This window comes from Brachycentrus maculatus, unplaced genomic scaffold, assembly GCF_059751285.1.
Source record: "Brachycentrus maculatus isolate JH-2025_06_01 unplaced genomic scaffold, ASM5975128v1 h1tg000536l, whole genome shotgun sequence".
In the NCBI taxonomy this organism is placed as follows: Eukaryota; Metazoa; Arthropoda; class Insecta; order Trichoptera; family Brachycentridae; genus Brachycentrus; species Brachycentrus maculatus.
Window position 1 is genome coordinate 127921 of NW_028281282.1, and position 72089 is coordinate 200009.

At 36.6% G+C, this 72089-nt stretch overlaps 2 protein-coding genes across 2 annotated transcripts; both read right to left on the minus strand.

The window, feature by feature from the left end:
* Positions 1-14725: 14725 nt before the first annotated feature.
* Positions 14726-46824, minus strand: LOC148301603 (uncharacterized). Its single transcript, XM_088272997.1, has 15 exons — positions 46596-46824; positions 41866-42071; positions 38660-38849; positions 37818-37970; positions 35980-36125; positions 33164-33254; positions 32137-32300; positions 28472-28641; positions 27446-27528; positions 26356-26527; positions 25046-25190; positions 23541-24964; positions 19506-19620; positions 16184-16298; positions 14726-15631 (listed from the first exon to the last, which is right to left on the minus strand). The coding sequence occupies exons 2-15, from the start codon at positions 42040-42042 to the stop codon at positions 15216-15218; spliced, it is 3561 nt and encodes a 1186-aa protein (XP_088129123.1). The 5' UTR covers positions 42043-42071; positions 46596-46824; the 3' UTR covers positions 14726-15215.
* A 2770-nt stretch (positions 46825-49594) lies between these two features.
* On the minus strand, positions 49595-55063 carry LOC148301604 (uncharacterized). Its single transcript, XM_088273002.1, has 4 exons — positions 54876-55063; positions 52968-53127; positions 51814-51961; positions 49595-49649 (listed from the first exon to the last, which is right to left on the minus strand). Exons 1-3 carry the CDS (start codon positions 55000-55002, stop codon positions 51832-51834), a joined length of 417 nt encoding a protein of 138 aa, XP_088129128.1. The 5' UTR covers positions 55003-55063; the 3' UTR covers positions 49595-49649; positions 51814-51831.
* Positions 55064-72089: the final 17026 nt, after the last annotated feature.

Here is a 72089-nt window from a genome sequence, read left to right on the forward strand (position 1 = left end):
AGGACATAGTGGTGTGGCGTTCTATTCTCTCTGCCTACCCCTGCGGGGAAGCGGCGTGATGGTAAGTTAGTTAGTTTATATCAACCGATAATGCTTCTAGACTGGATGTCGAGAGGTTTGAAATATTTGGTGGCCCTGAAAAGGGCCGTTTGTGTGCGCGAGGTCAATATGGGTCAATCGTTACGAGAACAAAGGGGCTGGTTATAATCAGGGAAGATTCGCCATCAACTGCCTCCGGCGACGATCCAAAAGCGTAAAAAAGCTCTGCAGATCCACGATCTGTCGCTGCAGATCTTGGACGAGAGTGACTGTGACCTCGTGGTCTCTCTGCCGCAGGGTGTGATAGGCCCTGAGATCAGGCGGTGGAGCCAGACGAGGATGAGTTCCTTCCGCAGGCTGGTCCAGATTACCAGGAGCTGCAGGGTCTCTCGTGGGCTCCAACTCTTCAGGCTTCGGATAGCACATGGTCGACACCTTTGATAACAACGGCTGGTAAATTAATAATATTTTGAAATACCTGACCGGGGTATTTATAGGTGCTTGTAAACAAGTCAACAATTACCTTTTCAAACCAACACATAAAAAATCATTTGTTTTATATGCAGGCATGTATATGTAGTAGTAATATCAAGCGTTCTGATTAGCTGTACGTTTAATGAATAAAATACGGTGACCATAACTAAAGTTTTGAAGTTGGGACAAGGAAGGGTTTGTGTGAACACAAACCAAGGAAGTCGTGTGTGTTAATTGTTTATAAATACAATTAGTAATTTCTAATTAATTAAAACCGCTAGTCACGAATTCTTTATTTATTTATTTAAACTTCATGAAGTACATGTACAGAAAATAAATAAGTACATTGACGGGCTTATTGCTAAAAAGCAATATCTTCTGACCAACCAAAAACACGCTGGTGATGTTGATCAAAACGTTTGAAATAATATGAAAAATAACTCCTATAATTGGAGATAATCCAGATTTGTGAACAAGTATTTGGACACACTCAAAATGTTGCAAATAAATTAATTGGTCAAATTATAAGCTTTAAATAATAAAAATGAAAATGATATTTTCTGGCGTTTTTCATGTGTGTGATTATAATCCAGGATTCGGACCGCACATACTTATAAAAGAGATTCTGCTCAATAAAAAGCTTCTTTTCATCTCACCAATAGATGTCTCTAGTGAAGTTCTAGTGATAAAAAAAAACAATGTTTCGAAATTGGATCATATATTATCATGTTCTTTTTATAAAAAGAACTTCCAAGAATTTGAATAGTGTGGTTATCGATAATGGGTAGAATTGGTGAATGTTACACTGTGTAAAGTGATCACTTAAACCAGCCTATGACGGTTGTCAGCCCCGTAAATGCCCAGACTTCTATATTCCTCATCATCCTCGATGATATATAAAAGTCAAATAAATACACTGATTTTTCAATCTTTATAATATTAATTCAATATTACCCTGAACTGATACCTGAAGCAGAGTGCTGATCACCTTTCCTTCATGTGTCAACGATCAAGATAACACTGCGTTTATATGATGTAGTACCCTATGCACCATCGGGTGCGGATAAGTGTTCTGATTTATTAAATGAGTATTAACATATAATAATAACCTCCATCAACGCTTCACGTTTATTCTGAATTTTTTTTTACGAACTCTCTCTTTATCTTATTTTGAGATCTCATCAAAGATGAAGAATATGGAAGTCTGGGAATGCCCCAAAAATGTTTGGGGCCAACGACTGTCATATCACTCAAACCAGCCTATGACGGTCATCAGCCCCGTAAATGCCAAGACTTCCATATTCTTCTTCATCTTTGATGAGTAAAATATTTTGTTTAAATGTTCCTTTGCACTGACTTTTTACCTATACTGTTTTTATAACATTTTTATATTAAACGCATCTCTCAGATTAAAAATGAGACGTCTAGTAGGTGGACTGTTGCATTATTACCGTGATGCCTGTGTTCAAACCTTAGAGTAAATAATGCTAAAAATAAATTGAAATATTTTTTTTTTAAATTACCATAGTCACCCTATTAAAGTTTGGAATGGTCAACTGGAATGACTGTATTTCTATATAATCTCTCTAACAACCCTTAATCCTTAAACCATGGGTGGCCAACATTTTCAGTAGCTGTGCCTGATATATATATATATATATATATATATATATATATATATATATATATATATATATATATATATATATATATATATATATATATATATATATATATATATATATATATATATATATATATATATATATATATATATATATATATATATATATATATATATATATATATATATATATATATATATATATATATATATATATATATTTATATACATATATAACTAACTAACCATCACGCCGCTTCCCCACAGGGGTAAACAGAGAGAATCGATCTGTTGCACAGTAAAAAGTTCAATAAGTGGCTTGATATTTATTTTTAATACATTGTGTTATATGTATGAGGAGATGCATGAACGCGGAAGAGGCGAAGAATGTTTGCAGGGACAGAGTGGTGTGGCGCTCTATTCTCTCTGCCTACCCCTGCGGAGAAGCGGCGTGATGGTTAGTTAGTTAGTTAGAAATATTTATAGTGATTTTAAAACAAAGTTATATTTTAATTATAAATTGGAAAATCACAAAGTTAGTGCTTCAAATAAAAATTATATTATTTTTGGACATCTCATCAAAGATAAAGAAGAATATGGAAGTCTGGGCATTTACGGGGCTGACGACCGTCATAGGCTGGTTTAAATGATCACTTTACACACTTCGTCATAGGCTGGTTTACATCAAATAGCGGCGTGATGGTAAGTTAGTTAGTTTTGTGTTATATTTTTAAACTTTTAAAACGTTCTCCTGAAAAATCAGGTTTTTTATTTGTGACGTTCTTGAAAGGAGTGAGCGATATACACTTTTGGTGGTTTTGAGTACAGTATGATTTGCTCCGCGGGCCGCTGGTGTTGGCCGCCCCTGCCTTGGGATAACCCCTTAACGAGCGGAAGGGGTAATGACTAATACCGATTTTGCGATTGCATTGTATGCTTCAAATGCCGACTGAAGTCGAATTCAATTATAAATATGGTTCAATGCAATTTGAGGAAAATTATTTCAGATACTATATAATTTATTTACAACATTTTGAGTATGTCCAAATACTTGTTCACAAAATCTGGATCATCTCCAATTACAGGAGTTATTTTCATATTAGTTTTTGACATCTCATCAAAGATAAAGAAGAATATGGAGGTCTAAGTATTTACGGGGCTGACGACCGTCATAGGCTGGTTTAAGTGATCACTTTACATACGTAAAACAGCCTAAGACGGCTCCGTAAATGCCCAGACTTCCATATTCTTCTTTATCTTTGATGAGATGTCAAAAAATAATATAATTTATATTTGAAGCACTAACTTTGTGATTTTCCAATTCACAATCAAAATGTAACTTTGTTTTAAAATCACTATAAATGTTTCTAACTAACTGACTTACCATCACGCCGCTTCTCCACAGGGGTAGGCAGAGAGAATAAAACGCCACACCACTCTGTCCCTGCAAACATTCTTCGCCTCTTCCACGTTCATGCATCTCCTCATACATACCTGCTGATTGTTACGACTCCTAGCCTGACCACTTTCAGTATTTGGCATACCTGATCGTGCCATGTTTTTCTCGGTCTTCTTCTGCTCTTTTTCCCACTTACATTCGCCTCATAAATTTGTTTTACCGTTCTTTCCTCACTCATTCGTTCCACATGTCCAAACCATCTCAACACACCTTTCTAAATTTTATCGATAATGCTTCATTATAACTTAATTAAACTGTCTACCGGTTTCGAAGCTAACCGCTTCTTTATCAATACTAATTAGTAATTATATTTAAAATGTTACAAAGTTACATATTCACATTTTATTTTTGACATCTCATCAAAGATGAAGAAGAATATGGAAATGGGCATTTACGGGGCTGACGACCGTCATATCACTCCAACCAGCCTGATATATATATATATATATATATATATATATATATATATATATATATATATATATATATATATATATATATATATATATATATATATATATATATATATATATATATATATATATATATATATATATATATATATATATATATATATATATATATATATATATATATATATATATATATATATATATATATATATCAGATTGAATATAAGATATAAATATAAAATATATTAAATAAATAAAAAAATCACAACCGAAATAAACTCTAAATTTTTACAATGATCGTAGTGGCTTTGTACAAAACAATTTTCTACCATGTGTCATGTAGCATGTGTCTACCATATGAATGGATAAAATTCAGTGCATTAAAAAGATAAAATATGGCTGTCACTAATTGTACTTTGTAATATAATTCAAATGTAACGTTGTTTTAAAATCACTCTAAATATTTTATTATAACTTATATATATACTTACTTACTTATAACCCTTATCCACACCCAATGGTGCATAGGGCACTGCATCGAATTGACGCAGTGTTATCTTGATCATTACTTACATGAAGGCAAGGTGATCACTCTTGCGCATCAGGAACCAGTCCAGGGTAATGTTAAATAAATATTACAATGTAAAAATCACTAATATTTATTTTCACCCCCCCTGGGAATCGAACCCGGGACCTCCAGCACGTTAGCTAAAACTATACTCAGCGGAACTTCGAGACGCCGGACTGACCTGGGAGGAAGCCAAGGAGATGGCGCATGACAGAGTGACTTGGAGATGTCTCGTGTTGGGCATATGCCCACCTAGGAAGCGAACATGGAAAGAAGAAGAAGAAGAAGAAAAATACAGCAATATAAAACAGCAACCCTGCCAGTAATACCGATTATGTATGATTTATTTGGTGGCCCTTAAAAGGGCCGTTTTTGCATAATTGCGTTGGTCCGCGTCAGAAAAATCAATGAAATACTTCAGCGAGATACGTCAAGATTTGTGTCTTCATCTTCATCGCAGTCAGAATGCTCGGAGGCAGTCGTGGTTTTTTCAGGGTCATATTCCTCATTTTCTTCCACATCGTCGAGTTCTCCATCATCAGATTCGCTGGCGGCTTGCTCCGAGATAAGGTCCTCAATCTGATGCACCATTTCCTGCAGTCGGGCAGCTCGTTGCAAGATAATTTCTTCCACTTGGCCAGTTCTTTGCATCAGCTCTTGTAGGGCAGCTCTAGGTTCCTCGAGAAAATTCAACGCTGACGGGATCTTCATGTCGCTGATGCGTTTTTGTAGTACGTGTCGAAATTCAAGCTAACAGCGCTCGGCGGTCGGTCGGCTGTGAATGGTGACTGGGTTCGTGCCCGCGCGTATTTATAGGCACCCCGCCTGCCGTAACGGTGTGCGGTGACGTCACGCGACACACAGCTTGAGAACCTTTCTCCTTGAGTTAGGAGCCTTCTCAGAAATAATAAACAAGATATTCACATTTAAAACATTTTTTTTGCATAATTCTGGACTTTTGAATATTGCACAGTTGATTAAAAAATAACAGAAATTCCTATTATCCAGTGCATATCTCATATAAAAATTATTCATGATTTTTCTTTATATGGCTATATTTTTATATTTTACTTTAGTTAGTCCGCCTTTTTAATATAGTTTTATTGTCCGCCTCCGTAGTGTAATGGTCAGCACGTTCGGCTACCGTTCTGGAGGTCCCGGGTTCGATTCTCAAGGGGGTAAAATAAATATAAGTGATTTTTTCACTGTCATATTTATTCAATATTACCCTGGACTGGTACCTGAAGCGGATGGCTGATCACCTTTCCTTCAAAAATATAAGTTAAAATATGCCGCTTTTGCTGGGATATAGATACTTAGTACATTTTCTGGCATGCCGAAAATATGCACAACTGAATATCTACGATTTTTGATTTATGACGTTCTTGAAAGGAGTGAGCGATATATGATAATATGTGACGCGTTTCGTCTTAAAGACATTAGCGAGTGTTTGATAATGTCTTAATAAGACGAAACGCGTCACACATTATCTTATATATGTTAATAAAAGTAGAATTCAATCCAATAACGGTGTTCAATTTTGAATATATTACCCGATAATTCAACATGGAATTCTACCAGTTGGTAATTTTTAATTTTGTTAATTTTTTTTAATTTTGTTAATAATTAACTTTGTTAATAATTTTGTTAATTTTTTGCAAAAAATTAATTATGTCTTTATTTTCATTGCATTTTTTATGCATATTATTTAAGGTATATGCCCAATATTATCAAAGGTATATATATGCCTGCACACTTTGCCTCAACGTTTAGATTAAATTATCAAATGGGAACATCCAGTTCTTCCTAAAATTCTATCAAAAGTTAAATTTTCTTACGCATACAAAAGGAAATTGTATGTATGAATAAATTAATTTAAAATGTGGTGAAAAAACATTAAAAAGGGCACGTGTGACACGCCTAGAAATATGTACGTATTTACAAATAAATTAAATAAAATTTTTAGCCGCTGTAGTTCGGGAAGCGCTGCTCCCCCCTTCCCTACCTATTGCAAGTGGATTGGCACCAACACACCACTTGGCTCCGCCCCTTCATTAAAACCAAGAAAAAGCAAAATGGCGGCGCTTGCGGCTGTCCGGACTATAAACACGACTTATTTCCTCACAGTAGATAGGGATATTGTGGATGAAATACCATAGTCTTACACTAGAAGACTCTTCATATATATTTGCCAATCATTTACATAGTAATTCAACTACAATAGAGCTGTATAACTGCGGAAAGCGTTGCTATTTCCCTGTCTGTTTTTAGTAGATGTCCAAATTATATATTTCCGTCAATTTTTCGTTAAAAGCTATGCATATAGTAGTTTAAATATATACGAAAACAAATATGTTTTTATTTTAAATCGATAAAACGGAGTTCTATGTCATTTAAAACGATTTTTATGTATGTATTTTTCATTTCATTTTTCGATTGGCGGCCATTTTGTTGTTTGTTAGCGTTAAATGCGTGTACCTATTAGTTTCTGCTGTATAAATGTAACTATTTCAAAACAGCCATCTTATTGAAATGAAAAGCAAAATGGCGTAAGTTTTCGTTATAACAGTACCTACACAAAAGTGACTTACTTCTTTCCATAAATGCAGTAAGTAATTTAAATAATTTGGTCATTGATATTTTTCTAAAATTGTTCAAATTTTATATTCTATTATAACGTATTCCTAGTTGTTAAAATTTCTCAACCATCTCAAGCAAAGTGCAGTAGTAGGTACCTGTTATCGCAAATAAGTGTGAGTCATCACCCCCTCCACTTAAAAAGCAATTAAGGGTTGTACCGTTAGAGAGATTAGTATAAATAGCCCCGAGCAGGTCAGCAGAAAGGAGTGAGCGATTTGTATGAATGTGGAAGGGGCGAAGATTGTTTGCAAAGATAGATAGGTTTGGCGTTTTACTCTGACACCTCTGCGGGGAAGCGGCGTGGTGGTTAGTCAGTTAGTTTTAAAATAGCAGCGGTTGCGATATTTTAAAATTTATTTCTATAAATACAATACGAAACAGTGATTGCAATAAAGAATATAAAAGTCCCCTTTTAGAGCCACCAAATAAGTAATCAATCGAATCGTCCTCAGTTAATTTAGAGAAAAGATCCTAGTGTCTGTTAGCTGGGCATCAAGCCATCTGCGCACATTCGAAGCATGTTTTAAATTTTATGTATTTTATATATAATATTCAAAATAAGATATTTTAAACAAAAGAGTAAAATTGTGCAAAATTTTAATTCATTAAAACATATTTCAAAATTGTTATAAGTTGCCATCTCAAGCCTAGTACAATAATACGTGTTATCGGTAAACAAGTGTGAGTCATCACCCCCTCCACTCCAAAAAGCAATTAGGGGCTGTATCGTTAGCGAGATTAGTATAAATAGCCCCGAGCAGGTCGTTTGAGGGTATTACTGTACAAACAGTCGTTACTATCGCAGTCGACGACCATGTGCTACCCGAAGTTTGAAGAGTTGGAGTCCACGTACGATCCTGCAGTTGGGCCGCTGCAGCAGCCGGCAGGAGGGACCCGCGCTCGTCTAGCTCCACCGCCCCTTCTCAGGGCCTTACAGACCCCGCAGCAGGAGGAGGAAGGTACCGTCTCCAACTCTGATCTGCAGCGACAAGTTGTATTCCTCGAGAACTTCTTGTCCCGCTTGCAGCAGTACCTGGAGCAGGAGAGGAGGGGAGGCGGACCACTACCCTCTCCGCTCCCTTTCTAATGCGCGTGACGCGCATCTACGTCACGTACACTAACGGCCCTTCTCAGGGCCACCAACCAATTCACAACACTCGATACCCGCCGATTATTTCGACTCCTGACCTGACCGTTTTCAAGTATTTACATACCCGATCATGCATGCCTGATTATGCACCTTCAACTAACCATACCTAAATTTGTTTTACCATTCTTTCCTCATTCGTTCCACATGGTCAAACCATCTCAACATTCCCCTGGTAACCAATCATTGTGACGCGCATCTACGTCACGCACATAAAGGTCCTTCTCAGGGCCAACAAATCATTTTAACTCTCGATAACTCGTTTAGCAATATATTCCATTCTAACCCTTATCCGCATCCAATGGTGCATAGGGCACTGCATCGTATTGACGCAATGTTATCTTCATAACACTGCGTCAATACGAACATCGAATAGTATTCGTCAGGCGTAATATTGAATTAATATTAGAGTGTAAAATCACCAATATAGCTAAATATGCTAACCATTACACCACGGCTCCCCTGGTATGGTTGTGACGCGTATCCACGTCACACACATTAACGGCCTTTTTCAGGGCCACCAACTAATTCGTAACTCTTGATACCTGGGTTTGAATTATTGACTTGTTTGTACAAATATGTGAATTTCATATTTTGTTGAAGGCAAAAGTAGACTTAGAGTGGGCTCGAACCCAGATACTCAACTTCGGCGACATTAACCGCACGACCACAATTCCAGATTATTTATTATATTGATAGTATTTCAGGGACTTTTCTTCAAAAAATGCCCCCGAAATTCAGGTGCACATGATGATTCGGTGGTCCTTAAAAGGGCCGTTTTCTATGTATACGTGCGTTGCGCGTGCATTTTTTTTTTTACTTTCCACACATTTTCAATATCTCTAATCTCTAGTCTTCTTTGAATTAAATCTAACCTTTGAGTGTGTCCAAATACTTGTTCGCAAATCTGGATTATCTCAAATAAGGAGTTATTTTTTACATTATTAAAAAAAAAACAAAATTGGAAGATTAATTAATTTTGCGCTACCCTAAATTTGTTTGTATACTGCATCTGTCAAGTTCACACATCGCTCACTCCTTTCAAGAACGTCATAAATCAAAAAACTTGATTTTTCAGGAGAACGTTTTTAATGTTAAAAAATATAACACAATGTATTAAAAATAAACATCAAGCCACTTATTGAACTTTTTACTGTGCAACAGATCTTTTTAGGTAAAACCTGAAGGTTTTTTCTTCATTTGAAAAATATTAAATATACTTTACTCACCAGTATTATTATACTCACCAGGCGCGTATATCGCTCACTCCTTTCGTCATAAATCAAAAAACTTGATTTTTCACGATAACGTTTTTAAAGTTAAAAAAAATATAACACAATGTGTATTAAAAATAAATATCAAGCCACTTATTGAACTTTTACCTGTGCAACACATCTTCTTAGGTAAAACCTGAAGGTTTTTTTCTCCATTTGAAAAATATTTAGTTTATTAAAAAAATGAATTAAACAATGCCTTTTCTTCAAAATGCAAAAACAATATTTTCTGCCCTGTAGCGGGTAAATATTAAGTTAAAAATATGCCTCTTTCGCTGGGATAAAGTAAATTTTCTGAGCATTCCGAAAACATGCACAACTGAAAATTGACGATTTTTGATTTATGACGTTCTTGAAAGGAGTGAGCGACATGTCAAATATGACTGACGTACGACGCCATTTGCAAAAATTATAACATCTTCCGATAGGGTGATTTTTTTGCGCCACCCTGTATAATATAAAAATATCCTAGAATATTGCAAAAGCATTGATCTCCAATTTCAACTCAGCATAAGTATGTTGGTTTAAAATGAAAAACAGCTTATAGTTAAATGTTTTATTATAAATATCTTAAAATATATTCTATGTATATAAAAATATAAACAAATGGCTTAAACGATAAATTCATTTATCTAGCCGTTTTTTTCATATCAAAAGTTTCGAAGGTATCATAATGTGTTTCAAGGTATCATATATGTCATGTTTAAAGATATCACAATGTGTCATTTGTTGAGACGGTTTGGACATGTAGAACGAATGAGTGAGGAAAGAACGGTAAAACAAATTTATGAGGCGAATGCTAGCGGGAAAAGAAGCAGAGGAAGACCGAGAAAAACATGGAACGATCAGGTATGCCAAATACTTGAAAGTGGTCAGGTTAGGAGTCGTAACAATCGGCGGGTATGTATAAGGAGATGCATGAACGTGGAAGAGGCGAAGAATGTTTACAAGGACAGAGTGGTGTGGCGCTCTATTCACTCTGCCTACCCCTGCGGGGAAGCGGCGTGATGGTTGGTTAGTTAGTTAGTTACAATGTGTCATAATGTTCCAAGGTATCCTAATGTGTCATGTACAAAGGTGTCATAATGCATTATATTGTTCGAAGGTATCATAATTCATCATAATGTTTGAAGGTATCATAATGGGTCATAATGTTCCATGGTATCCTAATGCATCATAATATATGAAGGTATCATAATGTGTCATGTACGAAGGTATCATAATGCATTATATTGTTTGAAGGTATCATAATGCATCATAACGTTTGAAGGTATCATAATGGGTCATAATGTTCCATGGTATCCTAATGCATCATAATGTATGAAGGTATCATAATGTGTCATGTTTTAAGGTATCATAATTTGTCATGTTTTAAGGTATCACAATGTGTCATGTTCAAAGGTATCATAATGCATCATAATATTCAAAGGTTATAATAGGTCATAATGTTTTAAGGTTTCATAATGCATTATATTGTTCGAAGATATCATAACGCATACTGATGTTTAAAGGTATCATAATGCAACACAATATTCAAAGGTATCATAATGTAACATAATATTCAAAGGTCATAATAGATCATAATGTTTAAAGGTATCATAATGTTTTATATTGTTCAAGGATATCATAAAGCATCCTGATGTTCGTAGGTATCATAATACATCACAATGTTCGAAAGTATCAAAATGCATCATAATGTTAGAAAATATTATAATGCATCATAATGTTAAAAGGTATCATAATACATCATAAAGTTCTAAAGTATCATAATGTTCAAAGGTATCATAACGCATCACAATGTTCAAAGATATCATAATGTTCGAAGGTATCATGATGCATCCTAATGTTCAAAAGTATCATAATTGATCATAATATTCAAATGCATTGTAATGCATCATTGTTTCGGCCAAAATCTGTGTATTTTTCAGAATAATTTATGTATTAAAATAGTATTAACAAATGTACGCGAGAAGAACAAAGAGACGCAGTTCATCGACTTACATTTTGTTTAAAATATTGTCCCCACCATGTGTAGCTCCTTTAAAATCGTATATAAGGGGTGGCGGACAAAGTTTTGTGTGCTCAGATTAAATAATATTCAAAACGTGTATACGCCGCGCTCGCTCTGTTTTTATGTTGATGTCGCTTTGTTCTTCTCGCCCTTGTGTTTTTGTAATTTTCGATATATTGGTGTCATTTTGTTATTTTCACACTTATAACATTGTAATTTTTAATAAATAAAAAATTGTCTTCATTTGCGCGTTTCCGTCTTCCTAATCAAAAGTGTTCCAGTACCGTTAGCAGTAACAATCATAATGATAAAGGTATCATAACGCATCATATTGTTCGAAGATATCATAAAGCATTCTTATGTTCGAAGGTATCATAATCTATCACAATGTTCGAAGGTATCATTAATGCATCATGATGTTAAAATGTGTCACAATGTTCACAAAAATAATACTAAAACGTAATACGGAAATAGCGTTATACGAGGTCTTTTTGAGGTTTTTTTTATTACCAAATTGTATTGAAAATAATTTGGAAATAAAAAAAAATATTTACATATATAGACAAGTCTTTGAGGCAAATTTTACAATACATACTTAAAAACATTCTAATAAATAAATATTTACAACATTTTGAGTGTGTCCAAATACTTGTTCACAAAATCTGGATTATCTCCAATTACAGGAGTTATTTTCATATTATTTTTTGACATCTCATCAAATTAAAAGCTTAAAAAAATAATAAAAATGAAAATGGTATTTTCTGGCGTTTCTCATGTGTGTGATTATAATCCAGGATTCGGACCTCACATACTAATAAAAGAGTTTCAACTCAATAAAAAAAAACTTTTCATCTCACCAATAGATGTCTCTAGTGAAGTTCTAGTGATTCAAGAACAAGGTTTCTAAATTGGTTCATACATATATAGAACTTCCAAGAATTTGAGTAGCGTGGTTGTCAATAATGGGTAGAATTGGTGAATGTTACACGTGTGTAAAGTGTGCCACTTAAACCAGCCGATGACGGTCGTCAGCCCCGTAAATGCCCAGACTTCCATATTCTTCTTCATCTTTGATGAGATGTCAAAAAATAATAATAAATAAATACATACTAATATAAAAACACAACCGAAATAAAGTAAATTTTTACAATGATCGTAGTGGCTTTATACAAAACAATTTTCTATGATGTGTCATGTAGCATGTGTCTACCATATGAATGGATAAAATTCAGTGCATTAAAAAGATAAAATATGGCTGTCACTAATTGTACTTTGTAATATAATTCAAATGTAACTTTGTTTTAAAATCACTCTAAATATTTTAACTAACTAACTAACTAACCGTTCTGGACGTCCCGGGTTCGATTCCCAAGGAGGGTAAAATAAATATAAGTGATTTATTCACTGTAATATTTATTCAATATTACTCTGGACTGGTACCTGAAGCGGAGGGCTGATCACCTTTCCTTCATGCGTAAACGATCAAGATAACACTGTGTTTATATGACGCAGTGCCCTATGCACCATTGGGTGCGGATAAGGGTTTAAAAAAAAAAAAAAATAACTAACTAACCATCACGCCTCTTCCCCGCAGGGGTAGGCAGAGAGAATCGAACGCCACACCACTCTGTCTTTGCAAACATTCTTTGCCTCTTCTACATTCGTGCGTCTCCTCATACATACCCGACGATTATTACGACTCCTGACCCGGCCGCTTTCAAGTATTTGACATACCTGATTGTGCCAAGTTTTCCTCGGTCGTCCTCTGCTTCTTTTTCCAACTACATTCGCCTCATAAATTTGTTTAACCGTTCTTTCTTCACTCATACGCTCCACATGTCCAAACCATCTCAACACACCTTTCTTAATTTTATCGATAATGCTTATCTCAGCCTTACATTCTTTCCTTATTTCACCATTAGAACATCTATCAAACATCGTTTTGCCACACATTCGTCTGAGCGATCGCATTTCGACTGCATTCAGTCTGCTTTCATCCTTCTTTTGCCAACTCCATGCTTCGCTTCCATACATAAGGGTTGGAACCAGAACTCCATTGTGTACTGCCAGTTTAGCTTCCGCTGATAGATTTTTATTTGCTAAAACTGATTTTAGTGCACCATTCACTCTGTTCCCAGCATCTTTCCATCCCTAGAAAACATACTACCCAAATATAAATATTTTATTATAACTTAAAAATAATGTCTACCGGTTTCGAAGCTAACTGGTAGACATTATAATTATATACTTACTTACTTATAACCCTTATCCACACCCAATGGTGCATAGGGCACTGCATCGAATTGACGCAGTGTTATCTTGATCATTACTTACATGAGGGCAAGGTGATCACTCTTGCGCATCAGGAACCAGTCCAGGGTAATATTAAATAAAGATTACAATGTAAAATCACTAATATTTATTTTCACCCCCCCTGGGAATCGAACCCGGGACCTCCAGCACGGCAGCTAAACACGCTGACCATTGCACCACGCAGGCGGACAAAATAATTAAGTTATAATAAAATATTTAAAGTGATTTTAAAACAACGTAACATCTTAATTATAAAGTGAAAAATCACAAAGTTAGCGCTTCAAATATAAATTATAAATTGTACTATTATGTTTCTGTAATTAAATTAAAAAAATATCAACAGTCCGCATTTGTGACGCCTTCAGTTAATTTTGTAACAAGACCCTAAGTGTCCGTTAGCTGGAATGAAGCATCAAACCATCCGCGCACTATCGAAGGTTAACATAAACAATGACTTCTTCTTCCTGCCTCCTTAGCCTCCTGCGATGTGGATTCCCAGCTGTCAATCCATCTCTTTGGTGGTCTGCCTTGTGCAGTGCAATGTGGGGGAGTCTGGATGGTTCCATTCTCCTCACACGCGCTACCATTGTCTCCTGCGTTGCCTTCCCCACCTAACGACATCTTCCATCTCGCATATTTCCCTTATCCTGGTGTTCCTTATTGAATCTCGTAGACTCTTGCCAGATATGCTTCTTAGGGTCTTCATTTCTGACACCCTTAGCGCGTTTTTTTGTTACTGCGGTGTCCGCTCTGCATATGGTCCCATATTGCTCACTCCTTTCAAGAACGTCATAAATCAAAAATCGTCAATTTTCAGTTGTGCATGTTTTCGGAATGCCCATAAAATGTACTATATCCCAGCAAAAGAGTTATATTTTTAACTTAATATTTACCCGCTACAGGGGAGAAAGTGATGTTTTTGCATTTTGAAGAAAAGGTATTGTTTAATTATTTTTTTTAATTTACTAAATATTTTTTAAATGGAAAAAAAACCATCAGCTTTTACCTAAAAAGATCTGCACAATAAAAAGTTCAATAAGTGGCTTGATATTTATTTTTAATACTTTGTATTATATTTTTAAACTTTAAAAACGTTCTCCCCAGACGTCAAGTTTTTTATTTATGACGTTCTTGAAAGGAGTGAGCGATATATTACTTGCCCAATCACTTCACATGGTCAGAAATGCTCCTAGAGTCTTCGTTTATGCTTCTAGAGTCTTCGTTTCTAGACTAATATATGAAGCGTTGATGAATTACAACTTGGTTTCGTGTTTGATCATCCCCAACTTGCTAATCCCATACATCCTATTCCTCAGCTGTCGACCATGGGCCGGAGAGACTCCCGCGTAGAAGGGCTGTCGGTCCCCGGACCTCTGACCCTCGGGGGCCCCCTTGGCATCCCCCTTGCAGTCTCCCTTGTCCTTGACGCTGTCCTCCTCGTCGGGCGCCGCCTGGTAGAGCCGGGGCTTGTGCCCTGCCGGCCGGAGCTCCTCCCCGAAGTGGGAGCCGCTCGGCTGGCTGAGCGAGTGCTGGTGCTGCGATGGGGCGGCCGGCTCGGTGCTCAGATTGGCGGGGGATTTTCTGGTGCCGTCCGTCTGAGGACACTTCTGAGTTCCGGACGCGTTTGAGAGGCGCTCCGACTCGTTGTCGTCTCCGCTGTCCACGTCACCTGCAAAGCGAGACATAAGTATGGAATGAATTACCTCTCCGCGTAAAAAATGCACCTTCTCTAATAACTTTTAAGAAACGTCAGAGACATTACTATCTATCATTAGAATCCTAACTGTCCATCAAACCTCCTTCCTTAGTTTTTCCCTCTACCTCCTTCCCTAAACTCCCTTTTTCCGTTGCATTCTTTATTTTCATATTTAGTAATTTGGTTTTTTTTAAATGTGAACTTGTAATTTATGTTTTTTAAAATGTTCAAGTACTATCTACCCTCTGATTGCAAACAGCTATATATGGTATCAAACGTTTTGATAAATATCACTAGTCTGTTTTTGGGTTGGTTAGAAGATATTGCTTTTTAGCAATAAGCCCGCTTATGTACTTATTTCTTTTCTATACATGAAGTTTAAATAAATAAATACATAAATGTTACACTTTTCCGAAAGATCATCTCACTCTCACTGTCTCTAGCTACTGGTGGGAGAGCATTCGACGCCATCGGCCCCGCAACGGCAAAGGCACGCTCGCCGGATGTAGTGAAACTTGAACATACCATCGCTGCTGTTGGTGCTGGCCACGAAATGATCCGGTCTCATTATCCTGCGCTGGCGATTTCTTCTATAGTACTTGAACTCTCTGGGCAGGGTGTATGAGCGTGGCAGGGAGATCTGTGAACGAAAAAATTACATACTATACTATACGTTCGCCTCCGTAGTGTAATGGTCATCACGCACGGCTACCGTTCTGGAGGACCCGGGTTCGATTCCCAGGGGGGGTAAAAAGAAATATGAGTGATTTTCTCACTGTAATATTTATTCAATATTACCTTGGACTGGTACCTGAAGCGGAGGGCTGATCACCTTTCCTTCATGGGTAAACGATCAAGATAACACTGCGTTTATATGACGCAGTGCCCTATGCACCATTGGGGAGCGGATAAGGGTTTTATTATTATTATTATTATACTTTTTGGACTATAAACCCTTATTTGCCTCCATAGTGTAGTGGTCAGGACGCTCGGCCACCGTTCTGGAGGTCCCGGGTTCGATACCCAGAGGGGGTCAAATAAATTAAAATACATAGATAAAGTCGATAAATATAATAAATCAGGAATTTATTCATTACAGTGCTCATCGTGTCCCAGCCTATATATAGGAAAAACATGTAGAAATTTTAACATGCGATATAAAGAGCATACAAGGTGTCTAGATGATAATAATTATACTGAATTTGGCAATCATCTAATTCAATTCAATTCAATTTATTTAAATAAATATAAGTGATTTTTTCACTGTAATATTTATTCAATATTACCCTGGACTGGTACCTGAAGCGGAGGGCTGATCACCTTTCCTTCGTGTGTAAACGATCGAGATAACACTGCGTTTATATGAAGTCCGCCTCCGTAGTGTAATGGTCAGCACGCTCGGCTACTGTTCTGGAGGTCCCGGGTTCGATCCCCAAGGGGGGTAAAATAAATATGAGTGATTTTTTCACTGTCATATTTATTCAATATTACCCTGGACTGGTACCTGAAGCGGAGGGCTGATCACCTTTCCTTCATGTGTAAACAATCAAGATAACACTGGGTTTATATGACGCAGTGCCCTATGCACCATTGGCGTACGGATAAGGGTTTTATTATTTATATTTTATATGAAGCAGTGCCCTATGCATCATTGGGGTGCGGATAAGGGTTTTTTTTTTATTATTATTTAATAAAAAAATAATATATACATTACAAACAATATTCAAGGCGTATATATTAAAAGTAAGCAAGAAGACTTAAAGGTGTAGAAGAATCCCGCTTCGGAAGACTCCTTCGGACACATGGAACAGATCAATATCCAATGTGATATTGTTCAACATAGCGGTAGCTCTTCCTACAGGCATAACCATCGGCAGGCTGGTCCTGTGTATAGGAATGGGAAACAATCTATGCCGACGCTGTCTTAGGTAACTATCGGGAACATACAGACCAATGCTCCGGATAATTTCAGGATTATCGAAAATAAAAGAAAATAATCACTCATTTGATAAGAATACTACTACTACTACTACCATCACGCCGTTTCCCGCAGGGGTAGGCAGAGAGGATGGAACGCCACACTCTTCTGTCCTGACATACACTCCTCGCCTCCTTCACATCCATACATCTAGTCATACATGCCCTCCGATTACGCAGACTTTTGACACCGCCAGATTTTAGGTTCTGATTGATCTGATCGTGCCGAGTCTTTTTCGGTCGTCCACGTTCTGTTTCCCCTCTCACATTCGCCACGTATATTTTCTTAGTCATTCTCTCGTTATCCATTCGCTCCACGTGTCCATACCACCGCAAAGAACTCTTCGTAATCTTTTCAATTATTCCTCGTTCAGCCTTACATTCCTTTCTTATGTCGTCATTTTTAATTGTCACACAATGATTTTCCACACATTCGTCTGAGGGAGCGCATTTCAACAGCGTTCACTCTGCTTTCATCCTTCCTCTGCCAGTTCCATGAAAATAAAGGTCTAAATATATTAATAATAATATTAATAATCCCTTACCGCACGCCAATGGTGCATAGGGCACTGCTTCATATAAACGCAGTGTTATCTCGATCGATTACACATGAAGGAAAGGTGATCAGCCCTCCACTTCAGGTGCCAGTCCAGTGTAATAATGAATAAATATTAGAGTGAAAAAATCACTTATATTTATTAAACCCCCCTGGGAATCGAACCCGGGACCTCCAGAACGGTAGGCGAGCATGCTGACCATTACACTACGGAGGCGGAAATATATTAGACACATGCAACAGAGGACTTTAATTAGATTACTTACAAATATTAGAAATTAAAAAGGAAATTCATAATAATTTACAACTTATAAATACACAAGTAAATGATTTTGCTAAAAGTCCGTTACAATGATTAAAGAAAACACTTGTTTTTTACCACTGGAGTTTTATTATGGACTACATGTTTCAGAAGTTAAACTTCCATCATTCAGGTCTGTATAGTAACTAAAATATAAAATATTAAATTGTTCTATAAATAAGGAGAGGGGAAAGTAAGGGGAAGGGATAAGTCAAGGGGCGGAGTTTGAAAAGAAAGGAAAAATGGAAAGCAAAGGTGAACAATTTTGAAACAATATGTTATTTAATAAATTATTATTAGAATTTTAATTATTACACCTTTTTCCATATAAAGGCCAAATTATGAATTATCTTGAAAATTTAGAAATCCAAAAAAACCTAAATTCTAATAATAATTTATTAAATAATATATTGTTTAAAAAATCTTCACCTTTGCTTTCCATTTTTCCTTTGTTTTCAAACTCCGCCCCTTGACTAAACCCCTTCCCCTTACTTTCCGCTCTCCTTATTTATAGAACAATTTTATATTTTATATTTTAGTTATTATACGGACCTGAATGATGGAAGTTTAACTTCTGAAACATGTAGTCTATAATAAAACTCAAGTGGTAAAAAACAAGTGTTTTCTTTAATCATTGTAACATGTCTTACCACAAAGTTAATGCCGAAACAATGAATAAAATAAAAGTCCGTTATTAAATATGTTTCCAATCACTCAACATCCCTGATCCCTTTTAGCTGTGACTGCCAATCAACACAAAAAAGATAAAGTGAGATCTACCCAAGCCCCTTTGCCTAGCCGTCAAAATATTTAGAATTTGCTAAGTAGATAGTGTTTTAGTATTAATCAGTCTTGATGAAGAAGCAGTTAGCTTCGAAACCGGTAGACATTATAATTAAGTTTTAATAAAATATTTATAGTGATTTTAAAATACAGTTACGTTTTAATTATAAAATGGAAAATCACAAAGTTATTGCTGCAAATACAAATTATTTTATTCAAAATGTCGCTACCTGGCTGTCAATGTCGCTGGGAGGTCGGCACGGCAAATCAGGGGGTTCTCCTTCGCCGCTGCTCAGCGCTTCGCCTCCAACAGATTGCTGGCAGCAATCCGTGTCGTGCTGCCCTCTGAGAACCAGCAAAATCGTTCACATTTCAAGATTATCATCAAACTTCACCAACAATACAAAAATAAAACAGTTTTGTTCATCAACCCCCGACCATAATTATACTCTGGCAGCCTGCCGTCCGTATACTAATCACAAGTAGCCGCAACACCCAATTCCCATCTGTACAATGTTTGCAGGCGTCTCTCGCGCTCTACCTAAAGTAAGCAAATAGAACGCTCGCAAGCGTCTCCCGCTCTCTACCGACAGTATGGAAAAGGACCCTAATTATACTCTGGCAGTCTGCCGCCCGACCCTCAGTATACTAATCACAAGTAGCCGCAACACCCAATTCCCATCTGTACAATGTTTGCAGGCGTCTCTCGCGCTCTACCTAAAGTAAGCAAATAGAACGCTCGCAAGCGTCTCCCGCTCTCTACCGACAGTATGGAAAAGGACCCTAATTATACTCTGGCAGTCTGCCGCCCGACCCTCAGTATACTAATCACAAGTAGCCGCAACACCCAATTCCCATCTGTACAATGTTTGCAGGCGTCTCTCGCGCTCTACCTAAAGTAAGCAAATAGAACGCTCGCAAGCGTCTCCCGCTCTCTACCGACAGTATGGAAAAGGACCCTAATTATACTCTGGCAGTCTGCCGCCCGACCCTCAGTATACTAATCACAAGTAGCCGCAACACCCAATTCCCATCTGTACAATGTTTGCAGGCGTCTCTCGCGCTCTACCTAAAGTAAGCAAATAGAACGCTCGCAAGCGTCTCCCGCTCTCTACCGACAGTATGGAAAAGGACCCTAATTATACTCTGGCAGTCTGCCGCCCGACCCTCAGTATACTAATCACAAGTAGCCGCAACACCCAATTCCCATCTGTACAATGTTTGCAGGCGTCTCTCGCGCTCTACCTAAAGTAAGCAAATAGAACGCTCGCAAGCGTCTCCCGCTCTCTACCGACAGTATGGAAAAGGACCCTAATTATACTCTGGCAGTCTGCCGCCCGACCCTCAGTATACTAATCACAAGTAGCCGCAACACCCAATTCCCATCTGTACAATGTTTGCAGGCGTCTCTCGCGCTCTACCTAAAGTAAGCAAATAGAACGCTCGCAAGCGTCTCCCGCTCTCTACCAACAGTATGGAAAAGGACCCTAATTATACTCTGGCAGTCTGCCGCCCGACCCTCAGTATACTAATCACAAGTAGCCGCAACACCCAATTCCCATCTGTACAATGTTTGCAGGCGTCTCTCGCGCTCTACCTAAAGTAAGCAAATAGAACGCTCGCAAGCGTCTCCCGCTCTCTACCAACAGTATGGAAAAGGACCCTAATTATACTCTGGCAGTCTGCCGCCCGACCCTCAGTATACTAATCACAAGTAGCCGCAACACCCAATTCCCATCTGTACAATGTTTGCAGGCGTCTCTCGCGCGCTACCTAAAGTAAGCAAATAGAACGCTAGCAAGTGTCTCCCGCTCTCTACCAACAATAAGGATGAAAGTAGGCTGAATGCAGTTGAAATTTGATATCTCAGTGCGGCAAAACCATGTATGGTAGATGTTCCAATGGTGATATAAGGAAATTATGCAAGCCTGAGATAAGCATTATCGATAAAATTAAGAAAGGCGTGTTGGGATGGTTTGGGCATGTGGAACGTATGAGTGAGGAAAGAACGGTAAAACAAATTTATGAGACAAATGTAGTTGGAAAAAGCAGCATAAAAAGACCAAGAAAGGCATGATCAGGTTTGAAAATATAGAGTAGTGTGTTGTAGCATAAGAAGACAGAGGAAAACTTGGTATGATGAAGTATTTAAAATATTTGGGCGTGGTCAGGAGTCGGAATAATCAGCGGGTATGTCCGTCTCCGTAGTGTAATGGTCAGCACGCTCGGCTACCGTACTGGAGGTCCCGGGTTCGATTCCCAGGTGGGGTCAAATAAATATAAGTGATTTTTTCACTCTTAAATTTATTCAATATTACCCTGGACTGGTAACTGAAGCGGAGGGCTGATCACCTTTCCTTCACGTGTTAACAATCAAGATAACACTGCGTTTATATGATGCAGTGCCCTATGCACCATTGGGGTGCGGATAAGGTTGATGTACGAGGAGATGCATATATAGAGAAATAGAGAAAATTGTGCATGCATTAATAGAGAAAATTGTTGCCCATAGACTGACAACGTATGTTGAAAATAGCAAGTTGTTTTCAGAGAGGCAATCGGCATACAGGCGATACCACTCTACAGAGACAGGCGTAGTGAGAGTACTGTCTGATATAATAACTGCTGTGGATGCTGGTGACCTTGTTTTGGTTTCCTTTTTGGATATGAGTGCTGCTTTCGACACGGTTGATCACAATATTCTGCTGGAACGCTTGAGGAAGACATACGGCATCTGTGATAAAGCACTTGCATGGTTTTGCTCATACCTTCGAGAACGTGAATATTCAGTCATTTTTCAAAAAGTTAAATCCCCTTATCATTCCGTCTCTACTGGTGTACCCCAGGGATCAGTCCTAGGTCCTCTTCTATACCTTCTATATACGAAAGACATAGAAAATATTATAAAGTCACACGGATTGTGGTCTCACTGCTATGCGGATGACACTCAAATTTATTTTTATTGTAGGCCGGAGGAAAAATATAAACTTGTTGACTCTATTAATAAGTGCATTGAGAGAATAGGAGAATGGATGGCTGAAAACAGATTGACGTTAAACCCGTCCAAAACGGAACATCTCTGGATAGCCACACCTAAACGACAGAATTTGATTGATAACACGACACCACTCAATCCAAAGAGTACAACTACACCGGCCGTCAAACTGCTCGGCGTGTTCTTAGATTCTGATCTCTCCCTTGAGACTCAAATAAGCAAAACAACAAGTACATGTTTTTATCAGCTAAGGCAAATTAAAAGCATTCGCAAGAATCTGCCAGTTGATGCTGCCCGTCAATTAATAAATGCATTTGTAATATCGAGAGTAGATTATTGTAACGGTATATACACGGGTCTACCAAACAATAAAATGACTCGACTGCAATCAGTGTTAAACGCAGCAGCGAGACTAATTTTTGGAATTTCTAAATTCAGTCACATCACCCCACTACTTCACAAACTCCACTGGTTACGCTTTCCCGAAAGGGTTGAGTATAAACTCTGCCTACTCATGTATAAATCAATACACAATATGGCTCCAGAGTATCTTAAGGAGCTGTGTATTCCAGATGAATTGGTTGATAGACGTCTCACACTTCGATCGGCTACAACATCTGCAATGGGCAAAGTAATCTTACCAGCTCGCAACCAACGCACTAAATTTGGCGAGCGTGCCTTTGCTGTTGCAGGACCGACGGCGTGGAATGCTCTTCCACCAATGGTTAGAAATAGTGAGAGTGAGATGATCTTTAGAAAAAGACTAAAGACACATTTGTTTGCTAAATCATTTCCACCATAATATTTTCCCCAATTCATTCACCGTGAAGCGCCCTTGAGGTATTTTTTTACGAAAATGGCGCTATATAAGTTATCCAAATTTATTATTATTATTATGCATGAACGGGAAGGGGTAAAGATTGTTAGTTAGCAGAGACAGAGCAGTGTGGGGTTCAATTCTAACTGTCTACCCCTGTGGAAAGCAGCATGATGCTTAGGGCAGTTGTGACGGTCCTCACCAAAAAACATTTCCAATATTCCACAAAAAATTCTTTAAATGCAAATCTGTTCTGTTTACTGTGTTCTATCAAAATCTTAATTCAAGTTGGGATAAAACGTGACCAATCCTGTGTTAAACCAATATGAAATCATTAAATCGCACCAAAATGTAACGATTTTACAAGCAAAAATTCCTGATTACTTGAAATCATTTATAATGGAGATGTAACGTTTTGGTGAGGACCTCCACAGTTAGCTAGTTTTACAATACCTGTACGGTAAGCCCCAATGGCAGCAGCTCTGTCTGGAAGCATCCAGGAAATGCGGAGCTAGCAAGATCTCCGGGGTCTTGCATCGCTGCATCTTTCTGGTCTGCTCCATGTTCAAGTTCCCGGTTCTATCCAGCTTGGTCTTCGGAGGAGGAACGACCTGGTAAGGGAAGCTGAGGCTTGTCTTCTCATTCGTTCCGGAGAACGGCATCAGCCTCTGTGTGCCGTGAGAGCCGTTCAAATCCGTCGTCTTGTGCTCCGGAAAGCTGACGAAATTGTGCCTCAGGTTGTCTTGCCGGGGCTCTGCGTATACGCATCCGTTCTGCGTCATGTGTAGAGGGCTGGACGATTCGTGATTGGTCACGCTGTACACGCCGGAGTACTGCCTTCCGTGCGATTGGCTCTCGTTGAAGATCGCGCCGGAGGCGTTGCCCAGCTGCCTTGGAGAGACGTTGTCTATTAATCGGTTAGCGTTTGGTCGCTCGAAAGAGTTGGCAGCAGATCCCGCGTCGGTATAGACCGTCCCAGGGCTCATATTGGTTATATTTCTCGGGCTAGAGGACTTGCTATTTTCGTACGGAGTATTCCTGGCTACTGACTCAATCGACGGGGAAAAATTGGATACTCTAGATGCAGGAGCATTCTCAGAAGAGCACGGATAGTTCCGTTGCAATCTGGAAGCGTTTTCACTTGCCGTTTGACCGTGTAAGACTGTCCGGGGGCTGTTGGAGTCTCCGTAAAGTAGCCTAGCTCGTTCGCCAGCGCGTTGAGTGTCTGCTGTCTTTCTGTCACTCGGGTAGGCATTCTGGCGATGCTGCGTCGGACCAGAGATGAACTGGCGAGGATTTTTACTCCGCGGGAGTATCCGCCTCGTCAGCGAATCATTCCGCTCGCCGTTAGAGGTTTGGGAACAAGGCGACATATTACGGATGTTGCCGCACTGCGGAACGCTCTCGTAGTTGATAGGAGAGATAGCCGAGTTGTTGGCGACACTGGGTATCTCAGCGTAGCTCGGGAAACCGCCTAAAAACTGCCCGACAAGGCCGTTGGCGGCAGAGGCGTTCCGCGCGAAGCCGCCGAAGTTCTCGTAGCCGTTGTTCTGATGCCCGAGCAGCCCTGCGCTGGCGAGGCCGTCGTACATCTTCTGGTTCTCGAAGCTCTGGCCCGAGGAGCCGAGGTCGGGGCTGGGCGGCGCCCAGGCGAGCGGCTCCAGGTCGATGTGCTTCTTGGCGCGCGGGATGGGCTGGCGCTGCAGGCTGGAGTAGATCTCGTCTCCGGAGATCATGGCGTTGTTGGCGAGCTTGCCCTGCTTTATTTCCTCCTCGATGATCTTCAGCTCCGCCAGCTGCTTCTGCTTCTTCTCCTGCAGCTTCTGATGGATGTTGACGCGGGAGCCGATCGAAGAACCCTCATTTTCTGACGAACCCTGAAAAATACATTATTTAGAGCCATAGTTTTATAATACATAAAGCTACATAACTAACAAACCTTCGAATTAAATACTTACGCAGTGTGAGTGGTTGTGCGGGGCAGGCAGGGGGCGCCTCCAGAAGGGGAGCGGCGCGGGGCGGGGGGCACGCAGGGGGGCGGGGGGCGCTGCAGGTGGCGGCACGAAGGATGTCGGCTTCTTCTTCTTCCTCTTGGTGGCGGCGCTGCAACAAAAACACAACCATTAAACACAAATCAAATGATGATACATTGATACATTTTATGGTAGCGTACATGGAAGCACAAGATCCAAAACACAGAAATGCGCGTGGGAGGAGAATGGAACCATCCAGACTCCCCCGCATTGCACTGGACAAGGCAGACCACCAAAGAGATGGATTGACAGCTGGAAATCCACATCGCAGGAGGCTAATCCCTCTTTAAAACAGGCCACAAGGTCTACACCTAGCAGAAAAAAAAGGATATCTATATAAATTATAAATAACTCCTCATTGGAGCTAATTCCAGAATTTGTGAACAAAAATTTTGGCTTATTTATTTTCCAGATTTAAGACGTACCCGTCTCTTCGTCAGGACAAACAATACTACCCTTCACTACCATAGCACCATTTACACACTTAAAACTACACAAAATGTCTAACACATGCGATTTTTGGTCGACCCGAAGACCAACATGCACTAAAGGTTTCAGCACCGACATGCGTCACGAGCCAAGGTTAAACATGCACTAGGATTAAACATATTAATGAATCAGCTTATATACTCGTAGGACGAAAGGAGTGGGCGGGGATTGAATTGGATACTGACGAATCTTGCTTAACCGATGTTGAATCAAATAATGGGTTGTTAACTGTGGTGAGTGATTATATTATACTAATATAATTTGTCCGCCTCCGTAGTGTAATGGTCAGCACGCTCGGCTACCGTTCTGGAGGTCCCGGGTTCGATTCCCAGGGGGGGTCAAATAAATATAAGTGATTTATTCACTGTAATATTTATTCAATATTACCCTGGACTGGTACCTGAAGCGGAGGGCTGATCACCTTTCCTTCATGTGTAAACGATCAAGATAACTCTGCGTTTATATGACGCAGTGCCCTATGCACCATTGGGGTGCGGATAAGGGTTTTATTATTTTTTATTATTATTAATATAATTAACATTTTGGTAAAAAAAATTACTTAAAATGACTAACCACAAAGTAAATGCTTTAAATATTAGTAATATTGAGAAAAATTTTGACACTCAAATTACCGTTACGTTACCGTTGACTTATTATTATGTTACAGCAGCATAAGAAAAGAAATCGGTATCACCTCTATAAATTTCAGTAAAAAAAACCTTACGTTACAAATACAAAGTACTTACTTTCCGATTACGGGATTGGTGAAGCGGCAGTTGAAGACGCCCGGAATGGCGTTCCTCTGTGGGTGGTATCCGGAGGCGCCGCCGCAGTACAGCGCCTTGCCGGGCCCCGCCTGCAGCCCCCCGCCCGGGGCCCCCGGGCCCTCGTAGCACCCCTCCACGCACTGCCCCGGACCTAACAGGAACAATCATGAGAGCTCTAGCAAGCGAACAAAGCATTCTTCATCTTATTTTAACCGCTCGATGCTTTCAATGGAAGTGAACATCGTGGCTAGGCAACATAGGCAACTGGACCGAGATGAGAGGAGAGGAGGAGTTGTTCCGGGCAGAGGAAGACCGCTAATTGAACGGCTAATGCCTTTAACATAATATGTACATATGTACAGTATCTAATATAATCATTAAGTGGTTTTTGTTTCTTCTAACTAGAAAATGATGTTTTATTTTAATTTGTGTTGGGAACAAGAGGGATAATCTAGTGTGGGCCAATCAGAAACTGGTCAGCATTTAGCATTACTGGGAGGAAACCACGTTGCACTCCTCAGGAGAAGCCGGGCTGCTGACTGTCCTCAACAGGCCTTCCATTCCACTAGAAGAGGATTCGGCATTTTGTGTCCTAGCTTGGTGCATGGTACCAATATCCTTCATTATTTTTGTCATGTATGATACCACCTCTCAGTGACAGTTCCTTATGATAGATGTTTGAATGGTGATATAAGGAAAAAATACATGGCTGAAATAACCCTTATCCGCACCCCAATGGTGCATAGGGCACTGCGTCATATAAACGCAGTGTTATCTTGATTGTTTACACATGAAGAAGAGGTGATCAGCCCTCCGCTTCAGGTACCAGTCCATGGTAATATTGAATAAATATTACAGTGAAAAAATCACTTATATTTATTTTACCCCCCTTGGGAATCGAACCCGGGACCTCCAGAACGGTAGCCGAGCGTGCTGAGGCGGCGGATAACAATAGCGTTACATACAAATACTGCGTGTACAGATTTTTGCCTAGTACCTCTTTGACGCACGCTAAGCTTTATTTGATTATGCCAGGAATTATGCGAGGTTCCACTGTATTTCCACTTACCGAGCTTGTTATCCGCGCTGTTTGTAGGCAGCGCTGGGAGTCGCCCTCCCAGTTCATAGCCCAACCGCCTAACGTGGAAATATCTAGAAAATAAAACACATAACTGAGTAAAAGAAGGATAAAAGTAGACTGAATGCAGTCGAGATGCGATCTCTCGAATGTACAGCAAAACAATGTACGATACATATTCGAATAGTGAAATAAAGAAGGAATCCAAGGCTGAGATAAGCATTATCATTGATAAAATCAACCTTTCCACTCCAGCGACTATGTCGTCAGACCATCTTTTTTGAGGTCTTCCGGCGCCTCTCTTATTCTCCCGAGGTCTCTATCTCAAGATTTTAAGGGTCCATCTTGTGGTGTCTTGTCGTAACAACTCCCAAGTGGAAAATACCCAGACCCGTCAACAAGCATTTAACCCTTTCCACTCTGACCATTTTTTCTCATAACTGATTAGCTACTCTGATCAAAAAAATGCGACGTTTTTCTACCATTAAAATAAATATTTTGGTTCCCTTATTTTGGGACACTCTGTCTGGCAATTCATATGACCGTGTTAATTAAGATTAACTGTATTTATCTGAAATATTTTTGGTAGAATATACTTGGGTGATAGAGAAATCAGTGATTAAAGTTATACCTGCGCCGGGCCAGACATTGTGGCCCACGGAGCTGCCTACTAGAATCATACGGGCCAGAATGTCTGGCCTACAGAGTGGTAAGAGTTAAGAAAGGTGTGTTGAGATGGTTTGGACATGTGGAACGAATGAGTGAAGAAAGAAGGTTAAAACAAAATTATGAGGCGAATGTAGTTGGAATAAGGAGCAGAGGGAGACCGGGAAAAACTTGGCACGATCAGGTACGCCAAATACTTGAAATTGGTCATTTTAGGAGTTGAAATAATCGGCGGGCATGTATGAGGAGATACATGAGGCGAAGAATGTTTGCAAAGACAGAGTGGTGTGGCGTTCTGTTCTCTCTGGGCCGACTTCAGTCCGAACGGGAATGATTTGTAAAGCGACGTACCGATAGTAGAGCAGCATGAAGGCGATGCCGGCCGAGAAGGAGGCGAGCACAAAGAGCGGCAGCGCGGCCAATCGGATGCCCTCGATGTCCCCCCCCCTCCCCCACACCCCCACCAGCCACACAAACACCAGGAGACAGTTCTCTACCAACATGACAAGGTAGAAAGTCACCTGGAAAATGAACAAAACAATAAATAAATTAGTCGGTAAGGTATGATAAGGATCTCTGCTGAATGAAAAAGCTTACTCAAATGAACCATAGATGCCGAAGAGAATATATATTTTTTTAAGGAATAATATGCAAAGCCTTTATTTTAGAGCAGTGGTTCTTAACCTGGGTTCGATGGAACCCCAGGGGTTCGGTGGGTCAGTCTCCCGGGTTCGGTGGAGGTCAAAACACACACCCGACTTATTGTACGATATTATGAAAAATGAAACGACGCACGATACACTCATTTATCCAATAGATCTAGTATATTATTTGGAAGGAATATATCAATGTAGCAATAAAAACAAAACAAATAATGCACCTACTGTGCATCGTATTTTTTTTTTAACCGGATCCACGCGGCTCGCATAACCGTATGTGTTTTAACAAAACATGCCCCATACGCGGCTGACATAAGCGTTTGTGTTTTTACATTGCTCCAAGTTTCGAACCTCAGTTCAACTTAGAGGGATTTTTTCATGGTGTGGAACTTTGGATAAAATAATACGTCAATCCTTGGCCTTGTGACATCTGTTGAAATATCTGACTAATAATTTGCAACATCACAAGGATAAATAAAAGAACAGATCCCTGATTTTTCTTGCGGTCGGTAATTAGTCCGCGCCATAATCATGCCCTATATCTGTCTAACTTTCGATGCTACGCATCGCCAGTGGATAAGAGTGACACACGATGCGTGCTTTGATTTATTTATGTTACGATCTTATTTGTTTATATTACAATATATTTCAAGAATAATGTAACACACGTGTATTATAGAGTACCAAAAAGGCACAATGAATCCCATTGAACATTTTTGTTTAGGAAAATAAATCGTTTCTTAACTAAATACATGATAAAAGTAATCATTTAAAAAACGGCGAAATACCGCGCACGGGCGTCTCTTAGGAACAAAGTTAACGCGGTTAAAAGGTAAATGGGTTTGGATATCAAATAGTTTATAACAAATGTACTAGATCTATTGTCATAACGTGTCGTCATTGCGAAATGTGCATTACTTTGTTATGGTTTTTATGTGAAACTCATGTTATAATGGTTTTGTTCTTTGTTTTTAATGGTTTTGTTCATTTTGTGCACCTGTATATAAATATATACTTGTTTTGAGTTCGAAAAAAACATATCATATTTTTCCAATGAAGGGTTTGGTGAAAGGGCATATGAAACTGGTAGGGTTCGGTACCTCCAACACAATTATGAACCACTGTTTTAGAGGCTTGTCTGCAGGTAGGATAGTAAGGACAGGGAAGGTAAATGTGAAAAATATACCACAAAAACCCGGACTAATTGAAAAAAAAAAATCTTGAATTTTTTATTATTTTTATAATATTAACCATATCCGCTCCCTAGGTGGAGCATATGGAGTCCACAAACTGTCTGCAGACTTTACTGTCGGCTGCCTGCTCCCTTGCATCCTCTCAAGTCAGATCCGCGTCCCGAAGTTCTGACGAGAACTGCCGACGAATTGCCAGCAGTGGTCGTCCTGGGCGGCGCGAACCTGATGCCTTGTAAAAGAGGCAAGCTTGATGGCGGCTCTCAGGAGGCATGCGGAGTACATGGCCAAGCCAACTGAATCGCCTTTTCTTGACGACAGTTGTGACCAAGATTTGCTGCGTCCTACGCCTTATCTCTTCATTCCTCACAAAGTCAAACCACCGCACGCCTAAGATTCTCCGCAAACACCTATTCTCAAAGCTCAGTACACGGCTGCTCTGGGCCCTTGTAAGGTGACATGTTTCACAGCCGTATAAGAGAACAGGAGCAATGCAGGCATCGTATAGGCGGCATTTGGTCTTCATCGAGTATAAATCCGATCTCCAGACAGCCTTCATACTGTTAAATGCGGACCCTGCGAGTCCTAATCGCACTCCCAGTTCCTTTTGAAGGCTGCGATTTTCAGTCGCATACACTCCCAAGTACTTGAAACTCTCGACCCTTTAGATGCAAATGTGTTAATATTTTTTATTATTAACACAAATATTTCAATTTCATACTACGTATTACTGTGAGCCTAAGCGGCTCATTATTAGAAATAGGTATCAAATTCTGATAGGCAGGTTCCAACTGAGAAACTCTGACTTAAGAGTCCGCGGCACTAACCACGGGACCACAACCCGACACAAATTTGTTTTGCACTTGGCGGGAATCGAACCCACAATGCCAGTTTCGCACTCTACCCAAGTTTGCCAGTCTACTCAACGATGCCACGGTGCCTGTCAATTATAGGAGATATACGTACAAGACTCAAGGTGTATACTGTGGCAACCCACTCTACCATGGCAACCCAAATCGAGTGAAATAACGAACACCCTACACGAAGCCCGCAACGAACGGAAACGAGCCCGTTACACTTCGCCGCCGCCCGTTCTCAGATCGACACGTATTTCAACTGTTCTCATATTAGAATCACGCGATTATTCTTAAGTATTTTCTAGATTGTAATTTTATAAAACTGAATAAATTTGTGTTAAAAGTAATCCGCTTTCATCTTGCTTCCCTTCTGATAAATTAAAGTGGTATTCAACTAGAAACCACAATCTTTCAATTACACAACAATACTTTTAACCCATTTGACTCATCGTCACGGATACGCGTCCTGGCATGTATGTATTTCACTGGGTGAAATGTAACATATCGCATTATTTTTTGACATCTCATCTAAGATGAAGAAGAATATGGAAATCTGGGTATTTACGGGGCTGACGACCGTCATAGGCTGGTTTAAGTGATCACTTTACACACGTGTAACATTCACCAATTCTACCCATTATTGACAACCACACTACTCAAATTCTTGGAAGTTCTATATATATGAACCAATTTAGAAACCTTGTTCTTGAATCACTAGAACTTCACTAGAGACATCTATTGATGAGATGTCAAAAAATTATGTGAAAATAACTAATAAATTGGAGATAATCCAGATTTTGTGAACAAGTATTTGGACACACTCAAAATGTTGTTAACATATCGCTCACTCCTTTCAACAACGTCAAAAATCAAAAATTGACAATTTTCAGTTGTGCATGTTTTTAGAATGCCCAGAAAATGTACTATATCCCAGCAAAAGCGGCATATTTTTAACTTAATATTTACCCGCTACAGTGTAGAAAGTGTTGTTTTTGCATTTTTAAGAAAAGGTATTGTTTAATTCTTTTTTTTAAATAAACTAAATATTTTTCAAATGGAGAAAAAAACCTTCAGGTTTTACCTACGAAGATGTTGCACAGGTAAAAGTTCAATAAGTGGCTTGATATTTATTTTTAATACATTGTGTTATATTTTTTTTTCTTTAAAAACGTTATCGTGAAAAATCAAGTTTTTTGATTTATGACGAAAGTTGTGAGCGATATACACGCCTGGTGAGCACGTATCAACCAACGTGTCAATTGTATTTAAAGTATTTTCAATAGGCGGGAATGAAAAGAGTTTAACTTTACCATCTTTTGTCTGTGGTTGACCTCTTGCAGGTTGACGTAGGCGAAGACATAGACAAACGCGATGAGCGCCGACAGGTAGGCCTTCCTCGGCCGGCTGATCCTCTCCCCGTGGAAGACGTTCTTGGGGGAGATCAGCCACAGGAACATGGACACCCAGTGCAGCCCTGAAATATAGAAATCAATGACAATTTCACATTATTTATTTACTAACCTTTTAACCGCGTCAACTTTGTACCTGAGAGACGCCCGTGCGCGGCGGTATTTCACCGTTTTTAAAATGATTACTTTTATCATGTATTTAGTTATGAAACGATTTATTTTCCTAAACAAAAACGTTCAACGGGATTCATTGTGCCTTTTGGTACTCTATAATACACTTGTGTCACATTATTCTTGAAATATATCGTAATATAAACAAATAAGATCGTAACATAAATAAATCAAAGCACGCATCGTGTGTCACTCTTACCCACTGGCGATGCGTAGCGTCGAGAGTGAGACAGATATAGGGGATGATAATGGCGCGGACCAATTACCGACCGCAAGAAAAATTAGGGATCTGTTCTTTTATTTATCCTTGTGATGTTACAAATTATTAGTCAGATATTTTAACAGATGTCATAAGGCCAAGGATTGACGTATTATTTTATCCAAAGTTCCACACCATGAAAAAATCCCTCCAAGTTCAACTGAGGTTCGAAACTTGGAGCAATGTAAAAACACAAACGGTTATGTCAGCCACGTATGGGACATGTTTTATGAAAACACATACGGTTATGCAAGCCGCGTGGATCCGGTTAATCCGACACTGCATTATTCTATAAAGCTACAACATTATCTCCAAGTTTAGGAGATATTTTTCATATTAATTTTTGACATCTCATGAAAGATAAAGAAGAATATAAAAATAGTAAAAATTCATTTCTTCTTTTCATCTCACCAATAGATGTCTCTAGTGAAATTCTAGTGATTCAAGAACAACGTTTCGAAATTGGGTCATATACATAGTGATTGCGTATCAACTTACCAATGACAAGGAAAACCCACTGTTCGTAGAGGGAGGCGTACACTGTTAGGGCCGTTACTCGGGCTGAGATGGTGCCAAGTCTCCAAGCAAACTGAAAATTTAATCAAAACCAAAATAAAGAATAAAATAACAACTATGTATATACTTTTTTCAACATAAATTAATTTATAGTATTATTACGTCCGCCTCCGTAGTGTAATGGTCAGCACGCTCGGCTACCGTTCTGGAGGTCCCGGGTTCGATTCCCAAGCGGGGTAAAATAAATATAAGTGATTTTTTCACTGTCATATTTATTCAATATTACCCTGGACTGGTACCTGAAGCGGAGGGCTGATCACCTTTCCTTCATGTGTAAACCATCAAGATAATAATAATAAAACCCTTATCCGCACCCCAATGGTGCATAGGGCACTGCGTCATATAAACGCAGTGTTATCTTGATTGTTTACTCATGAAGGAAAGGTGATCAGCTCTCCGCTTCAGTCCAGGGTAATATTGAATAAATATTACAGTGAAAAAATCACTAATATTTATTTTACCCCCCTTGGGAATCGAACCCGGGACCTCCAGAATGGTAGCCGAGCGTGCTGACCGTTACACTACGGAGGCGGACACTGCGTTTATATGACGCAGTGCCCTATGCACCATTGGGGTGCGGATAAGGGTTTTATTATTTATTATTATTATTATGTTATTAGTATAATAATTTTTATAAAGTAAAGGTTTTAAACATGATTTGATATAATTTTATTTGTGAAATGGATTTTGTAGGTAAATTTAAATATTTGTAAATTTAAAGTTACTTGAATTTTACAACATTTTGAGTGTGTCCAAATACTTGTTCACAATATGTGGATTATCTCCAATTACAGGAGTTATTTTCATATTAAAATATGAAAATAACTCCTGTAATTGGAGATAATCCAGATTTTGTGAACAAGTATTTGGACACACTCAAAATGTTGTAAATAAATTATCTGGTCAAATTATAAACTTAATAATAAAAATGAAAATGATATTTTCTGGCGTTTCTCATGTGTGTGATTATAATCCAGGATTCGGACCTCACATACTAATATAAGAGTTTCTGCTTAGTAAAAAGCTTCTTTACATCTCACCAATAGATGTCTCTAGTGATTCAAGAACAAGGTTTCTAAATTGGTTCATATATATAGAGCTTCCAAGAATTTGAGTAGTGTGGTTGTCAATAATGGGTAGAATTGGCGTATGTTACACGTGTGTAAAGTGATCACTTAAACCAGCCTATGACGGTCGTCAGCCCCGTAAATGCCCAGACTTCCATATTCTTCTTCATCTTTGATGAGATGTCAAAAAATAATACTTGAATTTTGCTGTGCGATCCATGATATCCGCCATTTTGGTTCTGTTCCTGATTTTTTAATTTTTTACTATATCCCTCAGGCTAAAACCAAGCATGGACCTTTCCGTGGGATCGCTGTGTGAACTTAAGCTTCTCTGCATTTCTATTTGTCGGAGCCATAGTCTCTATTGCATATCGCTCACTCCTTTCAAGAACGTCATAAATCAAAAAATTTGATTTTTCAGGAGAACATTTTTAAAGTTTAAAAATATAACACAATGTATTAAAAATAAATATCAAGCAACTTATTAAACTTTTTACTGTGCAACAGATCTTTTTAGGTAAAACCTGAAGGTTTTTTCTCCTTTTGAAAAATATTTAGTTTAGTTACAAAAAATAATTAAACGATACCGTTTCTTCAAAATGCAAAAACAACATTTTCTGCCCTGTAGCGGGTAAATTAAATTAAAAATATGCCTCTTTTGCTGAGATATGGTATATTTTCTGGGTATTCCGAAAACATGCACAACTGAAAATTGACGATTTTTGATTTATGACGTTCTTGAAAGGAGTGAGCGATATGTGCTCATTGGCAGTATGCAGGATTTGTACATTTTAATTTTAGGCAGGTTGGAATCACTTTACTGTATATAATGTGTTTGGTTTTGCCAAAAGCCGCTATTTACTTACTTCAGCCTTTTTCTTGTGTATTGAACAAAGGCCTCCCTCTTGGACTTCCGCAGTTCTCTCTCTTCCAGTGCAGGCCCGACACTCTCCTAATGCCCTCGGACCATCTTGTCTGGGGCCTACCCACGCTTCTAGGCCTCCAGTCAAGCACCCGCTTCGTCCTTCTATCCTCAGACATTCATGCCACATGACCTGCCCAGTTCCATTTTACTTCCGTGATTCATTTAAAAGCCGCTCAACTCAATCGTATACTTCTTGGCAGTTCTGCATTCTTTATGTTCTCTGCATTTTTTTATGACGGCGCCATAGACATGGTGTAATCATGTCTATGGCGCCGTGTCTATGGTGTAATCATGTCTATGGCGCCGTGTCTATGGTGTAATCATGTCTATGGCGCCGTGTCTATGGTGTAATCATGTCTATGTAATCTTCTTCTTCTTTTTCTTTATGTAGATCCTAGGGATCTGTTTGTGCCTCCGCATGTCGCTCTTGGGATGTCGACTCCCAGCTGTCTTTCCATCTTTTCAGAGGTCTGCCTGGAGGTCTGCGTCCTTCAGGGTTGCCTTGGAGGGCGATACGTGGAAGTCTGTCTTCTGACATTCTGTTTATATGTTCCTTCCAGTATCACCTTCGTTGTCGTCCCCACCTCACGATATCCTCCGTCTTACACATGCTCCGGATGTCGGTATTTCTTACTCGGTCTCGCAATGTGTTTCCGGTTATGGATCGGAGAGTCTTCATCTCGGAGGTTCCAAGTCCAGATTTTGTTCTGGATGTGTTAATTATAAATAAATAAATTACACCGTACCTGAAAGATGACTCCAAGCCACGTCAGCACAAGCCTGTGCACGTTCTGGAGCCGCACATTCTTGCTGAAGCTGGCCAGGGCCCAGCACACAGAGAACAGGCTCAGCGAAGCCGAGATCACGTTCAACTCGGTGAAGGCGGCGCTGGCTGCAAAATTGATCCAATCACAATGTTGCGAGTGCGTCCGAAGCAACGTGAACCAAACGAGTAAAGAGAGAAACTAAACTAACTAACTAACTAACCATCACGCCGCTTCTCCGCAGGGGTAGGCAGAGAGAATCCAACGCCACACCACTCTGTCTTTGCAAACATTCTTTGCCTCTTGTACATTCATGCATCTCCTCATACATACCCGACGATTATTACGACTCCTGACCCGGCCGCTTTCAAGTATTTGACATACCTGACTGTGCCAAGTTTTCCTCGGTCGTCCTCTGCTTCTTTTTCCAACTACATTCGCCTCATAAATTTGTAAAGAGAGAATGGTGAGACAAATCTATGAGCCGAATGTGGTAGGAAATAGGAGCAAAGTAAGCAAACTGAAAAGAGTTTCTGCTTATTAAAAACCTTCTTTTCATCTCACCAATAGATGTCTCTGGTGAAGTTCTAGTGATTCAAGAACAATGTTTCAAAATTGGTTCATATATCGTAGTCATACAGGAGAAAGTGACCAAGTGCATTGTTTTACAAAAACGTGATCATTGACTATTTGATGTCTTACTAGCTTAATATTGCCTTGAAAAAATCTCAAAGGATTTTAAACTTGGAAGTATAATATATTGACTTGTTAAAAATGACTAACTGCATTGGTGTTTATTTTGTTGCCAAGCAAAAGTGACTTAAATGGCCCTCCTGAACTTTTTACGTTTTGGTAGTTGGTCACTTTTCGTGTACGACTACAATATATAGAACTTCCAAGAATTAAAGTAAAAAACTCCTATAATTGGAGATAATCTAGATTTGTGAACAAGTATTTGGACACACTCAAAATGTTGTAAATAAATTAACTGATCAAATTATAAGCTAAAATGATAAAAATGAAAATGATATTTTCTGGCGTTTCTCGTGTATTTGATTATAATCCAGGATTCGGACCTCACATACTAGTAAAAGAGTTTCTGCTTAATAAATAGCTTCTTTTCATCTCACCAATAGATGTCTCTAGTGAAGTTCTAGTGATTCAAGAACAATGTTTCAAAACTGCTTCCAACAACGTCATATATAAAAATAACTTTATTTTTCAGGAGATTGTTTTTTTACTACTACTACTACTACTACTACTACCATCACGCCGTTTCCCCGCAGGGGTAGGCAGAGAGGATGGAACGCCACACTCTTCTGTCCTGACATACACTCCTCGCCTCCTTCACATCCATACATCTAGTCAGACATGCCCTCCGATTACGCAGACTTTTGACACCGCCAGATTTTAGGTTCTGATTGATCTGATCGTGCCAAGTCTTTTTCGGTCGTCCACGTTCTGTTTTTTTAAAGCTTGAAAATATAATACAATGAATTAAAAATAAATATCAAGCCACTTATTGAATTTTATCCTGTGCAACAGATCTTTTTGGGTAAAACCTGACTGTTTTTTCTCCATTTTAAAAATATTTAGTATATTTAAAAAAATACTTAAACAATACATTTTCATCAAAATGCAAAAACAACACTTTCTGCCCTGTAGCGGGTAAATATTAAGTTAAAAATATGCCGCCTTTGCTGGCATATAGTACATTTTCTGGGCATTCCGAAAACATGCACAACTGAAAATTGACGATTTTTGATATATGACGTTGTTGAGAGGAGTGAGCGATATGTTAGGAGTGAATCCGTGATTACCTCCTCTGTCTATGGTCAGCACGGGGCGGGTCGAGGGTGGCGTGGTCTGAACAGACTGGGATCCAGTCTCCGTGAAGCCCTCTGCCAGCACGTGGAGTTGCAAGAGAAGCATCGGAGCCGCCTCGCAGAAGGCGTGGACCAACCGCAGCATGCCTGCAATCGAAATACACAGATCTGATGACGGCGCACTGCCTACGCCGGAGTACTTCTAGAAATTTTGGTAGTAGATTTACCAAATCCTATTTATTTGTAGTCCACCTCCTTAGTGTAATGGTCAGCACGCTTGGCTACCGTTCTGGACGTCCCGGGTTCGATTCCCAGGGGGGGTCAAATAAATATGAGAAATGTCAGTACAAAACTTTAATATATTAAAAACATTATCTAAAAATATATTAAGAAAGACATGGGGGTCTGGGGCATATGGTCTGTCATAGGCTGTTCAAGTGATCGCTTTACACATGTCCACCTCCGTGGTATAATGGTTAGCATGTGCTACTATACTGAAAGTCCCGGGTTCAAATCCCAGGGGGGGTAAAATAAATATAAGTGATTTTTTCACTTTAATATTTATTCAATATTACCCTGGACTGGTACCTGAATCGGAGAATTTATCACCTTTCTTTCATGTGTTTACGATCAACATAACACTGCGTTTATATGATGCAGTGCCCTATGCACCATTGGGGTGTAGACAAGGGTTAGAGAGAAAGAGATTTATTTAGAACTACGATGGAGACCTTGGGAGAACAAAAGAGGTGTCGGAAGACCCCAAAAGAGATGGTCTGACGACGTTCTATTTGTGGGAGGTAGAAACTGGCTGCAAGTAAAGCATGTCCACTCACACAGGTTGCGCACTTCATGCTTGACGTATCGCAGGTCCACAGGCACGAACAGCTTGGCGTACCGCCAGAGCACGCCCAGCTGCAGGCAGTGCAGGACGTGCGGCGCGTAGCGCGCGCACCCGCCGCGCTTGCCGCCGCCCTCCCCGCCGCCGCCCTCCGCCACGTGCAGGTACCAGCGCAGGGACACCACCTGCAACGTCGCCCGACGCGTTACTCCCGACTTCCTGATTGGCCCACACTCCTGACTTCCTGATTGGCCCACACTCCTGACTTGCTGATTGGCCCACACTCCTTTAAGTTCCTGATTGGCCCCCTGACGTCGACTATTACTTAATCCTCCTTGTCTCGGGCAGAACTAAGCGGTCCTGATCCCCGTCCAATCTCGTATATTCTCACCTTCATGTACCAAAATGCAATACAGTCTTCATACAAAATACCACCCTATACAGAATCATGGACACTTATAACAAGACATTTAATGACATTGATATTTTTGGAAAAAACGTAGCTACAATTAAAAAAAAAATGTTAGTAGAAAGTTGTCATGCTCTGTTCACTCTCCACCAATAACCTAGTTAGGTTAAGGGTGGGGGGTGAACCACTCTCATTAATTCCTGTCCTTTCCTTCTCCATCCTGCAAAATCATACCATACCCTTACCCTTTTACTCCCTTCCTCACACACACACACTCCCTTTTTTATTTATTTTATTTTTTATCTAGTGATGTTTTTAATCATTATTATTATAACATAAATGTGGAATTGTGTAATTAGCTTTCTTTTTTTTATGAATGTATATATTTTTTATTTTATACTTTTACTAAATGTAATTCAAACCCTTATCCGCACCCTATGGTGCATAGGGCACTGCATCATATAAACGCAGTGTTATCTTGATCATTAACACATGAAAGAAAGGTGATCAGCCCTCCGCTTCAGGTACCAGTCCAGGGTTATATTGAATAAATATTACAGTGAAAAAATCACTAATATTTATTTAACCCCCCCTGGGAATCGAACCCGGGACCTCCAGTATGGTAGCCGAGCGTGCTGACCATTTCACTATGGAGGCGGACAAAACTAAATGTAAAGCTGTACAATTCCCAAATAAATAAAATAAAATAAATATCCCGGAGCCAGGAGATCTGCCTCCTGCCCACACCTCGTGGACCCTCCACTAGGTGCAATAGCTCGTACTTGTCTCCTCTCAGCACATGCCCCAGATAGGACACCTGCCGGACCTTGATATCAGTCAGCAACTGTCTCCCTGCTCTTGCTCTTTGGAGCACATTCGTGCTGCTGACCATATCGGTCCATGGAATGAGCAGCATTCTACAATGTAACCACACTTCGAATACCTCTAATTGGTTCATAATACTCCATACATTAGGGTTGGATTTGGCAGTCACTTTGTGGTAAAAATGTATCCATTTTTAATTTAAGTTTTACTCGGTAAATCCTACTATTTCTTTAAATCTATTGTGACATCCATTACGATGCATTCCGCATCATTTTCAAATATACATGATACACATATCGCGCACTCCTTTCAAGAACGTCATAAATCAAATAACGACAATTTTCAGTTGTGCGTGTTTTCGGAATGCTCAGAAAATGTACTAAATCCCAGCAAAAGCGGCATATTTTTAACTTAATATTTACCCGCTACAGGGCAGAAAGTGTTGTTTTTGCATTTTGAAGAAAATGTATTGTTCAATTATTTTTTTAAAAATACTAAATATTTTTTAAAATGGAGAAAAAACCTTCGTGTTTTATCTGAAAAGATCTGTTGCATAGTAAAAAGTTCAATAAGTGGCTTGATTTTTATTTTTAATACATTATATTATGTTTAAACTTTAAAAACGTTCTCCTGAGAAATCAAGTTTTTCGATTTATGACGTTCTTGAAAGGAGTGAGCGATATGCAGAGGCGTGCATTCTATATAGGCAGAAAAAAAGCAGTGCCTTCTATACCTTATGTTTACCCAACCCTACTGCCTACCCTGATTAAAAACTAGTTTGTCAGTAGTGTGGTTGTCAATCATGGGTAGATGACAGTCAACAGTCCGGCTTCTCCTGAGGAGTGCAACGTGGTTTCCTCCCAGCAATGAGCAAATGCTGACAAGTTCCTGATTGGTCCACACTAGATTATCCCTCCTGTTCCCAACACAGATTCAAATAAAAACTTATTTATTTAGAGTAGAAGAAACAAAAATCCACTTTTTTTATAACCTTGTCCGCACCTAATGGTGCATAGGGCACTGCATCAAATTGACGCAGTGTTATCTTGATCATTACTTACATGAAGGCAAGGTGATCACTCTTGCGCTTCAGGAACCAGTCCAGGGTAATTTTAAATAAATATTACAGTGTTAAATCACTAATATTTATTTTCACCTCCCCCCCTGGGAATCGAACCCGGGACCTCCAGCACGGTAGCTAAACACGCTGACCATTACACTACGGAGGCGGACTAAAAATCCACTTAATGATCTATAAACCTTGTGTTTTGAATATTGAAAGCATTAACTTTGTGGATCATATTGGTATATTATTTCGAGAAATATGAGTGGATCAAAACACAAAGTATTTTTATTTCTCGAAATAATACATAAACCTTGTACTTACGATATAGTCAAATAGTATAATTGAATTATAACATTGTTTTAAAATCACTAAAAATATTTTATTATAACTAATTTATAATGTCTACCGGTTTCCAAGCTAACCGCTTCTTTATCAAGACTGAATTACCAGTATTAATCAGTCTTAAAAAACAGACCTGAATGATGGAAATTTAACTTCTGAAACATGTAGTCTATAGTAAAACTACAGTGGTAAAAAACAAGTGCTTTCTTTAATCATTGTAACATGTCTTACCACAAGTTAATGCGGAAACAATAAATAAAAACAGTAGACAATATAATAAAGTTATAATAAAATATTTGTAGTGATTTAAAAGAAAGTTATAGTTTAATTGTAAAATGGAAAATCACAAAGTTATTGCTTCAAATATAAATTATAGTCAAATAGTGTCTTGACAATGTAATAGTAGAGTATCCTGAAAATGTAATAGTAGGGTATCCTGACAATATAATAGTAGGGTATCCTGACAAAGTAATAGTAGGGTATCCTGACAATGTAATAGTAGAGTGTCTAGACAACGTAATAGTAGGGTATCCCGACAAAGTAATAGTGGAGTGATCACCTGGGATATGAGCAGGGAGCTGGCTATGATGGCGAGCGCGATGGCGGCGGCCGCCGTGCGCCCCCGCTCCAGCAGGGCGTAGCACATGACCACGTCGAAGACGACATCGCAGAAGTAGCCGGCCAGCGATATGACGTTGAAGAGGACATCGCAGAGCGGCAGGAATTCCGCCGCCATAGCACCAAACCATCTGCTCTCAACACCATCTTGAACAACAAAAGGTTTGTTAACACGTTGACTGCCAACTATGCCGATGGTTATGCCTGTAGGAAAAGCCACCGCTTTGTTAAACAATATCACATTGGATATTGATATTGTTCCATGTGTCTGAAGGGGTATTCCACTCTCGTCTTTCACTAGGGCCCAAAAAACTCTATTTTATCGCTACAAAATGAACAACCAAAATCTGATGCGAGCGTCGAATGTTAGGGATCTGGGCGTTAGGTTTGTGAGCAACCTGACATTTCACCATCACATAGAGGCAGTCAGTGGTAATGCATTGAAAATGCTAGGATTTGTTCTGCGTACTGCCAGGGTTTTCCAAAATACCCGCGTGCTGAGAACTCTTTATAACTCCTTGGTGCGAAGTAGACTCGAGAGTGGCTCCATGATTTGGGCGCCACACGAGCTTAAGTACTCTCTTATGGTAGAGAAAGTCCAAAAGTTTCTGAGGTATCTCTACATGAGAGAGTACGGCTATTATCCTCGGCTCTACCCGACCCAGTTTCTCCAGGGTATGCTTGGCTACAATAGTTTAGAGACTAGAAGGAATGTGTATTTGATTACGCATTTTTATCCATTGTTGCGCGGTATAATCGATAATCCTGAAATTATTTGGATCATTGGTCTGTATGTTCCCGATAGTTACCTAAGACAGCGTCGACATAGATTGTTTCACATTCTTATACACAGGACCAACCTGCCCATGGTTATGCCTGTAGGAAGAGCTACCGCTATGTTGAACAATATCACATTGGATATTGGTCCGTTCCATGTCTCCGAAGGAGTTTTCCGAAGCGGGATTCTTCTACACCTTTAAGTCTTCTTGCTTACTTTTAATATATACGCCGTGAATATTGTTTGTTATGTATATATTAATTTTTTATTGTTGAATAAATTAAAATTGAATTTAATTGAAATTGAATTGAAATCTGACCTAATATATTGATCTGTTTCATGTGTCTGAAGGGGTATTCCGAAGCGGGATTCTTCTACATCTATAACAAGAGTCTTCTTGCTTACTTTTTTATTCATGTTTTTGTTTATGGCACACTGATACCCCAAATCCAGGTCGCAGAGGCGTGCATTCTATGTAGGCAGAAAAGCAGTGCTTACCCTGAAATGCTCTCGTTCCACATAGAAACACGAACAGTGCCTACTATGCCTTATCCTTACACAACCCTACTGCCAACTCTGATGAAAAACTCTGTGCACGCCACTGCTAGATCGTAAGCCCTGGGATACTCAGATATTCATTTTCTTTTGTATAAAGGTGGAGACTGACCGGAGCATTTCGTCGTAACGTAACGTCGTAGCATCGCTCGCGGCGAGCATCTGAAACTATGGATGGAGCGTACGGATCGCAGTACTGACTGCCTGAATGCTCGCATCGTAACGTGTTACGTTACGCCCAAATGGCTCCGGAGAGTCTACACCAGGCATGGGGAACCTTTCTATTTCAAAAGGCCACATTCACTTATCTGATTCAACATGAGGCCGCAGTTAATAAAACTTTGACACCCCCCCTATAAACTAAATATTTTAATTATATCACAATATAAATTTTTAAAAATGCAATTGAAAAAATAAATAAAAAATGCATATATACAAAAATTGGCATCAGTCAAAGTCAAATCTAGGCCGCACTTGAATAGCCAAAGGCCGCATGCGGCCTTAAGGCTGCAGGTTCCCCATGCCTGGTCTACACCCTTAAATGTTTATTTGTAATGTACACTTATATTAATTTTTGAATAAATTGAATTGAATTAAATAGCATTGATTTGAAAATTGAATTGAACTACGAGATAACTCTAGGATTGCATTCTTTGCTAGGACGCCGACTAGGAGTTATCTCCTACTGTGTTTACTTGCCATATTCCTGCAGCTACCATCTAGTTCCTAGTATAGCGGTGCTAATATGGGTAGGTGGCGCATGGACAGAGAACACAACATCAATGCTGGCTAATATGAACACAATATTTATTTACAACATTTTGAGTGTGTCCAAATACTTGTTCACAAAATCTGGATTATCTCCAATTACAGGAGTTATTTTCATATTATTTTTTGACATCTCATCAAAGATGAAGAAGAATATGGAAGTCTGGGCATTTACGGGGCTTACGACCGTCATAGGCTGGTTTAAGTGATCACTTTACACACGTGTAACATTCACCAATTCTACCCATTATTTACAACCACACTACTCAAATTCTTGGAAGTTCTATATATATGAACCAATTTAGAAACCTTGTTCATGAATCACTAGAACTTCACTAGAGACATCTATTGGTGAGATGTAAAGAAGCTTTTTATTAAGCAGAAACTCTTATATTAGTATGTGTATAAATAAAAAGCTTCTTTACATCTCACCAATAGATGTCTCTAGTGAAGTTCTAGTGATTCATGAACAAGGTTTCTAAATTGGTTCATATATATAGAACTTCCAAGAATTTGAGTAGTGTGGTTGTAAATAATGGGTAGAATTGGTGAATGTTACACGTGTGTAAAGTGATCACTTAAACCAGCCTATGACGGTCGTAAGCCCCGTAAATGCCCAGACTTCCATATTCTTCTTCATCTTTGATGAGATGTCAAAAAATAATACAATATTTATTTTCGTTTATTGATTCGGCAGTCACTTTGTGGTAAAATCTATCCATTTTTAATTAAAGTTTTACTTGGTAAATACCACTATTTCTTAAAATCTACTGTGACACGTGTTTCGATGCATTCCGCATCATTTTCAAACACCATATGTGATATTTATTTTATATTTTGTATATTAAAAGCATTGATAACACTGTGGTAAGGTAATATAACACTCACAAAGATCCCTGATATGAGCTATGAAGTTGTTATTTTACTATATAAAATGCAGTTCCACCAAGAAATGTCAGTACTAAATTTATCATAATATCATTGAATATACAGCAACTCAAAGATCTCTGATATAAGCTATAAAGTTGTTATGTTATATAAAAAGCAGTTCGTCCAAGAGAAACTAATATAAAATTTCTCAAAATATCGATACATATTCAATGACTCAAAGATCCCTTGATATAAGCTGTAAAGTTGCTATTTTACTATATCAAATACAGTTCCACCAAGAAATATCAGTACAAAATTTATCATAATATCATTAAATATAATAAACAACTCAAAATACCCCCTAATATAAGCTATAAAGTTGTTTTTTTATTATATAAAATACAGTTCTACCAAGAATTGTCAGTAAAAAAAAAAATTATTGTTTCGGCATTAACTTTGTGGTAAGACATGTTACAATGATTAAAGAAAACACTTCGTTTTTTACCACTTGAGTTTTATTATAGACTACATGTTTCAGAAGTTAAACTTCCATCATTTAGGTCTGTATAATAACTATCAATATTGTATCAGTTACTATACAGACCTGAATGATGGAAGTTTAACTTCTGAAACATGTAGCCCATAATAAAACTCAAGTGGTAAAAAACGAAGTGTTTTCTTTAATTGTAGTAAAAAATTATCATAATATCATTGAATATACAACAACTCAAAGATCCCTTCATATAAGCTATAAAGTTGTTTTTTTTTATTATATAAAATGCATTTCCTCCAAGAAATGTCAGTACAAAATTTATCTTAATATCGTTGAATAAACAACAGCTCAAAGATCCCTTTATATAAGCTATAAAGTTGTTGTTTTGTTATATAAAATGCAGTTCCACCAAGAAATGTCAGTACTAAATTTATTATAATATCATTGAATATCCAACAACTCAAAGATCCCTACATATAAGCTATAAAGTTGTTTTTTTATTATATAAAAAGCAGGTAAACCAAGAAATGTCTCATAATAATATTAATTCCTCTCCTTTCCTTCTCCTTCCTGCAAAATCTATTTTTTATACCATACCCTTTTTTATCTCTGAATGTTTTTAATAGTTATTATAACATAAATGTGGAATTGTTTAATTGGCTTTATTTTTATTAATGTAACTATTTTTGTTAATGTAATGTAATATTTATTATTGTTAATGTAACTATTGTTTATTATATACTTTTTAAATGTAAAGCTGTACAATTCCCGAAGAAATAAAATACATAAAATAAAATATAGTTGAATATTCAACAGCTCAAAGATCCTTTGATATAAATATTTTGATACTTTTAAAACTTGCAAAAACCGTTATTTTACACACTATTATTCATGTATTTAAAACTTCCACATTGATTTTATTCAAATTATAACTATTTATTTCACATACATTCTTTTAAAATAAAACAACCATTCAGAAATATATAAAATAAATAAACTTACTGAACTACATTCAACCAATGTAGGTTATTCGCGAGTGAAATGTCAAACTTTCCACAACTTTTTTAAACTTGTACAAAGTCGAAACCACTTTTAAAAAACCACTGTCGATAAGTCTGAACATATCAGAATATAAATTAGAAGGATTTATGGGTAGATATTAATTAAATAAGGCATTTTTTAAAGAAAACATTAATTGGCTACGCACCTATACATTCGCTGGCATTCCTAACCTGCAAAAATCTGTTTCACCTTAAACTCGACGTAAACAAAACCATTTTTGAATATATCACTCGCGAACGATGCAAACACCTGTGGTTGTTTGTTGATTCGGGATATATCGTCGTGATAGTTGATAACAATATATCGAATTCAAATAATCTCGGGGCACGGAGTACACAAAACAACTGTGATCTTTGAAGGAATGCGGCAAACACGGTGTTCACAAAAGTCGTTGACCCAACCACAAAAACAACACGCCGTTGCGTCCCGATTATTCGGACGCCAATTATCCGTATTTGCCAAAAAGATAGAGTTATCCGGTTTTATATTTATTTAATTTCATTATTTATTTGGGTTCGATCAGATGTGGGATGTAGTCATGTAGTCAGGAGAGAATAGAACGCCTCACCACCCTGTCTTTGCAAACATTCTTCGTCCTTCCACATTCATACATTTCTTCATACATACCCACCGATTATTTCGACTCCTGACCCGGCCGCTTTCAAGTATATGACATACCTGATCGTGACAAGTTTCCTCTGCTTTTTCCAACTACATTCACCTCATAAATTTGTTTTACCGTTCTTTCATCACTCATACATTCCACATGTCCAAACCATCTCAACACACCTTTCTTAATTTTGAAAATAGTTCAGTGAACAATCGTAACAGTATTTTTTTTATACTTAAAAACAAAATTACTTTCTTCAATAATCCAAGTCAAATGCAGAAGAAAAAAAACTACTATCTCATTCATAAGTAAAAAAAAAAGTATAAACGTTGAGTGTGAGTCCCTCTCCAAATACAAGAGCTTAGTCTCTTTTTTGGAGAGACAATGTAACTAGTACCTATATGTTATGTTAAATAAAGAAAATTCTAGTTAATTTATTTAATTGTAACATTTTGCATAACTTTCTATTATAATTTGAAAAAAAATAAAAAAATAGGTTACACGTATAATATATGTGGAGGTCCTCACCAAATCGTTACATTCCATTTTAAATTATTTTAAGTGATCGGGAATTCTAGCTTATAAAATTGTTACGTTTTGGTGGGATTTAATGATTTCATATTGGTTTAGCACAGGACTGGTCACGTTTTGTCGCAACTTTAATTATATTTCGATAGAATACAGTAAACAGAACAGATTTGCATTTGAATATTGTTTGCGCAATATTGGAAATCTTACTTTTTGGTGAGGACCTTCACAACTGCCCTAAGCATCATGCTGCTTTCCACAGGAGTAGACAGTGAGAATTGAACCCTAACTAACAATCTTTATCCCTTCCAGATTCATGCATCTCCTCGTACATCAACCTTATCCGCATCCCAATGGTGCATAGGGTACTGCATCATATAAACGCAGTGTTATCTTGATAACTTTTTGGTGAGGAACTCTACATACATATTTATACATGTATATTTTTTAATCAGGCTGTAGCTGTCAAAGGAATGCGGTACGCTAGCTCACTCTAGTGGTAGAAATTGGCGATAACAAAACCTTTTAAGAAAGATTTAGTTCTAAAAGCTTTTTTATTTCTTTCATAGATGTCATTACAATAAATAAATTTACTTCAAAAACAGTGGTTTGAAAATCGGTTTTCACATATCGCTCACTCCTTTTAACAACGTCATATTTCAAAAAGCTTGATTTTTTAGGAGATCGTTTTTAAAATTTAAGAATATAATAAAATGAATTAAAAATAAAATAAGTATCAAGCCACTTATTGAACTTTTTACTGTGCAACAGATCTTTTTAGATAAAACCTGAAGGTTTTTTCTCCATTTGAAAAGTATTTAGTATATTTTAAAAAATAATAATTAAACAATACTTTTTCTTCGAAATGCAAAAAAAACAATTTCTGTCCTGTAGCGGGTAAATATTAAGTTAAAAATATGCCGCTTTTGCTGGGATATAGTACATTTTCTGGGCATTCCGAAAACATGCACAACTGAAAATTGATGACTTTTGATATACGACGTTGTTGAAAGGAGTGAGCAAAATCTTCTACCTATATATAAAATAAGTGCAAAATATCGTTTGTTCAAAATATTAAATCTCCTGAAGTTATCCACTGATTGTTTTAAAATTTTGACATGATATTGCATTCAAATGCATATTTTTACATACACTTTCGATGAGCATTTTTATCTGTGATTGGTATTTTTAACAACTCTTTTTTTTCGTCATGGCAGCGCCATCTATTAAACGTAACAGCAACGCACCCAATACTAAACATTGCTTATGGCGGCAAACGGAAAATATATTGGTATTTGTTTTTTTTTATAATACACGTTGAACAAAATGTTTTTATATATATATTTTTTAATCCATACCTTTCAATCACTGTTTTCTTTTCAAAACCATATATTTATTTCTAAGGAAAAGTCATTTTTTCAATACAAAACTGGTGTTTTAAGCGAAAGAATTAATTACGTTAAATTTTACCTGTAAAAAAACAAAATTAAGTTGCGATTTATCGTATTTTGGGCATTAATATAAAAAATAAACACAATATGTATTTTTTAAATAAGACCCCAAAAGGGATGGTCCGACGACATAGTCGCTGTGGGGTACAAACTGTTTTTTTTTATTATTTTGTTTAGATGGTAATTGCATTTATTATTTACCTTGCTTATTTACAACATTTTGAGTGTGTCCAAATACTTGTTCACATAATCTGGATTATCTCCAATTACAGGAGTTATTTTCATATTATTTTTTGACATCTCATCAAAGATGAAGAAGAATGTGGAAGTCTGGGCATTTACGGGGCTGACGACCGTCATCGGCTGGTTTAAGTGATCACTTTACACACGTGTAACATTCACCAATTCTACCCATTATTGACAACCACACTACTCAAATTCTCGGAAATTCTTTATACATGAACCAATTTAGAAACCTTGTTCTTGAATCACTAAAACTTCACTAGAGACATCTATTGGTGAGATGTAAAGAAAAATAATATGAAAATAACTCCTGTAATTGGAGATAATCCAGATTTTGTGAACAAGTATTTGGACACACTCAAAATGTTGTAAATAAATTATCCGGTCAAATTATAAGCTTAAATAATAAAAATGAAAATGGTATTTTCTGGCGTTTCTCATGTGTGTGATTATAATCCAGGATTCGGACCTCACATACTAATATAAGAGTTTCTGCTTAGTAAAAAGCTTCTTTACATCTCACCAATAGATGTCTCTAGTGAAGTTCTAGTGATTCAAGAACAAGGTTTCTAAATTGGTTCATGTATAAAGAACTTCCGAGAATTTGAGTAGTGTGGTTGTCAATAATGGGTAGAATTGGTGAATGTTACACGTGTGTAAAGTGATCACTTAAACCAGCCGATGACGGTCGTTAGCCCCGTAAATGCCCAGACTTCCACATTCTTCTTCATCTTTGATGAGATGTCAAAAAAAATAAAAATAATAATAATAATACCTTGCTTATTATGTACAAGGTTTAAAGATCAATTAGTTGATTTTTGTTTCTTCTAGCTAATTCAATATGTTTTTATTTTAATCTGTGTTGGGAACAGGAGGGATAATCTAGTGTGGACCAATCAGGAACTTGTCAGCATTTGCTCATTGCTGGGAGGAAACCACGTTGCACTCCTCAGGAGAAGGCGGACTGCTGACTGTCGTCAACAGGCCTTCCGTTCCACTAGAAGAGGGTTCGGCGTTCGTGTCCTGGCTTGGTGCATGGGACCAATGTCCTTCGCTATTTTTATCATGGGTAAGACTAGCTGCAAGCAGCAACCGACCGGATGAAATGGAAATAAAGGGAATATATAATAATAATTTGGATAATTTGTATAGCGCCATTTTCGTAAAATACTACATCAAGGGCGCTAATAAAGACATAACTAACTAACTAACTAACCATCACGCCGCTTCCCCGCAGGGGTAGGCAGAGAGAATAGAGCGCCACACCACTCTGTCCTTGCAAACATTCTTCGCCCCTTCCGCGTTCATGCATCTCCTCATACATACCCGCCGATTGTTACGACTCCTAACCTGACCACTTTCAAGTATTTGGCATACCTGATCGTGCCATGTTTTTCTCGGTCTTCCTCTGCTTCTTTTCCCACTAACATTCGCCTCATAAATTTGTTTTACCGTTCTTTCCTCACTCATTCGTTCCACATGTCCGAACCATCTCGACACAGCTTTCTTAATTTTATCGATAATGCTTATCACAGCTTTGCATTCCTTCCTTATTTCACTGTTCGCACATCTATCATACATCGTTTTGTCGCACATTCCTTCTGAGAAATCGCATTTCGACTGCATTCAGCCTACTTTCATCCTTCTTTTGCCAACTCCATGAAGAAAAAAAATCCATAAATCCATAATCCTCTTTATCCATAATAAAGACGTGGATAATAATAATAATATTAGAATGACGATGATAATGATAAACAAAAAATAAATGGATAAAACGTCGTCAATAGGTCTCGGGCCTTCGAGTCTGGAGCGGGGAAAAGATGTGCCGACAAATTTGAACGCCTTCCTCTTGATCCCATGGGCTGGAGAATGGCCAAGGTGTTGGGCAGGACGCCTTCCTGAGCGATGGTCGTCACGCTGGAGGGCAGCTTGTTGAGCTCCGCGTCATTGTGGATGGCCAACTTCCAACTTCCAGAGAGAGGCCTATATCCAGCAGTGGAAGTCAGAGGGCTCATGAAGAAGAAGAAAAAGAAATATTTTTAATATATTTATTTAAGGTTGATCAAATTAATATATTATTGTATTATTTTTTGACATCTCATCAAAGATGAAGAAGAATATGGAAGTCTGGGCATTTACGGGGCTTACGACCGTCATAGGCTGGTTTAAGTGATCACTTTACACACGTGTAACATTCACCAATCCTACCCATTATTGACAACCACACTACTCAAATTCTCGGAAGTTCAATATATATATGAACCATATATATATTGAACAATGGTTCATATATATATTGAACTTCCGAGAATTTGAGTAGTGTGGTTGTCAATAATGGGTAGAATTGGTGAATGTTACACGTGTGTAAAGTGATCACTTAAACCAGCCTATGACGGTCGTAAGCCCCGTAAATGCCCAGACTTCCATATTTTTCTTCATCTTTGATGAGATGTCAAAAAATAATATTAAAATAACTCCTGTAATTGGAGATAATCCAGATTTTGTGAACAAGTATTTGGACACACTCAAAATGTAAATATATTATTTTTTCATCCCTTGGGGTTGTCTTTTGAAATTATTATAAATAATTTAGTTTCTTTGCTTTCCGTCAGAGGGTGATAGAATCTCTTGTCCATCATTCTCCTTCTATTTTCTAAGGGTTCATCGTACCACCCGTATCTGCAACAAACGAAAAAATCATGTACAAAACTTCTTCGTCTATGTTGAGATGTCAATATAACACAGATCCTTAGTGGATAAACCCAGGTTTGCGAACAAAGACGTGGAAAATTAAATTAAATTTAATTTTAAAAAAATATTGAAAATAAACTGACTGGTCAAATTACAAGTTTAGTAAAAATGTAAAATCATGTTTTCCGGTGTCTCCTGGTATGTAAAATAATTCGTAAAGAATGTTACATACCGCTCACTCCTTTCAAGAACGTCATAAATCAAAAATCGACAAATTTACAGTTGTGCATGTTTTCGGAATGCCCAGAAAATGTACTATATCCCAGCAAAAGCGGCATATTTTAAACTTAATATTTACCCGCTACAGGGCAGAAAGTGTTGTTTTTGCATTTTGAAGAAAAGGTATTATTTAATATATTTTTTTTAATATACTAAATATTTTCCAAATGGAGTAAAAACATTCAGGTTTTACCTAAAATGATCTGTTGCACAGTAAAAAGTTCGATAAGTGGCTTGATATTTATTTTTAATACATTGTATTATATTTTCAAACTTTAAAAACGATCTCCTGAAAAATCAAGTGTTTGATAGATGATGTTGTTGAAAGGAGTGAGCGATATGTTTAAAATTGTTCTTTAAATAAATGTATACTATTTATGTAAATAAAAATATATCGTAGTCATACAGGAGAAAGTGACCAAGTGCATTGCTTTACAAAAACATGATCATTGACATTTGATATCTTACTAGCTTAATATTGGCCTGAAAACATCCCAAAGGATTTTAAACTTGTAAGTATAATATATTGACATGGTAAAAATGACTAACTGCATTGGTGTTTATTTTGTTGCCAAGCAAAAGTGACTTAAATGGCCCTCCTGAGCATTTTACGTTTTGGTAGTTGGTCACTTTCTCCTTTACGACTGCGATATATACTTAACTGTAAAAATGTGGCGTTCACATACAGGAGTAGAATTTCCATGAAAAAACTTACACGTGGCTCTCAAGGACCGGCAAAGGAAATTTATTTTTGGGTCCCTTTGCCCTGGCCAGGTCTATTTTCTTGTAATATTCCTCCACCTTTTGGTCCTCTTCCGGACTCTCACTTTTGGAGCTTTCATGCCTCGCGTAGAACTTTGGAGATATCGGATTTACTGTGAAACAAAACATCAAATTATTCAAAGGCTAGATATATCTTCTTCCTGGCTCCAACCCGACTTATCTAAGTACTTAATACCACAGATCAAATTGGAAGCGAGATTCTAGTAACTGCTATACATATAAATTATGATTTTTTTAAACCCTTATCCGCACCCCAATGGTGCATAGGGCACTGCTTCATATGAACACAGTGTTATCTTGATCGTTTACACACGAAGGAAAGGTGATCAGCCCTCCACTTCAGGTACCAGTCCAGGGTAATATTGAATAAATATTGCAGTGAAAAAATCACTTATATTTATTTGACCCCCCAGGGAATCGAACCCGGGACCTCCAGAACGGTAGCCGAGCGTGCTGACCATTACACTACGGAGGCGGACAAATATTCTCAATATTATTAATATTTAAAGCATTTACTTTGTGGTTAGTCATTTTTACTTATTTTTTTTTTTACAAAAATGTTAATAAAATTAGTATATAACCACTCACCGAGATTTTTATGTCTACCGTTTTCGAGACGTACCCTTCTCTTCGTCAGGACAATCACTACCACAGCATGCAAACAATACCACCCTTCACCACCAAAGCACCATTTAATAAATAATAATAAATCCCTTACCGCACCCCAATGGTGAATAGGGCACTGCTTCATATAAACGCAGTGTTATCTCGATCGATTACACATGAAGGAAAGGTGATCAGCCCTCCACTTCAGGTACCAGTCCAGTGTAATATTGAATAAATATTAGAGTGAAAAAATCACTTATATTTATTAAACCCTCCTGGGAATCGAACCCGGGACCTCCAGAACGGTAGCCGAGCGTGCTGACCATTACACTACGGAGGCGGACAATTTACACACTTAAAACTACACAAAATGTTTAACACATGCGATTTTCGGTCGACCCGAAGTCCAACATGCGCTAAAGGTTTCAGCACAGACATGCGTTACGAGTCGTGGTTAAATACGCACTAGAATTAAACATATTGATGAATCAGCTTATATACTCGTAGGATGAAAGGAGTGGGCGGAGTTTGAATTGGATATTGACGAATCATGCTTAACCGATGTTGAATCAAATAATGGACTATAAGTAAAATTTATCTGGTTATTAATTAAAGGTAGGTATATTATTTTTAAGTGCTTTTTTAATGTATAAAATCTCCATATTATTTAGTTTTAACCCTTTATTATTACTGTTTAATATTTTTACTCCCGTGTCTTTTTTGAAGACGTAATTTGAATTATTATATTACTTAATCGGGCAATCGCATGAGAAAATATAACCAAACCACATAAGAGATTACACCATTTAAAAATGGTATGAAACAGTTCTATGAAACAGTATGAAGTAGTGGAAAAAATAGGAAGAGGTATATATCCAGCAGTAGAGGACAGAGGGCTGATGAAGAAGATCATTTTTCTTCCATGCTCCATACCAACTTATCGTCTTTGTAGGCTGTTAGGTCAGCTCTCCTTGTCCTCAGGCTGTAGGTCCTTCTATCATGGACAACGTCACCTAGGCCATGGCTTCGAATCATGTTATCTTTCTGAAGCAACCATGAATTCTTTGGTCTTCCTCTAGATGTCTTTCGAGGAAGATCCACGGCGATCCGACTCCTGACCAGACCACGCTCAAGCATTTCACACACTTGATCATTCCAATCTTTCTTTTATCTTCTTCTGCTCCTATTTCCAGCTACATTCGCGGCATAAATTGCTAAAAATAAAATAACTTACCGCCAAAATTAGGTCTATAATTGTTGTATATTTTGTAATGTTTGATTTCTCTCGATATTTGCGCCTCCAATGTGATTCGATCGATCGGAGGTCGCATGCCGAACGTACATTTAGTATCCTGAGCCATTTTTTTCTATTTTTTTTGTATATTTTTTCTTTTAATTTAAATTATTCAACTTCATGACAGGTTTTCTAAAAGAAAAAAGATTTTTAATCAATGTTTTACTTAGTACATACCATTATTTCTTAAAATCTACTGTGACACGTGTTTCGTTCATATACGGTGTTTGAAACCGTATACGTATACGGTGTTTGAAAAGGTGCGAAATGCATCGAAACACGTGTCCCAGTAGATTTTAAGAAATAGTAGTATTTACTAAGTAAAACATTAATTAAAAATGGATAGATTTTACCACAAAGTGACTGCCGAATCAATTAATGAAAAAAAACGATTATTTAAAGTGGAACTCTGGATATCTAAACAAGATTTTAAAGAAAAACCTTTGTAGGTAAACAATTTTAAAAAACACGTAGACATATCGCTCACTCCTTTCAAGAACGTCATAAATCAAAAAACTTGATTTTCCAGGAGAATGTTTTTAAAGTTTATAAATATAATACCATGTTTTAAAAATAAATATCAAGCCACTTATTGAACTTTTTACTTTGCAACAGATATTTTTAGGTAAAACCTGAAGGTTCTATCTCCATTTGAAGAATATTTAGTATATTTAAAAAAAATAATTAAACAATACCTTTTCTTCAAAGTGCAAAAACAACACTTTCTGCCCTGTAGCGGTTAATATTAAGTTAAAAATATGCCTCTTTTGCTGGGATATAGTACATTTTCTGGGCATTCCAAAAACATGCACAACTGAAAATTGTCGATTTTTGATTTATGACGTTCTTGAAAGGAGTGAGCGATATATTATCACATAAAATTATATTTTTTTTTAATGTATTAATTCTTAAATCAAATACAGCTTTTTTGAGTCCAATAAGTTGTATTTTACTGTTGAAAACACATGAAAATTAATATCGTAACAGTTGTTTCGCCTAGTTATGGCATTTTCAAACAAATGTGAAGATTAAATGGACTGACGGTCCTTATATAGCCATACAACTCTAAGTACTTAAGTAATAGTTTTAACAACAACAAAAACTAAACCCTTATCCGCACCCCAATGGTGCATAGGGCACTGCATCATATAAACGCAGTGTTGTCTTGATCGTTCACAAATGAAGGAAAGGTGAACAGCCCTCCGCTTCAGGTACCAGTCCAGGGTAATATTGAATAAATATTAGGGTGAAAAAATCATTTATATTTATTTGACCCCCCCCCTCTGGGAATCGAACCCGGGACCTCCAGAACGGTAGCCGAGCGTGTTGACCATTACACTACGGAGGCGGACGGAGTTTTAAATCAACAGTTGGAGTCAAATATCAATAACCTATTATAATATTACCAACAATTGAAAAATAAATAAAATTGATTGTTTTACTTACGATTTTATTTATTTTTTTATATAACGGAAAACGTTAAATTTTGTAACGAAAACGACATTTTTGTGGTTTATTATTTACAATTTTTTTACGTCAAATCATTTTAATTTTTTGACAGGTCCTATGTAAAAAAAATATCATTTTTTTCTGAATTCAAAATATATTAAAATAGATTTTTGAGTACTAAAGTTAAGGTACTTAAAATAAACATATATCGCTCACTCCTTTCAAGAACGTCATAAATAAAAAATCGTCAATTTTCAGTTGTGCATGTTTTCGGAATGCCCAGAAAATGTACTATATCCCAACAAAAGCGGCATATTTTTAACTTAATATTTACCCGCTACAGGGCAGAAAGTGTTGTTTTTTGCATTTTGAAGAAAATGTATTGTTATTTTTTTTTAAACTAAATATTTTTAAATGGAGAATAAAACTTCAGGTTTTACTTTAAAAGATCTGCTGCACAGTAAAAAGTTCATCAGGTGGCTTGATATTTATTTTTAAAACATTGTACTATTTTTTAAACTTTAAAAACATTCTCCTGAAAAATTAGGCTTTTTGATTTATGACGTTCTTGAAAGAAGTGAGCGATACGTTAAAAATAAAATAAAGTTTTATTTATTTGTAAATCTTATATTTGATTTAAATATACATTGCTGAATATTCTTTGCCTCTTCCACATTCATACATCTCCTTATATATTGAGAACTTGAGATACTTGATCATGCCAAGATTCCTTGGTCTTCCTCTGCTCTTTTTGCAAACTACTATTGGCTAATAAATTAATATGAAAAATCACAAGACTATCGGTAACATTCTTATTGAAATCTGTAGAGAACTAAGGGAGATAGTGAACTAAGGTTTAAACTTTAGATATTTTAATAAAACGAAAAACGTACGTTCGCATAAGTCATCAAATTTTACGTCATCAGGTGTGTTGTGGGGCGTATCCCTTTATGTATCTGTTTTAAAGAGCTATAATAGTAGTAGTGTGGATTCGTTTCTGTGACGTCATTCGTTACTAACTTACGAAAATAACGTTTTTACAAAGGCGAATTTTACAAATGAAAATAATGAATGAAAATATTTATTATATCGGCTGTTATAAACACAAAACGAGTCGAATACAATCCTTTATAGGTTGAGTATGTTAAATTAGGTATATATATCTCCCGAGTGATAATACCCTATTCCACTAGAGACATCTATGTTTTATATCGCTCACTCCTTTCAAAAACGTCATATATCAAAAAACTTAATTTTTCAGGAGATCGTTTTTAAAGATTAAAAATATAATAAAATGTATTAAAAATAAATATCAAGCCACTTATTGAACTTTTTACTGTGCAACAGATCTTTTTAGGTAAAACCTGAATGTTATTTCTCCTATTGAAAAATATTTAGTATATTTAAAAAAATAATAAAACAATACATTTTCTTCAAAATGCAAAAACAACACTTTCTGCCCTGTAGCGGGTAAATATTAAGTTAAAAATATGCCGCTTTTGCTGAGATATAGTACATTTTCTTGACATTCCGAAAACATGCACAGCTGAAATTTGACGATTATCGATATATGACGTTGTTGAAAGGAGTGACCGATATATGATCTAAAACATATGAGATGTAATAGCTAATATAAGAGGATAAAGCGTTATTGTCAGTATGGAATCTCCTTACAATAAAACTGGGTCTTTATACGAAATGCAGTACATTTTATACAGAAAAAAACTTTTGTATCTGATTGAATAAGAACCTCATTCGTCGTTCAAGTCTAAGAGTCAATATCTCATCTAAGGGTGTATTGCATGCCATGAAACTTGGAGGACTTTAACGCCTATTCTCCATAGCGCCCCATTTCCTTTTGATGCCTTCAATTTCCTGCCCACCCACTACTTCCCAGTCATGGACTCATGCCTCCCTAATCTGCCGCGCTAAGCGTATACGGGGTAACTGAAATATTAAGGATTTTTGCCTGTTGATAGATCAAAATGGATATGTAGCCATCTGGACTGTGTTATGTATGAAGAAGAAGAATTCCATATTGAATTGTTGGGTAATATATCCAAAATAAAAATAGGTTTTTGTTGGATTGAATTCAACATTTATTTATGTAAATCTTAATACGTTTCCTCTTCTTAGGACATTATCAAACACTCAAGTGGACATTATCAAACACTAGAGTGTGAGATAATGTCCTAAGAAGACGAAAAGATAAATTAAAATAAAATAAACCCTTATCCTCACCCCAAAGGTGCATAGGGCACTGCGTCATATAAACGCAGTGTTATCTTGATCGTTTACACATGAAGGAAAGGTGATCAGCCCTCCGCTTCAGGGTAATATTGAATAAATAAATGTAGAATTTTAGTTTAATAATTTTCATTTCCATTTTCATTTTTATAAATTTTAATATAATAAAAATGAAAATGGTATTTTCTGGCGTTTCTCATGTGTGTGATTATAATCCAGGATTCGGACCTCACATACTAATATAAGAGTTTCTGCTTTGTAAAAAGCTTCTTTACATCTCACCAATTGATGTCTCTAGTGAAGTTCTAGTGATTCAAGAACAAGGTTGATTGATTGAACAAGGTCTAAATTGGTTCATATATATAGAACTGCCAAGAATTTGAGTAGTGTGGTTGTCAATAATGGGTGGAATTGGTGAATGTTACACGTGTGTAAACCAGCCTATGGCGGTCGTCAGCCCCGTAAATGCCCAGACTTCCATATTCTTCTTCATCTTTGATGAGATGTCGAAAAATAATATATTTATTTGTCTTTTTATCCTAATTAGTCACATTATCCCTGTGTATTACATTACCCCAATTTGTCACATTATCCCAGTTTGCTCATAATAGCGGTTTTAATATAATACATCATTTTTCCTACATACCTACCTATCTTTTTATATTTACATGGTCTCTTCATAAGACACAAACGACTCAATATTACTACAAACAAATTTAAAGAACCTTGTAAATCCTGACATGCCAATATGTAGTTTTTTTTAACCCATACTCAATGGTCGGCTGTTCAAATTCAAAACACAGTAAGGGACATTTTTTTGTAGTACGTTTTTTTTGCATTTTTGGATTAAGTAGAATCTACTTACAACGTATAACAAAAAAAATGTCCCTTACTGTGTTTTGAGTTTGGACAGCCGTGGTGTTTAGGGCGTTTTTGCAGTCTTGAGCGTCATCGGAACTTTTAAAGCTGTCCCACCGCATTCCCATATCTGATACAGAAGCATCTAGGCTTCCTGACAGATCTGCTCTTGCTAACCAATTATTTTTTAAAACTAAGTTGCGAAATTTATTGAAAATGTGAAACAATATAAAATTGTATCCCGATTTTACTGTGAATTTACATTTAAAAGCTTTCAATATACCTGTCACTGCCAATCTATATAAATACAAGTTTGTAAATTCGTCACCAAATGTTCCAGAAGTACCCCAGTGTAGTCAGTGAAAACAATTAGTGTTTAGTTCAATTAGTCAGCTAGATCCGATTCCGACCCGACGTTGGCCGGCACACAGGTGCCCACAACCCCGACCAGCACAACAGACAGACACGGAACAGTGCAAAGACATTTACAGAGAATGGTCTGTCATCCCGATGCGATCTATTTCAAATCTACCCACCTCCATTATCCATTTATAAATAATAATAATAATAATAAAACCCTTATCCGCACCCCAATGGTGCATAGGGCACTGTGTCATATAAACGCAGTGTTATCTTGATCGTTTACACATGAAGGAAGGGTGATCAGCCCTCCGCTTCAGGTAGCAGTCCATGGTAATATTGAATAAATATTACAGTGAAAAAATCACTTAAATTTATTTGACCCCCCTGGGAATCGAACCCGGGACCTCCAGAACGGTAGCCGAGCGTGCTGACCATTACACTACGGAGGCGGACCATTATAAATAGGACATTTATAAATAGCTCTTTTAAAGTTTGTTTCGTTATTTAATGACTTTATCGCAGCGCGCTTCTTGACAGCTGCATTTTCGTAGATTTTTAACATTTTCATTGCTCCACAAGCATTATGACATTGTTCTTCATATTAGTTAAGATGTCAAAAAATATATTTTTTCAAGTCAATGGAAAGCGCTACAGAACCATGATTACTGACTTCTTCGTACCTCAGTTGGATGGCATTGATGTGACAGAGCTGTGGTTTCAACAAGATGGCGCAACATGCCTCACGGCGGGTGCCACCATCAATTTACTGCGGGAAATTATAATTTGTATACCTCTTAAAAGAAAAAGACTAGGACGACCGAAAAAGGCACGATCAGATCAATCAGAACCTAAAATCTGGTGGTGTCAAAAGTCTGCGTAATCGGAGGGCATGTATGACTAGATGTATGGATGTGAAGGGGGCGAGGAGTGTATGTCAGCACAGAAGAGTGTTGCGTTCCATCCTGTCTGCCTACCCCTGCGGGGAAACGGCGTGATGGTAGCAGTAGTAGTAGTAGTAAAAAGAAAAACACCCCATATAATATTTCATAAAATATTTCAGAACTTTAACGACGAAGGGTTTTAAATTTGACTGGAGATACGGCCTTAGTGCTTAGCAGGTAGTGTAGAAAGATCTGTACAACGCTGATGAACGCGAACGCAGGGCAGCATTCGGGGCTCGCGGCTGTGCGATATTATTAATAATTATAATTATAACAGTTCCGAGAGCCCTCCAGGCCCGAATCCGTAGCCGCCTTAGTGGCAATCACTCCATATTACCAGTACCTACCTCCCTACCTGCCTGAGTGCTGAAATCAAGCGCCCACTTCCGGCTGATGATCAATTTGTATTCAATTTTCTAATTATCAACTAACTAACTATTGATTGAGTTTAAAAATAAGGTCGGCCAATAGCTATTTCGGCACTGTAAACATGTTAATTTCTTATACTGATATTTTTAGTTGTCCGCCTCCGTAGTGTAATGGTCAGCGAGCTCGGCTACCGTTCTGGAGGTCCCGGGTTCGATTCCCAGGGGGGGGTCTAATAAATATATTTAAATAATACAAAATAGTATGGTTAATATACAAAACTTTTCAAATATAACGTTTCTACCTCTCTAATAAAGTAGATACTTGTGTTTAGAGAGTTCGTTTTACAATTTTTTTTATAAACAAGGTAAATTAAAAATTAAAAAAAATATTCCTTGGTATGTAGTCTAGGTAGGGGTGAGTCTCATATGTTTAGTTTTAAAGGTTAGATAATTTTTTAAAGATTTTAAGTTTATTATTTATTTGTCCGCCTCCGTAGTGTAATGGTTAGCGCGCTCGGCTACCGTTCTGGAGGTCCCGGGTTCGATTCCCAGAGGGGGGTCTAATAAATAGTAGTGATTTTTTCACTCTAATATTTATTCAATACTACCCTGGACTGGTACCTGAAGAGAGAGTTTATCACCTTTCCTTCGTGTTTTAACGATCAAGATAACACTGCGTTTATATGATGCAGTGCCCTATGCACCACTGGGGTGCGGATAAGGGTTCGAATGAAATGACATTTTTAATGATATTTTTAAATCGGTCGTTGAACTATTTTTTTTACATATTATAAATTCCATACATTTATTTAAAAAACAATTTTAAACATATTCTCAATATAATTAATATTTTATTTATTGTTTCGGCATTCACTTTGTGGTTATTCAGTTACTATTCAGATCTGACGATGGAAGTTTAGCTCCCGAAACTAGTAGTGTTTAATAAAACTCAAGTGGTATAAAAACAAGTGTTTCCTTAATCGTTTTTAATATTTAAAGCATTTACTTTGTGGTTAGTCATTTTTACTTATTAGTTATTTTTTTACAAAAATGCTAATAATATTAGTATGTAACCACTCACCGAGTGCACAGTGCATATTTGTGCTGAAACCTATTTATTTCTTCTTCTAATTATTTAATTCTTAATTAATCTTTCTATTTCTTTAATATTACTCTAGACTGGTTGCTGAAGCGCAGGAGTGATCACCTTGCCTTCATGTAATTAACGATCAAGATAACATTGCATGGATACGATGCAATGCCCTATGCACCATTGGATGATGATAGGGATTATAATAAAATGAAGAAGATATATAAGTACCTACCTGTCCTTCAAAAACGGGAGTATCTATAAATTTTATTTAAAAAATCGTTATATTTATAAAATTATGCTGATTCATTAGATTTCAGTTTATCTTGTGAATCTGAAACACATTGGACATATCGCTCACTCCTTTCAACAACGTCATATATCAAAAATCGTCAATTTTCAGTTGTGCATATTTTCGGAATGCCCAGAAAATGTACTATATCCCAGCAAAAGTGGCATATTTTTAACTTAATATTTACCCGCTACAGGGCAGAATGTGTTGTTTTTGCATTTTGAAGAAAAGGTATTGTTTAATTATTTTTTTAAACATACTAAATGTTTTTGAAATAGAGAAAAAACGTTCAGGTTTTACCTAAAAATATCTGTTGCACAGTAAAAAGTTCAATAAGTGGCTTGATATTTATTTTTAATACAGTTTATTATATTTTTAAACTTTAAAAACGATCTCCTGAAAAATCAGTTTTTTTTATATATGATGTTGCTGAAAGAAGTGAGCGATATATGATAATTATGGTAAATCCCATAGCGCAAATGTTGGTCATCCTACGTTCAATATCCACCTTCCTTGTATAAGAAGCAAGCCGGGGAGGTATTAGGAAATATTGTTTATGGCCACACTAAGCGAACGATAGACAATACGAATGCTCTCTGTCAATTTTGAAATTACATGATCCAAAATGATTGATTGGATGTGATTTTACCAGCGTTGCCAATGTCGACTTTCAGAATTCCCCAAAAATGTAGGTCTGTTTCCCCAATTTGGGTAAAAACAAAGTCTCGATACCCCACAAATTTCCCACATAATATCCCATGGGAAAAAAAAAGTTTCATAAAAAATCGAGCACTGATATTTTAAAACTTTAAATATTAACTCCCTAATTGGGCTTTTACATAAAATACATAGTAATTAAAAATACATTTAACACGTAACAAATAGACTTCTTAAAATTTAAATTTTAAAATATACTTTATGTAAAATATAAATGTACTTAATATTTAATATATATATATATATATATATATATATATATATATATATATATATATATATATATATATATATATATATATATATATATATAAATAAATATATAAACATATATATATATATATATATATATATATATATATATATATATATATATATATATATATATATATATATATATATATAATATATATATATATATATATATATATATATATATATATATATATATATATATATATATATATATATATATATAACGTGGTAATATTTTCCTTTTGAAAATTAAGTGTAAATAATATGTAAAGTGGGTGTATAATAATAAAATAAACAATGTGTTGCTTTGTAATTAAAGTTTATTCTTAATTTATCTTTATAATAATTTTTATATCTATCTATCTATCTATCTATCTGATTCTGACAGTTAATGATATTATCGGAAGTCTTTTGTTTTATTCTGAGCGACGCATGCGGCATCTGGTGGTAGAACTGTTTTATGTAGGTACTTTTTGTAAGTACTTAATAAAATGTATAGGTAGGTACCTAGTTATTTTATTACATCTCCCCCCTTGGGGATGAAAATTCATAGTAAATTTTTCACTCGTCCTCCGGATCATCTTCTTGTAGTGAAGGGACTGGTATAAGTTTAGTGATATGATAAAGTTTTTTTTTTTTTTTTTTCTTTTTTCCTTCTTTTTTTCTTTCTTTTTTTTTTCTTTCTTTTTTTTTTTCTTTTTTTCCGTTCTTTTTTTTCTTTCTTTTTTTTGTAATTTTTTTTTTCTTTTTTTTTCTTCTTGACCCTTTTAAAGTAGACACAGATTTTTTTCAATCCATTTGTTTTTTTCTTTTGAATTCCTTCATTTTTATTCTGATCTCTTAAAGTATATTCTAATTTAACCAAATTTACAACTTTTAATTGTTCATCTGCATTTTCATTCGAGTTTACTACTGGATTCCTGCTTAGACAATCTACTTCTAAATTCTTCTTTCCTGGAGAATATTTTATTTTATCTTTCGTAGAAGTTTTTTCTACTTTATTTTTATTTTCATTTTTCAAGCACTGTTTCTGTGTTATTTGTATGTCTTTATTTTTATTCTGATCTTTTAAATTATCTTCTAATTTAACCAAATTTACAACTTTTAATTGTTCATCTGCATTTTCATTCGATTTTAATACTGGATTCCTGCTTAGACAATCTACTTCTAAATTCTTCTTTCCTGGAGTATATTTTATTTTATCTTTCGTAGAAGTTTTTTCTACTTTATTTTTATTTTCATTTTTCAAGCACTGTTTCTGTGTTATTTGTATGTCTTCATTTTTATTCTGATCTTTTAAAATATCTTCTAATTTAACCAAATTTACAACTTTTAATTGTTCATTTGCATTTTCCTTCGATTCTAATACTGGATTCCTGCTCACACAATCTGCTTCGAAATTCTTCTTTTCTGGAGTATATTTTATTTTATATTTTGTAGAAATTTTTTTCACATGATTTTTATTTTTAATTTTATCACTAGTTCTTAAATTTCCACGTCTTCTTTGATTATCTTCTAATCGTTTTCTTTGATCATCTTCTAATTTTTCTCTCTCACTCCGAACATATTGTAGTAATTGTTTTAATACATCTAATGTTTCATAATCCATATCCAATTAACAAAATTGTCGTTTTATAACGTGGTAATATTTTCCTTTTGAAAATTAAGTGTAAATAATATGTAAAGTGGGTGTATAATAATAAAATAAACAATGTGTTGCTTTGTAATTAAAGTTTATTCTTAATTTATCTTTATAATAATTTTTATATCTATCTATCTATCTATCTATCTGATTCTGACAGTTAATGATATTATCGGAAGTCTTTTGTTTTATTCTGAGCGACGCATGCGGCATCTGGTGGTAGAACTGTTTTATGTAGGTACTTTTTGTAAGTACTTAATAAAATGTATAGGTAGGTACCTAGTTATTTTATTACATATATATATATATATATATATATATATATATATATATATATATATATATATATATATATATATATATATATATATATATATATATATATATATATATATATATATATATATATATATATATATATATATATATATATATATATATATATATATATATATATATATATATATATATATACATATATATGTATATATATATATTTAAGTAAAAGTCTAAGTGACTCTGAAATCTAGCTACAGTAAACAAACAATCCACACAATTACTATTACAGCTCTATAAACCATAGACGATAAACCATATGACGTCATAAAACGTTCGATGACGAAAATTTGATGACGTATGCGAACGCACGTTTTTCGTTTTATTCAAATATCTAAACTTTAAACTTTGATATCTCCCTTAGTTCCCTACAGATTTTAATAAGAATGTTATGGATAGTCTTGTGATTTTTCAAATTAATTTATTAGCCAATAATCCAACATCCTGACAAAGGCCTATTGTTTTTCAATACAGAAATTTGTTGTTCAAAAATATACCAAAAACCCGCGGAGACTTTGTATAAATTACATAAAAAAAATAAAATAAAATACGAAGAAGTGGAATGAATACGACAGAACCTTCTCGACTGAGACCAGTTCGCTCGTCTAGCGTGGACACTATGGCCACCTATCGTCTCGAAGTCACGCAGTACGGATGGAAGGGGAGTATTCGCCCCATTGTCCGTCTCTTCGGTGGAATTCTGCGAGGAAATTCTAATTTGATGTGCTCGGGAATCATAAATACCTCGGCGGGCATAGACAAGCGGAATGCGGGGGTCACCGTTCACCGCCATAGATAAAATTGAGCGGGAAATATCTGGGTACGTACCGGGATTTCGCGCTCAAAAGGAAAATTTTCCGCTCCGAATTCGAATGCACCAAAGTTTAATGTTGGGACGTTGATAAAACGTATTTTTAATAAAATAATTACCTACTCGTCTGTGAGATAAAGATTTATTTTTAAGAACTTTATCCGCACCCAATGATGCATAGGGCATTGCATCTTATAGAATCAGTTTTTTTCGTTAAATAGACGCGAGGAAAGGTGATTAACGTTGCGCTTCTTGTAGCAGTCCAGGGTAATATTAGATAAATACTAAAATGAAAAATCACATTTAATAACTTGAAAAGAAAATATTTTAAAAACGTAATAAGTCACATTTAAAAAATATATAAATGTTTTTTTACTAAATCTATTTAATATCTACTTTTAGAGAATACTATTTCCAAATCAGGTGTTGATGTTTCATTTTGATGATCGATTACAATCGGACGAAAATTGTGAGTGAAATTTCAACGACGCGTAACGTTTGTAATGGACATTTCGTTACATGAGAGAGAAGAAAGATGTAATGTAGAGAGAAAAAGAAAGAGAGCTGTGCATTCCGACAGCAAAAGAAGGCACCATATGAACAACAGCAGCGTTAAATCATTATACGTACGTACGTAAATAAAACTTTAATAAACTTAATAAATAATAATTAAACCCTTATCCGCACCCCAATGGTGCATAGGGCACTGCATCATATAAACGCAGTGTTATCTTGATAGTTAACACGTGAAGGAAAGGTGATCAGCCCTCCGCTTCAGGTACCAGTCCAGGGTAATATTGAATAAATATAACAGTGAAAAAATCACTTATATTTATTTTACCCCCCTTGGGAATCGAACCCGGGACCTCCAGAACGGTAGCCGAGCGTGCTAACCATTACACTACGGAGGCGGACAAATAAATAATAAACTTAAAATCTATAAAAAATTATCAAACCTTTAAAACTAAACTTATGAGAAACATAAAAACATATGAGACTCACCCCTACCTAGACTCCATACCAAGGAATATTTTTTTAATTTTTAATTTACCTTATTTATAAAAAAATTGTAAAACAAACTCCCTCTCTAAACACAAGTATCTACTTTATTAGAGAGGTAGAAACGTTATATTTGAAAAGTTTTGTATATTTACCAACTATTTTGTATTATTTAAATATGTTTTATGTAAAAAAAAAATAATCTGAGGTTGAGTTCGGTAATTTTTTATGTAGCACAGACAACCTTCATGTTGTTTTTAAGATTCATTCCCGATTATTTTACTTACTAGTAAACGCATGAAAAGATTTTTTTTTAAATTATTTATTTATTTAAACTTCATGTACAGAATAGGAATAAATTCATTGCTTATTGCTAAAAAGTGCAATATCTTCCAACTAACCAAAAACTGACTGGTGATATTGGTCAAAACGTTTGATACCATATATAGCTGTTTGCAATCAGAGGGTGGATAGTACTTGAACATTTAAAAAAACGTCAATTACGAATTGATGATAATAAGGAAGGAAAAGAAAAAAGGAAGTTTAGTGAAGGAGGTAGAGGGAAAAACTAAGGGAGGAGGTTAGATGGACAGTTAGGATTCTAATGATAGATACAATAGATTTTCCATTTTTATCGAGATATCTTCTGCGGACTATAAAACGGCTGAAGGTTGCGTTTGAAAATTTTCAAGAATCCGTTATTTTTCAAAACGGCCGTTAGACGCTGTCGTTAGCGCGTCGGTCGGTAATACAGATTCCTGCTTTCCCGCCGTTTCATTTTCCGCCCTGTCAATCTACCTTTGCGAACCCGCCTCGGCCGCCAGTCAGCGCCCGAACTTTCCGCGGGGCGCACGTCTGCGAGTGATTTATCGCCGAAATTTTCACAATTTCCCGCGTCTAGACATCGAAACATTGCCATTCTTGAAAACTACAAACAAGTCATCGTCGTCTTCAAAAACGCCGGCTGCTTGGAGCGAGTTTCCAACAAAACGTAAGTATCTTTGAAGGATGAAATTACACACGTGTGTCTTTATCGCGACGAAGAAGTTTTCAGAGATGGAAGAATGGGGGCTTTTTTCCGACGATTTTCCGAACCTAATGGTACATAGGGCATCGCTTAATCGGTGATATATGTTGGCGTGATGGTGAATTAAATGTATCAAGGTAAGGTGATCAATCCTACAAATGAATAAAGGTTAAAATACTACATATTAAATTAATATACAGTAAATAAATACCTACATATCGTTGGTATACTCGAAAAAAAAAACCGAAAATATGCAATTTGACTGACTGATGCAAATTATAAAGTTTTAAAAAATCAACTGACTGAAAAAATACACTTAGTAGTTTGAAATGTCATATTTTATGTGGTTTTAAAAATAAATTCTACTTGAAGTTTAAGCGGGTATTTCATTCAGGCTAACAGCTTTTAATAACAGGGATCATTCAAACAGGGATTTTAGAGTTAACGTTTTTTATATGTTATATATATATATATATATATATATATATATATATATATATATATATATATATATATATATATATATATATATATATATATATATATATATATATATATATAACATATAAAAAACGTTATTTCAGCAAATATATATTTATATATATATATATATATATATATATATATATATATATATTTGACAAAAATTGTACTTAATAATTTATATAAAATAATTATTAGTTTTTTTGAAATTTTAAATTAAAAGTTAAAAAAAATTTCAACCAAAAAAGAAATCCGAGAAATCCAAATAATATAATTTTAGTAAATTATTTGTAAATATGATTTTTTTAATAATTAAAATAAAAAAAATAATAAGGGTGTGTTGAGATGGTTTGGACATGTGGAACGAATGAGTGTGGAGAGACGGTAATACATTAAAAAAATTATGAAGTGAATGTAGTTGGAAGAGGGAGCAGAGGAAGACCGAGAAAAACTTTTCCTCTCATCATAATTCGAACAACATTCGCCTCATAAATTTGTTTAACTGTTCATTCTTCACCCATTCTGGAGGTCCCGGGTTCGATTCCCAACGGGGGATAAAATAAAATATTTTTTTCACTCCAATATTTATTCAATATTACCCTGGACTGGTACCTGAAGCGGAGGGCTGATCACCTTTCCTTCATGTGTTCAAACGATCAAGATAACACTGCGTTTAAATTATGCAGTTCCCTATGCACCATCGGGTGGGGATGAGGGTTCGCAGAAGAATAAACCTGAAAAAGTACAAGTATCGCGTTTTTCAATTAATCTAGTAAATTGTTACCTAAAATTATTTATCATATTAAATTACCAAGTAGGTTTGTGAAGTTTGTGCGTTTGTGCCTTAAGCATTCGTTTATTTTATGTAAATCTTAATAAATCTCACTTCTTATGTAAATACTGTAATAATAAAATAAAATTTAAGCACTACGAGCTAAGCCGCCGGTTCTAAAACTTTTTCTCCTCGCCCCCTTTTAGCGTATTCGGCGCCTTATTTCGACATCCATCCAATATACAGGGTACTGCATGAAGTCAATGAAATATTTTTTTAGACTAATACTTGTCTGCCTGGTTAGCATGCTGGAGGTCCCAGGTTCGATTCCCAGGAAGGGTGAAAATAAATAATAAAAAAATAAAAAATAAATATTTTAGACATTTCAACATAGATGAACAAGAAAATGCCCAGACTTCCATATTCTTCTTCATCTATGTTAAGATATAAAAAAATCATATAAAAAATAATTCCTTTAGTTGGAGGTAATCCAGATTTGTGAACAAGTATTTGGACACGCTCAAAATGTAATAAATGAATGTTGGTGATGCTACACTCAATTCCTTATTTAATATTACCCTGAAACGCAGGAGTGATCACCTTGCCTTCATGTGTAACAATCAAGATAATACTGCGTCATTTCGATGTAGTGCCCTACGCACCATTGGGTGCGGATAAGGGTTAGAAGTAGAATACTCGGTGAAGACCAAATGCTGCCTATACAATGCCTGCATTGCTCCTATTCTCTTATACGGCTGTGAAACATGGCACCTTACAAGGGCCCAGATCAGCCGTGCACTAAGCTTTGAGAATAGGTGTCTGCGGAGAATTTTAGGCGTGCGGTGGTTTGACTTTGTGAGGAATGAAGAGATAAGGCGTAGGACGCAGCAAATCTTGGTCACAACTGTCGTCAAGAAGAGGCGATTCAGTTGGCTTGGCCATGTACTCCGCATGCCTCCCGAGAGCCGCCATCAAGCTTGCCTCCTTTACAAGGCATCAGGTTCCCGACCACTGCTGACAATTCGTCGGCAGCTCTCGACTCTCACCTGACTTGGGAAGTCGCAAGGGGGCTGACAGCCGACAGAAAAGCCTGGAGGCAGCTTGTGGACTTCATATGCTCCATATAGAGAGCGGATATGGTAAAAGAAGAAGAGAACACTAGAGAATATTTCGTCAGTATTCAACTCTTGAAGGATTTTATGCTCATATTATTTTTTGACATCTCATCAAAGATGAAGAAGAATATGGAAGTCTGGGCATTTACGGGGCTGACGACGTTTAAGTGATCACTTTACGCACGTGTAACATTCACCTATTCTACCCATTATTGACAACCACACTACTCAAGTTTTCTATATGTATGAACCAATTCATAAACATTGTTATTGAATCACTAGAACTTCACTCTTATATCAGTATGTGAGGTCCAAATCCTGGATTATAATCGCATACATGAGAAATGCCAGAAAATATCATTTTCATTTTTATTATTTTAGCTTATAATTTGATCGACATTATTCAATTTCAACTTCTATATATCGCTCACTCCTTTCAAGAACGTCATAAATCAAAAATCGTCAATTTTCAGTTGTGCATGTTTTCGGAATGCCCAGAAAATGTACTATATCTCAGCAAAAGAGGCATATTTTTAACTCAATATTTACCCGCTACAGGGCAGAAAGTGTTGTTTTTGCATTTTGAAGAAAAGGTATTGTTTAATTATTTTTTTAAATATACTAAATATTTTTCAAATGGAGAACAAACCTTCAGGTTTTACCTAAAAAGATCTGTTGCATAGTAAAAAGTTTAATAATTGGCTTGATATTTATTTTTAATACATTGTATTTTATTTTTAAACATTAAAAACGATCTCCTGAAAAATCAAGTTTTTTGATATATGACGTTGAAAGGAGTGAGCGATATATGAACCAATTTTTAAACATTTTTCTTGAATCACTAGAATTTCAGATTTTGTGAACAAGTATTTGGACACACTCAAAATGTTGTAAATATGCTCGTTAGTTTTTGTGATCACCTGTCGGTGAAAACATTTGTAGTTTTTTTTCTTTATTTTAATTTTTTTGCATTATACAAACATGACATACATTCAAATACAAAAAAAAATTGAATAAATTCAAAAAAAGATCCCACAAAGGCATGGCGTGTGTATGCACAATATAATTTAGGTCATAGGAAAGGGCACTGGCAAGAATACAATAGGTATTATAAGTAGAACTAGAATAATAGAGTTAATGTAAAAAAGAATAAATACTTGACTATCAGAAAACAAAAAAAAAACAAAAAAAATTTTTTTTTTCGAAACTAGTCGTGTAAAATGAGACTCAATTAGTTGTCTGATACAATATTTTCGGGTTTTCGTATTTTATTGTGAGCACCTCTCTAAACACTTTGGGAACCACTGCGTTAAGTACTTTAAAGTAAAAGTTTAAGGAGATTACCATTTGAATACCAAACCACACCTCCTCCTCCTGCTGTTGCCTTGG

Coding starts and splice junctions, on each gene's coding strand:
- LOC148301604 (XM_088273002.1), bottom strand. CDS start 55,002: ATGGCTCAGGATACTAAATGTACGTTCGGCATGCGACCTCCGATCGAT. Junction 53,128..54,875: donor TTATAGACCTAATTTTGGCG/GTAAGTTATTTT, acceptor TTTGTTTCACAG/TAAATCCGATATCTCCAAAG. Junction 51,962..52,967: donor CCGGTCCTTGAGAGCCACGT/GTAAGTTTTTTC, acceptor CGTTTGTTGCAG/ATACGGGTGGTACGATGAAC.
- LOC148301603 (XM_088272997.1), bottom strand. CDS start 42,042: ATGGCGGCGGAATTCCTGCCGCTCTGCGATGTCCTCTTCAACGTCATA. Junction 36,126..37,817: donor GCTGACCATAGACAGAGGAG/GTAATCACGGAT, acceptor TCAATTTTGCAG/CCAGCGCCGCCTTCACCGAG. Junction 26,528..27,445: donor CAGCGCGGATAACAAGCTCG/GTAAGTGGAAAT, acceptor TGTTCCTGTTAG/GTCCGGGGCAGTGCGTGGAG.